Source organism: Pogoniulus pusillus, chromosome Z (genome assembly GCF_015220805.1).
Source record: "Pogoniulus pusillus isolate bPogPus1 chromosome Z, bPogPus1.pri, whole genome shotgun sequence".
Classification (NCBI taxonomy): domain Eukaryota; kingdom Metazoa; phylum Chordata; class Aves; order Piciformes; family Lybiidae; genus Pogoniulus; species Pogoniulus pusillus.
Window position 1 is genome coordinate 28,188,033 of NC_087309.1, and position 71,162 is coordinate 28,259,194.

A 71,162-nucleotide genomic window follows, 5' to 3' on the forward strand; every position below is an offset into this window, starting at 1 on the left:
CAAGGTCCTTGCAGATTGAATTCTACATATGGCTATCAGGCGACCATATAAGATGATGACCCATAGAATGCCTTGAATTGGAAAGGACCTTTAAAGGTCATCTAGTCCTCCCGCTCTATGGTGAGCAGAAACATTTTTGCCTAAATCAGGTTGATCGGAGGCCCATTCTGCCTGATCTGGAATGTTTCCAGTGATGAGATATCTACCATGTCTGTGGGCAACCTGTACCAGTATTTTACCATCTTCGTTTTAAAATGTTTCTTCCTTATGTCTATTGAATCTCCTCCCTCTTAGTTAGGAACCATCACCCCTTGTCATGTTACAGCAAGCTCTGCTGAATGTTCTATCTGTATTTTTCTTGAAGGCCCCTTTTAAGTTCTGAAAGGACACAATAAGGTGTCCTCAAAGCCTCCTCTTCTTAGACTGAACAATACATTTTTGTTCAGCCTGTCCTCATAGCAGATATGTTTCTATCCATCTAATAATTGTTGTGGCCTCTTCTGGACCCATTGCAACAGGTCTCTGCCTTTCAGGTTCTGAGGACTGCAAAGCTGGGCACAGTACTTCAAGGCAGGGTCTGACCAGAGCAGAGAGGCCTTGACCTGCTGGCCACAGAGGGCCTGTTTGCCCCACTTCTTATAGATCTGCAAGAAGGTAGGACAGATACACTTTCCTCTATGTCTTCTTTAAGATCCATCTGTGTGATTAGGTCCAAGCTTGTGAGATCTGACACTTGAGAGCTCTTTGAACCTCTTTGTCACTTTTCATCTATGCTTTTTTTATTTCAGAGACAAAATTGTCCAGTATTGAAATAGCCTGGCATGGTGGGTGGGCTGTTTTCTAGGTGTGATACAATCATACCGAGATTCTTCATCCTTTTCTCCATGAAGTGTCAAGGGGCAAGACTCACCGTAGCACAGGGGCTGCACCAGAACCCTTCCACAGCTGAAGCACAGCTTGCAGTTGAAGGGCTGGTGTGGTTAGCAGTGCTGCACGGCGAGAGCAAGGAATTGCACTCCCTCTCGTGGCTGTGCTCTCCCTTACCTCTTCTTAGATCGGAAGACCCTAAAGCTTCATGTCGACAGAGCATTTCCCACGGCCACTGCAATTCCCCAGCATAACCAGTTGCCAGCACAACAGAGCCCAGCACTTAAGGCTCTGGTAATTTGTCTTATAATTTTATCAAACTGTAATTGTTTGGGGAAAAAAAAAAAAAAGTCTATGCTAGATGTCTGCCTTGGGCCAAAATTCTCTGAAAAGTTTCAGCCAAATTATTTTGACTATTTCCAAGAACGAGGGGAAAAGACAGTGCTTTGCCTGGCTTTTGGAAAACAAATAATTCCATGTTTCTCAGTTCTAAGAAAGAAAAGCCTCTATGTATTTATTGAAGAAAGAGCGTGAAATTGGGTCCCACTGTTAAAAAGTGTCATTTTCCACTTCCAGGAAAATTTTATTTATCTTGAATTAGTTATAAGCTCTGCAAATCATCTTTCACATGTACTCAACAGATCTGGTCGCAGATTAACAACTTTGTTCTTTGAAGACTGCAGCAGGCACAATCCAAACCAAGGCTGCAAAAGCCTGAGTATGAAATGGCTGCTTCCAGTACTGGAATTGGCAACAGGGGAAGTTAGGAAATGTGGAGAGAGCAGAGAGTTTCAAGGAGGTGACTGTAAGAGGTGTTTGATGGGTAAGAAATAAGTAGGTGCTGTTAAAGATCTTTTTATGAGAAGGATAATACAAGCTGGCCTGGGAAGAATAATGATGAGGAAGCTTCCATCAGTGTTAGAGGATCCACTGCTCTACTCCTTCAGAAGTGACTTGCTTCAGTGATGGAGCAGAAATCATAGAATAATTTGGAACTTGAAGGGACCTTTAGAGGCCATGTAATCCAACCCCCCTAAAATAAGCAGGAACATCTTCCACTAGACAAGGTTGCTCAGGGCTCCATGCAGCCTGATTCTGGAGTGTTTCCAGAGATGAGGCATCTATCACCTCTCTGGACAACCTGTGTCAGTGTTTCAGCACCCTCATTATAAACAATTTCTTCCATCTATCTATTCTGAATCTCCCCTCTTTTAGTTTAATGCTATCACCCCTTGTCCTGCCACAGCAGGTCCTGATGAGAAGCCCATCCCTATCTTTCTTATAGGCCCCCATAAGTACTGGAAGGTCGCAGTAAGGTCTCCCCAGAGCATCTTCTCCAGATTGAACAACCCCAAATCTCTCAGCCTGTCCTCATAGTAGAGGTGCTCCTGCCCTCTAGTAATTTTTCTGGCCTACTCTGGACCTGCTCCAACAGGGCCATGTCTTTCCTATTCTCCAGAAGACTCTCGAACTGGACACAGCACTGCAGGTAAGGTCTGACCAGACCAGAACAGAGAGAAAGAATCACCTTCTGTGTCCTGCTGGCTGCACAGTTTTTGGTGCAGCCCAGGATGTGCTTAGCCTTCTGGGCTACCAGCACACATTGGACAGGTTGTCTCTGGGAGAACTGGCCTCCTGAAGTGGCAGATGGAGTCAGGGTCCAGTATAGTCCTCCTCTAATCCATGAGGAAGAAGTAAGGGACCTGCTGAGCCACTTGGATCCTCACAAGTCCATGGGACCAGATGGGATCCATCCTAGGGTGCTGAGAAAGCTGGCAGCTGAGCTGGCCAAGCCACTCTCCATCATTTATCAGCAGTCCTGGCTCACTGGAGAGGTCCCTGAAGACTGGAAGCTGGCCAATGTGATTCCCATACACAAGAAGGGTCGTAAGGAGGAGCCAGAAAACTACAGACCTGTGAGCCTGACCTCAGTGCCAGGCAAGGTCATGGAACAGGTCATCTTGGGTGCCATCACAAAGCACCTACAGGATGGCCAAGGGATCAGGCCCAGCCAGCATGGGTTTAGGAAGGGCAGGTCCTGCCTCACCAACCTGATCTCCTTTTATGATCAGGTTACCTGCCTGGTGAATGTGGGGAAGGCTGTGGATGTAGTCTACTTGGACTTCAGCAAAGCCTTTGACACTGTCTGCCACAAGAAGCTCTTGGCCAAGCTGGCAGCTCATGGCTTGGACAGATTCACTCTGTGCTGGATCAAGAACTAGCTGGATGGCAGAGCCCAGAGAGTGGTGGTGAATGGTGCCACATCCAGTTGGCAGCTGTCACTAGTGGTGTTCCCCAAGGATCAGTGATGGGCCCAGTCCTGTTCAATATCTTTATTGATGATCTGGACGAGGGCATTGAGTCCAGCATCAGTAAGTTTGCAGATGACACCAAGCTAGGAGCAGGTGTTGATCTGTTGGAAGGTAGGAGAGCCCAGCAGAGGGACCTGGCCAGGCTGGATGGGTGGGCAGAGGCCAATGGGATGAGATTGAACAAGGCCAAGTGCAGGGTTCTGCACTTTGGCCACAACAACCCCAAGCAGCGCTATAGGCTGGGGACTGAGTGGCTGGAGAGCAGCCAGGAGGAAAGGGACCTGGGGGTGCTGGTAGATAGTAGGCTGAAGATGAGGCAGCAGTGTGCCCAGGTGGCCAAGAGAGCCAACTGCATCCTGGGCTGCATCAGGAACAGTGTGGCCAGTAGGACAAGGGAGGTTATTCTTGCCCTGTACTCAGCACTGGTCAGGCCACACCTTGAGTGCTGTGTCCAGTTCTGGGCCCCTCAATTCAAGAGAGATGTTGAGGTGCTGGAACATATCCAGAGAAGGGCAACAAAGCTGGTGAAGGGCCTGGAACACAAACCCTATGAGGAGAGGCTGAGGGAGCTGGGCTTGTTTAGCCTGGAGAAGAGGAGACTCAAGGGGGATCTCATTGCTGTCTACAACTACCTGAAGGGACATTGTAGCCAGGTGGGGGGTGGCCTCTTCTCCCAGGCAACCAGCAACAGAACAAGGGGACACAGTCTCAAGTTGTGCCAGGGGAGGTCTAGGCTGGATGTTGGGAGGAAGCTGTTGGCAGAGAGAGTGATTGGCATTGGAATGGGCTGCCCAGGGAGGTGGTGGAGTCACTGTCCCTGGAAGGTGTTGAATAAAAGCCTGGATGAGGCACTTAGTGCCATGGTCTAGCTGACTGGCTAGGGCTGGGTGCTAGGTTGGACTGGCTGATCTTGGAGGTCTCTTCCAACCTGGTTGATTCTATTCTATTCTATTCTATTCTATTCTATTCTATTCTATTCTATTCTATTCTATTCTATTCTAATCTAATGCCCAGCTTTCCATCCACCAGTACCCCTAAGTACCACTAACTACTTCTCAGCAGGGCTGCTGTCATTCCTTTTATACCCTAACCTGTATTGATGTCAAAGATTGGCCCAGATGCAGGACCTTGTGCTTGGCTTTGTTGAATCTCACAAGGTTCACAGTAGCCCAGTTTTCAAGCTTCTTCATATCCCTCTCGATGACATTCTGTCCCTCAGATCTGTCAGCCTCACAACTCAGCTTGGTATTGTCCTCAAGATTGCTGAGGGTGTAGTCAATCCCAATGTGTATGTCATTTAAGAAGATAATAAACAGCACTGCTCCCAGTACAGACCCCTGAGGGATACCACTTCTCACTGATCTACATTTGGACATTGACCACTACTCTGTTAATGCATCTATCCAATCAAGAAAAGGCAGCTGCCCTTAACACTAGATCACCTTCCAAGCTAAGCATTCTTCCCATGCAGGGAGACCTTCTTCTTATAGCTGGTACAGAGACAGCAATAACAGATTCAGAGCTTGGTTACTGTGCCGTCATCCCAGAGGCAATTTCAGAGGGAAAGCAGGGATGCCTCGGGAGCATGTCTAGGGGACTTTCAGCTGGCACTGAAAGATCCAAGGTGGCCATGGGAGTGTTTGCCATCTGGCATTGCAGAGATGCAAGGCAAGCTGACTGGAGCTCTGGGCTGCTCCTCCTGGCACCCTTCTTCTGACATCTAAAGCTTGTGCTGGGTGTCTGGACAAAGCCCTACAGCATGCCCTGTGGACTCCAGTGCAGATAGCATCTGCCTCTCTCTTGTCCCAGCAAGAAGATTGTCTTCCTTTATAATGCTGCAAACCAGATGCCTAAAACCCTCTTTTGCCATCCAGTGGAGGCAAGGTTGTTAAGAATGGAGGCGCTGGCACAAACTGCCCCGTGGGGAAATGGCACGAAGCAGCAATCCTAGTTCAAGAGGCTGAGTTTAGCAATAGGCTCTTGTTCCCAGGCTCTGGGCCACGGTAATTGGCTGAAGTGTACTTTGGGAATGAGAATTTTGCCTCCAGGAGAAAAAAGCTTTAGCACAACTCTGACGAGAATCCCGCTTAAACTCATCCATGCAGAGGGATGGGTGCCAGTTCCTCAGATGGGTTTGTTACTGGCCTCCCCTGGGTGTAGCAAAAGCTGCTGTGAGCAGGCACCATCAAGAAATATGCAAGTGAGGGCAGAAGAGGGTTGGGGATTTAAGTCGCTTATATGAAGTACCCTGCATTGATAGAATGGCATGTCCCCAACAGGGAGGACAGGAAGGCAGAGACTATTCTCTCTGTGCTCAGAGCTTTTGTGAACACAAGTCTGGGTTTCCCCAGTGTGCCAAGTATTTAAGTGCATCACGTGCTACCTAGGAGCAATCAGGCTACAAAGAGCTTCAGCCCTACACCCTGCCCGGCCCCTGCTGCACTGGATGCATTTGTATCCAGGGGTCTGATGGTGATGAGGCAGGAGCCAGGCAAGATCTGCTCTAGCTGAGAGATCCTGTGTGTTTCTCTGTTGACTCCCTCCAGCTGCTTTGCCCAGAAGTCCTTCAGGTTTCAGGATTGTTTCCTCTCCAAGAGGAAGTATGGATTGAAGCAGGCACAGCTGGAGTCTTGTGATCTGCCTATCTCACATCTTCCCTGGAAAGGAATGTGGCTGTAGCTCAGGCCCATGGGCTTCTGAGTTGCCTAATGATGCTCTCCTGTGTTAGCAGAATTGTGAGGTCATCTCTGGCCTTGCCTACAATCATCACAGTATGACATGTCTCCTGTGAGCCCACTGTCATGCACACCAGGTTCCATCTCAACATCTCACATGGCACTGGAGACCTATCTTTAGGCAGCTGAACCATGCTCCCTGGGATTCACGCTGCACACAGGTTATAGTGTAGCCATTCCAGCAGTAAGTTTCTCAAGGCTCCCTGTTCAGCCATACTGTCTGGATGAGTGCACTGTAGGAATGTGGTGGGTGTGTTCATGGAATGGTTTACATTGGGAGGTCCTTTTAAAGGTCATGTAGTCTAAGTCTCCTGCAGTAAGCAGGGACATCTTCACCTAGATCAGGTTGCTTAGAGTGCACTGTCCAATGCAGTTGGAATGTTTCCAGGGATGGGTTTTCTACCATGTCTCTGGGCAACCTGTGCCAGTGTTTCACCACCCCCAACATAAAGAAGTTCTTGCTTCTGTCCAGTCTGTATCTCCCCTCTTTTAGTTTAAAATCTTCACTCTTGTCCTGTCACAACCAGCCCCTCTAAAAAGACTCTCCCAATCTTCCCTGCAGGCCACCTTTAAGCATTGAAATGCTGCAGTAAGGTCTCCCATGAACATTCTTCAAGCTGAACACCTGCAACTTTCTCAGCCTGTCGTCATAGCAGAGGTGTTCCACCCCTCTGATGTTGTGGCCTCTTCTGGGCCCACTATAGCAGACTGCTGTCTTCCCTGTGCTGAAGACTGTAGAGCTGGGCACAGCAGGGCAAATGAGGTGTCACTGGACTGGAGTAGAGGGGCAGTGTCACCTCCCTTGACCTGCTGGCTACAATGTTCAGTCATTCCTTCCCAGAGAACTCCAGAGCTGGTCCAGATCAGGGAGCTGGATGAGCCTCAAATTTCCCTATGGACTTTGACCTCCCCTACACACAGGTCAGACATCATCACTTCCTGCTTGAGATTACAGTTTCTTGGAGGTCCCATGCTTACTATACTGTACTAAATTTCCTTAATTGCCAAATTTGCAAATGCTGCCAGACCAGAGAAGCAGTCACAGTCAAGGCAAAGCACACCAAGCCCTGGTTTCCTGATCAATTAATGCACCTTTTCACAGAACCTAACTTTTCTGCAGATGTAGGGGACACTATTTCCTTCATTTCCATTTGCTCAGCTCAATGACTTCTTCATCCAGGACTCAGAAGATAGTTGGCAATTGGAATAAGCAGAAAATAGTGGGTTTGATCCTCTGGGAACATTAAATAAATAAATTAATTTAAAAATAGAGGTGTGAAAATCCACTAGTTCTAAAAGTCATTTTTTCTGGGACGTCTGTCAAGGCAGGTCACTGACTACAGGACTTTCTTAGGTTAAGTTGGTTTTAAAGAAACTGACTTTTTCCTTTCTGTTATCCAGCACATTTAGGATTTGTCTCTGAGAGCTGTGTCCATGCAGTAGGACTTTCTCATCCTTCAAAACAAAGGCCTTCTACTAACTGCTTGCTGGGGCACAAATCTGAGATCCACGAGAAGGAATTTGAATAAACTGACTAATAATTACTTTTTTTCCACTGTAATTTAGTTAAATGCTATTGAATTATGTGACTTGATACAAATTACTAAATATATGTGCAACATCCATTGTTCTATAATGCAAAAAATGTTTTAAAACCTCTAAAAATGGGTGTTCCTTATATGGTGACCTAAATATATCTTCCTGTCCTGGAGTCAGAGAAAAGCAGAACTGCAAAGGACCTCAGCTGTTTGAATTAAGTGTTTTCTACACCCAGGGCAAAGTTCACTATGATTTCAGGTCCAGTTCAATCCCATGTGTTGTTACTGATCTCCACTGGTGGGTATCCCACAGTCTCTGCTTTGCTCACTCACGCACCTATGAAATCAAATACAGCAAAATGATGTGTTTTGTTGGAAATCAACATAGACAGCATATACTGCATGCTGTTTGCAGCAGGTCTAGGGAGGCCCTTCTCACCTTCTACTCTACCCTAAGACCAACTCTGGAGTACTGGATCGAGTTTTGGGCTCCCCAGTTCAAGAAACAAAAAACTACTGGAGAGAATCCAGCAGAAGCTACAAAGATGCCTAGGAGGCTGGAGCATCCTTCTGATGAGGAAAGGTTGAGAGACCTGGGGGTCTTTAGCTCTGAAGAGGGAAACTTATCAATGCTTATCAATATCTAAGGGGTGGGCATCAAGAGGATGGGGACAGACTCTTTGCAGTGGTGCCTAATAACAGTACAAGGGGTGATGGACACAAACTGCAGCATAGAAAGTTCCATCTGAACATACTCTTACCTGTGAGAGTGACAGAACACTGGAACAGGCTGCCCAGAGAAGTTGTGAAGTTGTCTTCTCCAGAGACATATTCAAAAACCTGACTGGACATGATCTTGGGCAACTGCTCTAAGTAAAGCAGGGGGTTGGAATCTCCAGAGATTCCTTCCAACCCCTACCATTTTGTGATTCCATGATTCTGTGATATTTTAATAGTTACCAGTGAACATCCTAAAGGGGGAAACTAATTAAAAGAGAATTCTCATCACAAAACAAGGGTGATTTTTTTTTTCAAACAACAACATTTGAAAATTTAGGTAATTTGGCTGAAGGTATTACTGACAGTAGATGCCACCTCAAAGCTTCTCACTCTTTATTTTTAACCTGGATCCATTCATCAATCCATTTTAATGCCAGGATGACTGAAAAGCACAAGCTGATGTAGTGAGCAGTCAGGGTGAGGAGTGCAGAAATATTTTAAGCTGGCATTGCAGTAAGGGAGAATGTCCTCCTAAATTATACTGCTGCAGGCTCAATGCTGCTGCTTTGCTCAGCTTTGCCTTAACCCAGCAGGTTACCTGGCTTCTCTAGCACGTTAAAGCAGAGATAAGCTGCCAGGGATGAGCTCAGGGTCTCTTGTTGTTGTAAAATCATAACAAAGCATTCTACTTTTCAAATACTCATCTAACCCAATGGGAATAATTTGTGATGGAATCCTGACTCCACTTGTCCTTCAGTTCATTGTCTTTATGATCCCATCCCTAAAAACACTTAATAGTTAATAAACCTTAAAGAAATACAATCTTACAGGCAAATGTTGGGCTGAGCATCTGCTTCGGTACTGGAAGGGGCTAGTCTTTGGTCTCTTTAATTGCCTTTTTGACCTTTTCAGAATACTGACTTTTACATCAGCCATAGGACAGCTGTACAGAAATGGTTACACTGAACCCCTGGCTACAGATTCCCTGCAGATGCTCCAGCTCCAGAGCTGTTTTGATGTTAACCTTTCTGTAGGTTCTGTTATCCATACCAGAAAAGCTCTTCAAAAACCCTAAGGAAGAGTCCTGGCATTTCCACAGATGTCCATAGGGAGGCCCAGTGACAGTTTGGAAGAAATCCTGGTTCTGTGATGCCATCTCTTCAGCCTGTGTCAAAACACAACTGCAGAGCCTCGTTAGCAGACATGAAAATGCTTTAGAAGAGTACTCATAGTTATGGCCTGAGCAGCTGCTTGTGTGAGCTGCCTTAGCTGGCTGGGGGAGGCAAATGAGAGACCATGAGGAGCAGGTGATTAACAAGCAGAAACAAGGTGCAGTCTTCCTTCTGGACCATCTCCTGCAGAATAATGTACAAGCTAATCATTTTTTTGCAAAATAGTGCCATAGGGAAGTTTTTCCTTTACACTCAATAACCTATGGGTTAGCACACTCCACATACTCCTTTGGAAGTGCTTGAGAAGACCATGAAGACCCCTTCTCATCTTTGAGGAGATAAGTCACATGGCAAGTTATTCTGGAGTGGGGCTAGTTTAGCTTCTTTCTCTGTTTTGTATAAAATAATTAACTGGTGGAGAGAGAGAGGAAAAAGAAATGTTTGTTTGTAACTCATTGACAAGACATTTTTCTACAAAGAGAAAACCCAGTCCATTTGTTTAAGACTGTTTAAGTTGAACAGGAAACTAAACGTAATTCCACTGACTCTGCCAAAGCACCCTCTTTGCACCCGAAGGAAAACATAAAGTTAAACTACGACTAAGGAGGAGAGATGAGTGTGTATTTTCCAGGGCAACAATGACCATAACTGTCCAGGGATTGGTGAAGCCTGGACACCACATATCCCCATTGTGGACCTCAGGCCCCAAGTCTTTTCATGGATCAAATGTCATTAACATGGCCAAGCACTGCAAAAGCATCTGCCACCTTGGCATCCAAGTACAAATGACAAAACTAAAATGAAATAAAAATAATTTTCTTTAGTAAGATCCTAGCAGAATATCCCCACATCACAAAAGCAGGAAGGAGCGAAGGGTTTCTGGAACAGCACCTCCTCAACAACATGAGGTTTGGTAGGAGTCATCACTGCTTGTGGCTGTCTTTCTCTGTCACTCTTCGGCTGCACTGTTGCTGGCAGGTCACACCCTCCCAGATATTGGCTCCATCTTCTTGAGCAGAAGCTGCAAGTCTAAAGATCCAACTGCTGGTGATGAGGTTAAGGACAAATGTAGTTCTGTCCTGCAGAAGCATAGAGGTTCCTGCTCTATCTGAACTGCAAAGCTGATGTCCAAGAAGTAGAAGGCATGTCATTAGCACAACTTTGTTGGAAGAGTTAACTTATTTTCTTCCTTGTTGCTGATATCTGTTGATGGAAAATTCTTTTCTTAGGAACAGAAAGAGACACGCTAATTTTTTTGTCCAGTTCCTGAATTTTGTAGTGTGAAAGGCCCTGGAGGAAGATTTGCTCTATTATAGACTTGATTTAGCTGGAGCTGCCTCCTGGCCTTCCATCACTGATAGTCATTGCAATGGGAGCCCTTAGATAGTGGTGTGTTTAGAGAGCCTTTGTTCTTATGTTCGGTGAACTGATCTTCATCTGAGAAAGTATCACTCACTGTCAGAATTAAAAAACAGCCCGTGAAAAAGATCAGCCTGACTTCAAAGAGATGTGGTTCTTTTCTTGTGGCCTCTCCTAACCTGCATGCAGCTGAAAAACTTGTTTGACCCAATTCATAGAATGCCTCCTTCATCCCCTCTAACTGACAAAGACACACAAACAATGAGCGCATTCAGGTGCAGAAGAGGGAGGGAAGCCCAGAGACCCAGGGGAGGCTCCCGCTGCACACACCCTGTTCCCACAGATAAGCACAAAGCCAGAGGAGTGACGGGTTATCTCGGGCAGAACCAGCTACATGCAAGGTCTCCTTGAAGTCAGTAGTGTGTGTGTGTAGAGATGCTATCTTTTATTAGGCCAACTGGTAGAGTCAGAAAAGCTAGACAAACTCTCAAGCACACAAACCTTTCTTCAGGCTAGGGAAATATCTGGGTCACCCGAAGCCAGAAGGTGCATGAGATATCCTTGGAGACACACACTGGGGTAGAAGGTAGAGAGACATAAGTAGTTCTAAGACTCCAAGAGAGATATGATAGTAGCCTGCAAGTACTTAAAGAGCACCTACAGAAAAGATGGGAAAGGGCTCTTTATCAAACGGTATAGTGATAGAATGAGCGATAACAGTTTCAAATTGGAAGAGAGGAGATTTAGATCAGATATTAGAAAGAAGCTCTTCACTGTGGGGGTGGTGAGGTGCTGAAGTAGGTTGTCCAAATAATCTGTGGATGCCCCGTCTTGGAAGTGGGCAAGTTGGATGGGCCTTTAAAGTCTCTTCCAGCCCAAACCGTTCTGCATTCTGTGATGTTTAAGTGATTCCCTTTTTTTTTTATTTTTTGGTCCAGTTCAGCTTTTTGGCTCACTGCACTGCATCTGATTTCTGACTGGCACTTGGCCAAGGGTGAAACTGCAGGAGCAGCTCCTTCCATCAGTTCAAGCTGCCATGAAAAGATCCTTCAAGGTTGTTACCATTAGGGTTACCCAGGGTACTCAGGCTGTCAGCTCAGGTCTTGGGGGTTTCCAATACCTGACGACATGCTCAGGAGAGTTCAGCAGTGGTACCAAACCACTCCCAAGCAAGGCTGACTGCAGTGGGCAGCAGGAGCACAATGCCATACAGAGATGATCTCTGGATTTTTTTTCCTGTTTCTATTTTCACATGTGCTCCAAGCTAAAATCTTCATCTTTAGATCAGTGATGCATGTGTCTTCATTTCCTCAGCCTGATATTCTCTCCTTCCTTCCTCCATTTTCTTTTCCAAGATAAACGTCCTAACATTTGCGGAGGAGAACTACTGCTTTTGCACTTTAGAAATGTGAACATGTCACTATAGCAATTATCTTTTACACTTAACTAAACAGGTCTAATGCTGTTAAGCTTAATAGGAACTTGGTCACCTCTAAGCACTTTTTATTAATGACTCATTGTAAAGCACATTATCACTGATGTCACTTTTTCAGTCCTGCTTCATTGCTGCTGGGTGTAGAGCTACCTCAATGCAAGCAGCTATCAGCCAGAGATCTGCCTAGTGCAGCACAAACAGTTCTGCAGGTTCTTCATTAAATATCGATGATTTCATGTGAGTAGAAGACCAGATCAAACCAGCCAGTGGATAGCAGCAACCAGATGAGCGTGGTTAGCAATTGCTAAGTGCCTGAGGGGGTTTGGTGGCTGGTTCAGCACAGCCAGGAACAGACTAATAACATACTAGCTGGTTTGGGTTTGGAGAGAATGCTGCTGGGAAAAAGGCCAAGGGACAAATTCATCATGGAAACTGAACACCTGGAGGTGAACTTTGAGGTGGTTCTTCAAGGATGATTGAAATGTGTAAAAGTCTGCCCTGAACACCATACATACAGCATGTTTGAACACAGCAATTACAACTCCACATAGCCTGGAACAGTCTGGTACTTCTTATCCCAAATCAATCACTATATACAAAAAGCCCTTTGTGAATCAGCTTCATATATTCTAGAAATTATTTTCTCTCAGTCATCCCCAAGCACTGAGCTGCACACTATTCATGGAGGAGTCCTCCAAGATTATCCATAAGCAACCATACCACCAGTGCCTACAGGTAGTTCTTTGTAGGCATTAGTGAGGCTCTTCCAGGAGACAGCACCCTGAGTGATTTTAAGCCTGCACATGTCTAATAGTGAAAAAGATTGAACACTGAGATGCAGAAGTTACCATTCAGTAGCAGAGTTGTGTTTTCTATGCACATTGCACCCATATCATAGACTCAAAAGACAGAGCCCTAAGATCATCAAGTCCAGCTGTCACCTAAAACCACCATGAGCACTAAACCATGTCTCAGAGTGCCAAATCCACATGTTTTTAACATCTCCAGAGATGGTGACTCCACCACCTCCCTTGGCAGCCTGTTCAAATGAGCACTCAGTAATCTTTTCTAATATCCAATGTAAACCTCCCTTGGCTCAACTTAGACCATTCCCTCTTGTCCTATCACTAGTTACTTAAGAGAAGAGACCAACACCCACCTCACTACAACCTTCTTTCAGGTAGTCTGAGAGAGAAATAAGGTCTCCTCTTAGCCTTCTCTTCTACAGACTAAACAATCCCAGCTCTGTCAGCTGCTCCTCAGCTGTTCTCCAAACCACTCACCACCTTTCTTTCCCTTCTCTGGATCTCCATGTCTCTTTTACACTGCAGTGCCCAAAACTAAGCATGGTATTCAAGGTGCAGCCTCACCAGTGCTGACTACAGGAGGCAATCACTGCCCTGCTCCTGCAAGTCAGAATTTTGTTGGCCTTCTTGGCCACCTGAGCACACTGAAGGTTCATGTTCAGGTGGCTGCCAATCATCACCCCCAAGTCCTTTTCCACTGGGCAGCTTTCCAGACACTCTGCCCCAAGCCTGTAGCATTGCCTGGGGTTGCTATGATGCAGCTGCGGGACCTGGCATTTGGCCTTGTTCAGTCTCATGTAGCTGACCTCAGCCGAGCAATCTAGCCTGTCCAGATCCCTCTGCAGAGCTCTCCTTCCCTCCAGAAGATCAACACCCACACACAAACTTACTCAGGGACTACTCAATCCCCCTCATTCAGATCACTGACAAAGATGTTAAGAATGGCTCCAAAACTGAGCCTTGGGGGACACCACTTGTGGCTGGCTGCCAACTGGACTTAATTCCATTCACCACCACTCTTTGGGCTCAACTACCTGGCCAGCTTTTTACCCAGTGAAGAATACACCTAAGTCACGAGCTGTCAGGTTCTCTAGCAGAATGCTGTGGCAGACAGCCTCAGTCCAAGTAGACAATATCCAAAGCATTTCCCTCATTCACCAGATGGGTCATTTGGTCATAGAACATCAGGCTGGTCAAGTAGATTGCCTTGGTTGTCCTGAGTATGCTGTGTCAATGCACTCAGGGTGAACCATTTCCTGATCTTTCCCAGCTTCAAGATCAGGCTGACAGTCCTGTAGTTCCCTGTATACTCCTTCCAGCCCTTCTTATAAATGAGCGTCACACTGGCAAGCCTCCAGTTGTCTGGAACCTCCTCTGTTAACCAGGACTGCTGATGAATGATGGAGATTTTCTTGGCAAGCTCCTCCACCAGCTCCCTCAGTACATTCATGTGGAGCCCATAGAATCCCATAGACTTGTGAATGTCCAGATGGTGCAGAAGGTTATTAACTGTTTCCTCCTGGATTACAGGGGGATTATTCTGCTCTCCATCCCTATCTTCCAGCTCAGGGGGCTGAATACCCTGAGGATAACTGGTCTGACTATTAAAAACTGAGGCAAAGAAGGAATTAAGTACCCCAGCCTTCTCCTCATCCTTAGTGGAAATGTTGCCCTCCCCTGACATCCACTAAGGGCTGGATATTCTCCTTGGCTCTCTATTTTTTATTTTTAATGTATTTTTAAAATCATGTCCTTATTATCTTGTACAACAGTGGCCAGACTGAGTTCTAGCTGGGCTTTTGCCTTTCTGATGTTCTCTCTGACTCACCTAACTAGAACCCTGTACTCTTCTTGAGTTGCCTGCCTCTTCTTACAAAGGTGGTAGATTCTCCTTGTTCTCCTTTTTTTTTTTTTTCCCTGAATTCCAGCAAAAGCTCCTTGTTCAGCCAAACTGGTGGTCTTCCCCAACAGTTTATATCACACACATGAGGACAGCGGGTTCCTACACCTCTAAAGCTTCCTTCTTGAAGAATGTCCACCCTTCCTGGGCCATTCACCTGCCAGAGCTGTCTTGCAACTGAACTCTCTCAACCAGTGTCCTGAACAGGCCAAAGTCTGCACTCTGGACATCCAATATCCCTCTGGCTAGTGAGCACTAGTTAGCAGGTTGAAATACATGACACTTGTTACAAGGTTAGGTGATGCAGGAGGCCAGTTACAGCTACTCAGCTGTAGTTGGATGTCATTAGTTTTCTCTACTTAGCTATGCCTGTTCTTACAGTTTCTTTATGTTACATGTACCTACTCTGCATGTGGTAGTGCATCACCTATACATTTCTGTTTAAATGATGGCGCAGGACAGCTTGGTGAGAGAAGCTATTCCTTTTCCAAATGATATCTATCCTAAGCAAGGTTTTGGAAGGTGATGCAGATTTCTATGTCTCCATAGGTGACAGTCTTTGCGTCTCTCACCTGAAGATTTCCCTTGGGTCCCGATAATCTGGATTGTTTTAACTCATCATTGCTATCAAGCACTTCCAGAATAGCCAGAGTGGGAAGAACCATTTACCAGCAAGGTTTCTGCTGTTGTGCTTCTCAACATCAAATAATGTCCTGCCAATATATTTCAGCCTAGTGGCCATAAAGATTTGGGGAGTGTGTAAGAGAGGCTAATCACAGCATTCATCTCAGCAAGGCTCCAAAAATGTAAGCATCAGCATGTACAACTTTCTGAAAGGTGTCCTGTAGCAGTTCCAACCAGCAGATTATATGACAGAATCACAGAATCACAGAATGGCAGGAGTCAGGAGGGACCTTTGGAGAGTGCCCAGTCCAGACCTTTTGCTAAAGTAGAATCATAGAATCATAGAATGAACCAGGTTGGAAGAGACCTCCAAGATCATCCAGGTCAACCTATCACCCAGCCTTATCCAATCAACATAGAATAGAAAGTAGTTTCACCTAGAGTAGGTTTCACACAATCACATCCAGACAGATATGGAATCTCTGCAGAGGAGACTCCACAACCTCTCTGAGCAGCCTGTCTCAGTGCTCTGTTACTCTCAGAGGAAAGAATTATCCTTACATTCAGATGCAACTTCCTGTGCTGCAGTTTGTTGCCATTTTCCCTTGTTCTCTCACTGGGCACCACTCTTGACACCCACTCCTTAGATATTGATAAGATCCTCTCTCAGTCCTATCCATGCTAAAGACCTCCAGGTCCCACAGCCTTTCCTTATCAGAGATATGCTACCTCAAACATATTAGCTTCCCTCAAACCCATCGTACACACCCCTGTCCTGCCTCTGGGAGAGGCAGTATATAATTTGTTTCTCAGTGAGCCTTTACCCAAGGTCCAGAAGATGACTCTTGGATCTGTACAATTCCATGCCTGCTGCTCTACTGTAGCCTTGCTGTTCCTAAGCTATTTATCACAGCACATTCATTCTGACACCCTGTGAATGTGCAGGTTAGTGCTGCTCTGCCAGGATCAGCAAAGGCTTCTAAATATATTACTGAAGGAGAAAGATCTGGGATGGCTTCCAATTTTAACCAAGGTCACATTCACAAGTGCTGGTGTGCATGGGGATGTTAGATGCAGCATCTTTCATGCAATCTGTGTTCCAGCTGTGTACAGCATTTCTGTAGCACAACAGAAAGAAATGGAAAAGGATGGCAGAAACCAGAAGCTTGCAAGATATCTACAATTTAACCGTGAGTACATTATGTAGCTCTAGATCTTTGTACCTCTGGTTATTTTTTTATCCAGAAAACCCAAACCCTATTACTTACCTGTCTTAAATTACAGACTCAGGCATAATGTTTTTCACAGAGCTCAGAGCTTTGGGCCCTTGGATTCATCCTAGCAGACAATTTTCCCACTAGGAGGCAGCCAAATGCTCCAGGGAAACATACACTGATGGAATGGCACCTGCATTCCAGATTTACCCAAGACTCTTGATGATGCATCCTAAGAAGAGCTCTCCTTCTAGCCACAAGAAAGGGCTGGGAAAGTTTAGGCAAGGCCAAGTACTGGAGGTGAGACACATCACAGATGAAAGTTTGAAATCCCCCGTCTGGCAGGGTGGCTCTCTATGACTCTATCCATGGGAAACAGAAGAGACATGGACTTTTAATTGCTGCTCTGGACTGAAGGAGGAGACCCAGAAGGAGCAAAAAAGAGAGAGGAGCAAAAAAGAGAGAGGACTAAAGAAGAGATAGATAATTTGAGACATCAGGGAGAGATATAGGCTGCTTTGGCTGAGGACAAGGCTAAGAAGAGGCCAGTGTGTGGACACGATAAAAGAGGAGAGGGTTTTCAGTGGGTTTCAGGAACCCTGAGGCAGCTTCCCCATTTCTTCAGTGAGGCAGTGGAAAGCCCTGAGCTCCCCTGAGAACAGGCAAAGGCAAAGAATCATATAATCGTTTAGTCTGAAAAGGATCTTTAAAATCATCAATTCCAACCATTAACTCAGCACTGCCAAGTCCACCACCACCACTAAACCATGTCCCTAAGTGTCATGTCTGTATGTCTTTTAAATAAGTCCAGGGATGGTGATCACAATTTAAGGAAATAAGGAGCAGGCTGCTATAAATTCTCTCCACCTTTCAAGGTTCAGTGACAAAGAGCTGTGTGCTAGGGTCTCCAAGGGAGAAGATTCACTGAAGCCTGATAAACATGGTGTTGGAAAAAATGCTGGGAGAGTTCTGGTGCACTCTAGTGCTGTGTTTTCCCATGACTGTCCATTCACGGTGAGGCAGAAGGTGGGGTGAGGGTTAAACTATGCCTTCTTAAAGAAAGCTCATCTTCTTCCTGTCTCCCTCTATAAAGCTATGAGATCTGTTTCAAGGTGGCAAAGAGTTTGGAATTCCAAAGACACATTTTTGCTTCAGCTGAAATAAGGCAATTCATAGAAGATAAAGACCTTATCAGTGGCCTAGCAAAGGGAAAGCTGTCCAGGACGTCCCTAAAACATCGGTGAAGCAGAACAGTGCTATGGAGGCCCCTGGCCGTGAGATGAACATCAGGAAGGCTGTATAGGAGGCATAGGAGGTTCCATGTGAACGTGAGGATTTTATTTGCTGTGAAGGTGACAGAGCACTGGCACAGTCTGCCTAGGGAGGTTGTAGAGGCTCCCTCTCTGGAGATATTCAAGAACTGTCTGGATGCGTTCCAGTGTGATCAGCTCTAGGTGATCCTCCTCTGGCAGGGGGCCTGGACCAGATGATCTTTTGAGGTCCCTTCTAGCCCCCGACATTCTATGACTCTATGATTCTATGAAAAGCCAGATGTGCCACACTAATCTATTCTCTAAGGCCACCCTCAGTCACCAGTGTGTTCTGTCAGTAAAATCAATTATATTTCATCTACTCGCCTTTTTTTTTAGTTGGTTTTGGGTTGGCAAACCAACTTGAGCAGTATCATTAGGAGACCTTCATCTCCAGATGTAAACAGCTGGCTCTAAGCCATGCGTGACACAGCCTGTATTCAAAAAATTCTCCCTTCTCAGCTCATCTTGCTCCAACTGACAGGTGCCTTCTCCTGCTCCTAACAGTCCTAGATGGTGACTGTGGTACCCTGCCCCAGCCTCACAGTGTGGAGATCCCAAGATATATTGCTCAAGGCCTGGTCTTAGAACAAATGTAGAATTGTTTGGTTGGAAGAGACAACACTCTGGGGAAAGGTTTTTTTTCCTAATGTCCATCTTAAACCTCCCCTGGTGCAGCTTGAGGCTGTGTCCTTGTTATCCCTTGTTACTATGGAGAAGAAACTGACCTTCACCTCACTACCACCTCATTTCAAGCAGTTGTAGAGAGCCAGAAGGTCTCACTCAGCCTCCTTTTCTCCAGGCTAAACAACCCCAGTTCCCTCAGTTGCTCCTTGTAAGACTTACTGTCCAAATTCTTCAGCAGCTTTGTTGCACTTCTTTGGACAAGATCCAGCACCTCAACGTCCTTCTTGTAGTGAGGGGCCCAAGACTGAACACAGTGTTTGAGGTATAGCCTCATCAGTGCTGAATGTAAGAGACAATCACTTCCCTAGTCTTGCTTGCTACACTGTTTCTGATACAAGCCAGGATGCTTTTGGCCTTGGCTACTTGAGCACACTGCTGGCTCACGTTCAGCTGGCTATCAACCAACTCTCACAGGCCCTTTTCCACTGGGCAGCTTTCCAGCTGCTCTTCCACAAGCCTAGAGCATTGCATGGGGTTCTTGTGATCCAAGTGCTGGCACTTGGCCTTGTGGAACCTCAAACCATTGGCCTCACCCCTTTGATCCAGCCTGTGCAGATTCTTCTGTAGAGCTTCTCTTACCCTAAGGAGATCAACACTTCCACCTAATGTTAGCTGTGGTCCAAGGCTTTGCAAGTGTGCACAGTGCCTGAACATCATGTAGAAATGCATTCCCCTGATAGATTGTCCACATTATAGTCCTGCCCTCCTGCACTGCCTATGTAAGTAGGCAGAGAAGCACTACTTTTCCTGCCCTTGTAAAACCCACAGGCTTTCCTCCATCATCTGTAGAACTGTCTCATTGTTTATGTGCTAAAATTGCTTGGTGAGGCCAGAAACTTTCTGTGTAATTCTCCCCAAGTAAGACTGTGTCTGAAATGACTATGTGGACTTTGGTGCTTGTGCTAGAAAACCAGCTGGTTGTGACCAGTGCCATAACCATACTCCAGCATGCTGCTCTGGGTCTCCAACACTGGCTGAAGGACAAGGGTAATGGCAGGGATGTTAGCTGTCAGTTATTCTTCCACTAGATCCTTAAACAGAGATTGAAAAAAACAATGTCACAAGCTACTCTCTGAACTGCAGCATAATTTTGGTCTTGAAATCATCTAACAGTATCTTGCAAAACTGCCAGGATTTCGTGAGCTAGACTAGAACAGCAGTGCCACAGGCAGTGCTGCCAACCCCAAGCATTCAAATACCATGAGTCAGCCCTCTTCTCCCCCCTGCTCCTAGCCTTGAGTCTTCTAAGCCTCCTTTCCTTTCTGGGCTTTTTTTTTTTTTTTTTTTTTTAACTGTGAGGTTAAACTTGGTTCATATTTTCCAGATTTCTCTGCTCTTCTTCTCCATCTTTTACAAAGGACAAAAACTTAACTGTTTTTTTGTTAAGGAGGATGTTTCTAAAAGGAAGAGGAGATGTGATGCTCTAAGCCCCTGAAGCAGGGCCCTAAGTATCATCGTTAATGTGACTTATGATAAATTTGGATGATTTGGCAGCGCTTCAGTCTGGTTCCTCATTTAATTGCCTGCTGATCCTGCCTTGTCATTAACAGAAGAGGTCAAGGTACTGGCAGGAGTTCTGTGATTTGTGGATGCATATTTAGCTTACAAAAACAGCCCTGTCTTTGCCTCCCAGCAAGCCTTCCTTGTTCATCCAGCTGTTACAGCTGTTGTCCCTTATCTTGGGCTCCTTCAGCTGACTTGGCTCTTCCTTGTCTTCATGAGGTGCCTTTTGCAGTGTCTCTGCTCAAACACACATTTCTCTAGCTATGCACTCACTGCAGCAGCAAATGGGCATCCTAAATGCTCATTAAAATTGAGTGTCTTTTAATAATTGCAAGCCAGGAAGTGTTTTCTTCCTCTGATGTTTGCAAGGGAAAGGAAGCAGAGAGGAAAATCAGTGAGCAGTGAATAAAGAATGGGCATCTTCCAGGGCTCTGCTGAATCCTTTGGCATCTTGCAGCTGAATGAAATGCACCATGCTTGAATATCTCTAGCCTACATTCATAATGCTCACTTCAAAACCAGCTTCATTCCAGGGACTGTCTAAATCTTCTTTCATGGGACTTAAAGAGAGATATTTTTAACTCCTTGAGGAAGGACAAAAAATATTCTGGTCTTCCTCAGAAGGCCAGTTTGGGGCTCACAATATCCCTATGTTCTGCACTGGCAAGGCCTCACCTTGAATTAACATGTGAATAATTCACTACAAGAAGGACAGGGAGGTGCCAGAGAGATCCAGAGAGGGGCAACAAAGCTGGTGAAGCATCTGGTCAACAAATCTTGTGAGAAGCAGCTGAAGGAACTGGGAGAAAAGGAGACTGAGGAGAGACCTTATTGCTCTTTACAACTGTCTGAAAGGGAGTTGTAAGTGAGGCAGGATTTGGTCTCATCTCCTAAGTAACGAGCAATAGCAAAAGAAAAATAGCCACAAGTTGTATCAGAGGGGGTTTATGTTGGATGTCAGGAAAAAATGTCTTCCTTAAAGGGTTGTCAAGCCCTAGAACAGACTTACCAGGGAAGAGATGGAATGGCTCTTCCTGGAGACATTCAAAAGACATGGATGTGGTACTTGGAGACATGTTTTTGTGGTGGACTAGAAGTGCTGGGATAATGGTTGAACTTAATGACCTTAAAGGTCTTCCAACCAAAGTGATTCTGTGGTTCTGTCCTCCACAACATCCTGCTCACCAATGTGGAGTGAGACAGATTTTCAAAGGGTAATGGGTATCACAGGGTAATGAGTATCAAGGGGTAATAGGTATAAACTACAGCACAGGAAGTTCCACTTCAACGTGAGGAATAATTTCTTTACTGTAAGGGTCACAGAGCACTGGAAGAGGCTGCCCAGAGAGTTTGTGAAGGCTCTTTCTATGGAGACTTTCAAGACCCATCTGGATGCATTCCTGTGTGACCTGAGATAGATTCTATGATCTTGCTCTGGCAGGGGGGTTGGACTCAATGATCTATGGAGGTCCCTTCAAACCCCTAACATCCTGTGATCCTGTGATCCTGATGGGTGGACTGTTAAGCAGATAAAGGATCAGCTGGATGGTCACATCCAATGGGTAGTGCTCAATGGCTTAAAGTCCAGATGGAGAACAGTGACAAGTGGTATTCCTCAGGGGGTCCATAGTGGGACCTGTGCTGTCTCTAGCACCTTCTGTGCTACAGGCAGTGGGATCCAGTGTACCATCAGCAAGTTTTCAAATAACACCAAGCTGAGTGGTGCTCAGAGGAACGGAATGTCATCCAGAGGGACCTGGACAAGGTGCAGAGCTGGGCTCAGGTGAATCTCATGAGGTTCAATAAGAGCAAGTGCAGAGTTCTGCACCTGGGCTGGAACAATCCTCACTATCAATACAGATTGGGGAATGAGGAGATAGAAAGCAGCCCTGTGGAAAAGGACTTGGAGGTGCTGATGCAGAAGAAGCTGGACACAAGCGGACAGCAGGACAGTGTGTGTTTGCAGCCCAGAAGGTAAATCACATCCTGGGCTGCATCAAAAGATGTGTTGCCAGCAGATCCAGAGAGGTGATTTGGCCACTTTGCTCTGCTCTAGTTAGACCTCACCTGGAGTGCTGAGTCCAAGTCTGGAGCCCTCAATATAGGAAGGACAAGGACTTGACAGAGCAGGTCCAGAAGAGGGCACCTCTGCTACGGGGACAAGCTGAGGGAGCTGGGGTTATTCAGCCTGGAGAAGAGGAGGCTCTGGGGAGACCTAATATCTGCCTTCCAGTATCTGAAGGGAGACTACAAAAAGAATGGAGAGAGACTGTTTGCAAATGCCTGTAGTGGTATGATGAGGAGTAATGGCTTCAAACTAGAAAAGTGCAGATTTTAGATTGGATGTTAGGAACAGGTTCTTTACCATGATGGTTGTGGGACACTAGAACAGGTTGCCTAGAGAGATGGCTGAGGCCCCTTCCCTGGCGATATTCAAACTGAGACTCAACAGGGCTCTAGGAAAACTGATCTAGTTGAGGATGTCCTTGCTGACTGCAGAAGGGGGTTGGACTAGATGACCTTTGGAGGTCCCTTCCAGCCCAGACCATTCTATGATTCTATGACTCTGTAGCTATGGGGTGTTTCTTATGATTTGCTCCAACACTCTGAGACTCCTTTTACCTGCAAATATTACAAAACAACACAAAAAATGTTACTAAACTCGGGTATGTAGCATTCAGCGCTACTTCTTTCCTTATTCCTGAATTATGGAAGGGCTGTTTTGGAACTACGGTGGACTATTGCAGGAAATCATAGTACTGCCCATCCTGCTCTGTGCTGAAAAGTTGGTGAGACCAGCAGCAGACCCTAACTCTGATGTTATGAGCAGTGTTGCATGATTGGCTATCACAGCTTGCAGGATCTGAAGGGTCTTCATAGCCCAGGATTCTGGACCACGTTCCTGGAATGACACTTAGTTGGTCTGCATCAGCAGGAGGGAGCTGTCTGTGGCAGGTTCGATGCCTGGCAGAGGGATGGATGGCTGCAGACAGGCAGTCTCTGGCACCCCTTTGTGGCCATCTGCACGATGACAGCCCAGGGCACAGAACGTTTTAGCTTGGAAGGGACCTTTGAAGATCACCTAGTCCAACCTTTCTGCGGTAAGCAGGGGCATCTTCAACTAGATCAATTTGCGTAGAGCCACATCCAATCTGACCTTGAGCAGCTCCCTAGCCAGTGGAGAAGACAGGAGAGCACTTTCAAAATGTCTAGACTGGAGGAGGTTAAATCCTACCTGTCAAGCCAGCAAGTCTCTGACAAGCCCTCTCGTCATCTCTGCAGGGCCAAGAGGTACTTAGAGATGTGGGCACCTGAAAAAAAAAACTAAGGAGGGACCAGGCTTTTAGGTTGCAGTGCCTGAACACAGCCAGAGTGTTTCCACAATTGGGGCAAGGGCAGCAAGAAAATGAGCACCTTTTTTATGCTAATTGACCACTCAGCTGTGTCTACAGGGAGAGCTTAGGCTGATTGGTGTGACTTGTATAGCAGAAAGCTGGTAAGGCTGTGGATGGTGCAGCAGCAATGCTGTTAGCTGAGTTTAACCTTCTTGTCCATCCCGACTAATCACTGCCTTGGTAAAACAGTGACAGACTAAAAATAACCAAAAATACAACTGCAGTTCTGCCCATGGCCAGGTGGATTTCAATCAGGCACTGCAGTTGGGAAGCTCTGCAGCGGGCTGAGATCTCAGGGTCTCTCCTATCCGAAGTCAGGGGATTCCTTAGGACTTCCAGTCCTTTTCCAAGACTCTCTGGATCTCATCAGATGAGTGAGAGCCTGCTCCCATGGTGCCTAGCTCAGAAGCAGTACAGTGCTCCAGCAAGGTGCTCTGAGAAACAGGGAGCTCCTCCCACCCTTGCTCATCTAGCCTCCGGCTTATCCTACCGTTTAACCCAGCCCTCTCATTACATTTGCTCTCTAATTTAATTTCCATTACCAGGCAACTCAGGAAAGGTGGATTTTCCCTAACCTCATTTCCTATCTGTCTTTGTGCCCTGTGGGAGAGATCGAGAGGCCTTGGTTGTTTCTGTACAGGTACTGACCATAGCTGAGGCAGAGCTGGCCCTTGCAAACTTTGGTTCCTCCTGGTCATGTTCAGGGACACAGTGAACAGGCGGCATGTCCAGCTGTGCAGGTATCTTCATGGATGGGAGGGTGGTTCTTGGAGCAACCATGCTCAGGCAGGCAATGGGCAGAAGCAAGAAGAACCTAGAAGAGCTCTTCTCCAAATGGAGGAAAGTGTAGGTAAGAGCCTTCAGGCTTACAGCAGGACCCAGAACCTTGTCTCAGATGCATTTGGAGAAAAATATGTCAGTGGGCTCAGTGTCACTCCAGTGCCACCAAATACTGCCTTCTGTGTGGTATCACAGCCATTGAGAGGGCATGTGGGCCAAGCACAGTAGCCTGTGCACTGCCCAATCTGTCAGCACCCAGCAGACCACCATTCAGTGCTGAGCAAGATTCATGCATCATGGGCAAAGGAGGGTCCTGAAATCATGCTTTGGAGTTGTTGGGTAGATGCACAGGATCTCAGGAGAAATCTCCTGGGCCACAGCCTTCTCAGTCTCAAGCTGCGTCACCAAGCCATGGCCAGTTGTTCCAGGAGGTAGACATAGCCCTGGACTTTCTCCTGTGCATGGAAGAACCTTCTAGTGTGGTACCAGACTTTGATGCCTGAGTTCAGATCTCAGCTTGCTGACAAAGTCCTAAAATGTACAGTTGTCATTATCTGAAATAAGCAATTGCCCAAATTACCTCTCACAGCACTTTCTCCAGTGTAAATGATGCTCAAGGAAGTGGAACTGGTCTCAGCCTGTGCCCACGAAGTCTTAAGGCTGGGAGCAAGAAGGCAAAGTCATATATTAGTGTGGAGATAGCCTCTGGAGAAGAAATATTTACTACTTCTGAGGGAAGATGGCAACATTCAAAAGAGAGTGAGGTGCAAGTTAAAACAAGCTTTAAAGTATCTTCTTACAAAGATACATCTGAGAGCCCTGTTGCTGCAGATTGTCTCTGCCATTTCATCTCCTGTCCTGGCTTCAGGAAGCCCTGAGTTGTATTCCTGGAGGAGTATGTGGCTGCACAACACCTCTAACCTCTACAGGAGAGATTGCTGGGTTCAAAGAGAAATTAGTTTTGCCATGCAGGGACCTGAACTCCAAGCCAAGAGGAAGAATGTGAGCTCCATGGAGGAACCAAACAATTCAAGAGAACAGATGGATGGAAACAGAGTCACACTTCTATAGGAAAGTCATGGAATCATTTAGGTTGGAAAAATAATTTAAGCATCTAGTCCATCTGTTAATCCAACACTGCTAAGACCACCACTAAACCATGTTTCTCAGCACCACATCTTTTAAATACTTCCAGGGATGATGACTCAACCACTTCTCTGGGCACGTGGGAATATATGCTACCAAACACTGGAACAGGCTCACCAGTGCCAGGCTGCTATGGGTTTACAAAACTGAGATGTCTTAACCATCAAGTACAGTCTTCCAAGGGGCCAGATTGTCCAGGAAGTGGACACTCTAAAGTGTAATCTATGTTATTACATTCCCATAATGCCTGCATCTCCCCTTTATATATGAATGGCACAAGGTGTCCAGTCCCTTCATTCTCTGTGTCTCTCTTCCTTATCTCTGCTGTGCAGAAGAAGGTTTGTAGTCTGGCTAGGCCTTGGCAGACCTACTTTTTACTGCATAATTTGGGCCTCAGTAAGAAAGTATGGCATAGAAGCCTGGGATTAAGGCCCGGTTGGGGGAAGTTTTTGGGAAGGTTCTGGCCTAATGAGATCTTGATAAAGCCCAGATTGGAGAGAACTGGGCTGCGGCTAAATATGAATTTGTGTATTTTGCATGTTTTTGTACTGCTGTATTTATTTGTGAATAGTATTCCCATTTAAATTCCCAATTCCTTCCAGTCCTGCGTGGAGTGTTTTCTTCCACTACTCTGAGGAGGCATAAAGAGCATCTGTCTCACTTCCAAAACAAAAGACACAAGTACAGAGAGATGATCAGTGCCCTAGCCCTGCTGGCCATGCAATTTATCATACAGACCACAATGCTGATGGTGTTCTTGGCCACCTGGGCACACTGCTCACTTGTATGTGTCTGAAGCAAGGGCACCTCAATACAAGAGGGATGTGGAGGTCCTGGAGGAAGTGCAGAGGAGGGCAACAAAGCTGATGAAGGGCCTGGAGAATTAAATCTTACGAAGAGCAACTGAAGGAGCTGGGTCTCTTCAGTTTGAAAAAAGGGGCGGTAAGGAGAGATCTCATTGCTGTCTACAGTTACCTGAAAGGACATTGTGGAAAGGTTGGTGCTGGTCTCGTCTCACAGGTAAATGGTGACAGAACAAGAGGGAATGGCCTCAAGCTGCAACTGAGTAGGCTTAGACTAGATACTAGGAAATTTTTTTTTCACAGAAAGAGTGGTCAGGCATTGGAATGGGCTGTCTGTCAAGGTGCCTGGATGTGTTTAAAAGTTGTTTAGATATCATGCTTGGGGATATAGTTTAGGGTGAACCTTGTAGAATAGGGGTATCAGTTGAACTCTGTGATCTCGAGGGTCTTTTCCTACTGGAATCTTTTCTGTGATTCTGTGAAGGTGGTTTGAAGTGAATAAAGATTCTAAATCAGCTGTTCAGCAAGTGTTCAGTGCTACAGAGGCACAACTGCCACACGCCTCCAACAGCTAGTCCTGTGTTTCCATCTGGCATTACAAGTGGACTTTATCAGTTTATAACACTAGCAAAATCTATCATCCCATATTATTATTAGTGCAATCCTGACTACAAAGAGGTTTGTGATTTTTATTTTGTGATTCATGTATTCGATTTCACTGCAAGCAAAACAGCTGAATAGAAATAATTTATTTTCAACAGGCTTTGAGAAAAATTTTCCATTTTTCTATGGGAAGTATCACACAGACACAATCTATAACCATTCTTGCAGAACAAGTCAAGCTTTTAGAGTTATGTTAATCTTTTCTTGCATTCCTTGATCCTTTTACATTAACCAAACTCCGCTGTAGCAGAGACTGGCACGTTTTTTCCCCATGAAAATTCTACAGTACTTGAAATACAGGTATAAAATTCACAATACAGGCAGGAAGAGAGAGAGAGAGAGAGAGAGAATATCCCACTTTCAAAAATTTCCTACTCTTGAGAAAGTGGTGAGAGTGGCAAGACCCAGTGGCAGCATATTTTTAAACTCCTAGCCTAAGCATGCTGCTCCTTCATGATATCAAACATCTTGAAGTCTTCTGCATCAAGGAGCCAAACCACAAGAGCAGGCAATCAACACACACACAGAGGACAAAAGCCCTCAGGCTTGGAGCACTGGCCTTGATCTGATGTGTGAACATAGGGCCGGTGTCCCGCTAAGATGCCATTAAGTGTTCTGAAGTATCACCAACCACTTCCTGAAAGGTAGTGATTTACCAAGTGAGAGCTTTTAAAGCTTCTGAAAGCCTCCAGTTTGCAAACTTTGCTGCAAAAATAAACATACATCAGCAAGGATTTAAAGATGCTGAAGGTACACCCACCCTGACAAACACAAAAGTCTGACAAACACCTGACAAAGGGCTGAGGCTTGCTAGGAGCTGATAAAGATCAGCTTGGTGCCTCTCAGGCATTAACTGATGTCTTTGGGCCCAGAAGCTCTCACCCTGCTCTTCTGTGATTCTGTGGGCTCGGCCCTCCAACTAATTAGACCAGACCACAGTGCACCCTGGACTAAGGGTGTAAATGAGTCCCATTACGGAGTCATTTTGAGTTGATTTCCATACAATGAGTGGTCTGGCAGTTGAATCCTTTCGCCTTAGACTGCAATGATATCTAAGGATACATCCTCACCCTTGCTTTGGTAAATGGGAGGTTTCCCCTGTATGAGTGAGTGCACGCACATTTAGGTTCATCTCTGTAGAATGAATATTCCTGAAGGCTAAGGTTAAAGCTTAATTGGCTGTGCAGTAGTGTGTTCCCCACTGACATCCCAACCTGTAATTTTGTGTAGAGTGCAAAGTAATTTTGGTTCCAATAAGTCCACATTTTTGGGTGGCAGATGCAGCGTGTTTTCGTGGGTGTCTTCACAACACAAACTCATATGAAAGATGAACAAAAAAACAGTGATGTCGATGTATTGTATATTAAAAACAAAAGCAAGTTGTTGCTATCAGGTTGAAAAAGCAGAACTTTTAACTCGTTTAAGCATTTTAACACCTCAGATGGAAGAGCTATAAAACAGAGGATACGTTAGCAGATACATTATTGCCTAGTAGAATATGACATTAATGTGCTTGGGAGTGTTTGAAGATGGCTTTTGCAGAGCAGAGCCAAAACAATGCCACTTGAAGCCTCGCAGCACTGGAGTTCAGACACCAGGCTGGCTTTGCACAGCTGTGATACTGAGTGTGTCAAAATATGCATCAAAAGTAAAGGCAGATGATACAACAGACATAGCATTTGCTTACAAACAAGGAGGTTTTCTCTAGCCTATATGAGATGGCAGTTTTAAATAAGTATTAAATAAAGACTGGTACACTAAAATACACTACACTAAATAAGTATTAAAGAAATACTTTGGTAATACAGAATTTTACCATCTAGAATATATGTTAATGTAACTAGCAACTAAGTTAGAGAAGCTTTAAGTTGGTCAGGGGAACTATGAAGGCATTTCAAAAGGGGTTAAAGCAAAACCTGGGGCTTCAGTGGCCTCCTCCAATGAAGCCTTTAATCACATCCCCCAGTAGGGCCTTTAATGGCCTCCCCCAGGGCCTTCAGTGAGACCTTCAGTGGCCTCCTGCAGTGGGACCTTCAGCCAGAGTCTGCCACCAAGCATGCCTGGGGGAGGATAGTCTGGCGAGGTGAGAGCAAGAGCCCGAAGTCTGCAAGATGAGGGAAAAGGTTGTTGGCGTCTCTAAGCAAAGTGGGAGCCCACAGTCAGGTGGATGACTGAGCTCAATGGAAACTCAGAGGGAGGACGGAGAGCCCCCAGTCAGGTGTACAGCAGGTCTCTGGAAACTCCGAGGAGGTATCCACTTCCCCCAAAATGGGAAGGGGCTGACAGGGCCGGCAGCATCTCCAGCAAGTATGTCAACCCACCAGAGAATGAGCAGCAGCCCATGAAGGTGAATCCACCTCAAGACTGTCAAGAGACAGTGGGGGTAGATCCACCTCAAAACCAGTTGCAGCCAGTGCAGGTGGATCCAACTGAATCAAGCCTCCTTGGGCATTGCACCGTCCTGGCCCAGCTGCCTCCAGCATCACGGTGCCCAAAGTGCCGAAGGGCTGTCGCAGACTTCCCGGGACCACCAAAACCTCTGGCTCCAAACAAGCAGCACCAACCCTGCTGGCGATGCCGGCTGGAACTGATCCCAGCCGCAGCGGCTTTGGATGGGGCCTCAGACGCACCTGGCTGCCCAGCTGCAGCTGAACCCCGCTGTGCCGGCTCCTCATCCCGCCCCTCAGGCAAGGCGGGCACCTCCTCTGCCCTCAGCCCTGCGGCTAGGCGAGGAGCGTTTGCCATCTGCCGCCGCCAGCCGCACTGCGCCGCCGGTAAACCGTTGGGGACCTTCGGAGCCCGCCAGAGAGAGCCAGAGCCTGCCAGAGGGCGCCAGAGCCCACCAGAGAGCGCCGGAGCCCGCCAGAGGGCGCCAGAGCCCGCCAGAGAGCGCCGGAGCCCGCCAGAGAGCGCCAGAGCCCGCCAGGGAGCGCCGGAGCCCGCCAGAGAGCGCCGGAGCCCGCCAGAGGGCGCCAGAGCCCGCCAGAGAGCGCCGGAGCCCGCCAGAGAGCGCCAGAGCCCGCCAGGGAGCGCCGGAGCCCGCCAGAGAGCGCCGGAGCCCGCCAGAGGGCGCCAGAGCCCGCCAGAGAGCGCCGGAGCCCGCCAGAGAGCGCCAGAGCCCGCCAGAGGGCGCCAGAGCCCGCCAGAGAGCGCCAGAGCCCGCCAGGGAGCGCCGGAGCCCGCCAGAGAGCGCCGGAGCCCGCCAGAGGGCGCCAGAGCCCGCCAGAGAGCGCCGGAGCCCGCCAGAGAGCGCCAGAGCCCGCCAGAGAGCGCCGGAGCCCGCCAGGGAGCGCCAGAGCCTGCCAGGGAGCTTCGGAGATGGCCGCGGAGCCTTGCGGAGCTGTGAAACGCGGCTACAGCTCTGCCCATGTTACGGAGGCCTGAAGGTGAGGCTGAGCAGTTCAAGTTCCGGCCATCGTAGAAGGACCCCCTGGAGACCGTTGGAGGATGCCATCGCAGACTGCCACACACCACTGGAGATCACCGGAGCCTGTCAAACTCCCCTGCATCACGACCCGGGTTAGTGGAACCTGTACGTAGCCCAGAGCAGGGTGGCTGTCCGTAGCGAGCTTTGGCCTCAGCTTCCAAACGCACGGGTCAGAATGGAGCCAGATGCAACTCGGCAATGAAGAGCAGAGAACACCAGCACAGCCTCCAGGGTGCTCCATCATTCCATCCCATCGAAAGTGGAGAAACAGCTCTTTAGAGATTTCAGACACAAGTGTTGGACAATAAAAATATTGCAATTACTTGTTTTAAAACCCCAAAACTGCCTTCCTCCCTTATTTGACACTTTTGTCACTGTGTGTGGTCTGCCGTGCCCCATGCTGGCCTCTGCAGGACACAAAAAACACTTACAGGTGGAATGCTGCACCAGTTCTGCACCTTTGAGATAGTGAGGGCCAGGGCACACAAAAGAGCGAAGGAGGGAACTGCCTCTGTGAAGCTGGGAGAGGGCTCAGAGCTAGATCAGCTGGGCTGCTGATCGCTAGAACATTGAAAGGGTTTCCCTGACCCTTTATGCTCCTCTGGCTTTGAAGTCTTTAACCCGTGATAGTGCACAAAGTCCTCACATACCTCCACCCTCCCCATCCCAAGGAGAGGCAGGATGCAGCTGCCAGGCTACAGATCAGCACCAGGGATGCTGACACTGCACACAATGGAAGAGTTTTTTTTTCTAGGAAATACGGAGTAAGCTTTTGAGAGTAACTTTGTGGTAGGTGCAAAACAAAAATGCCAAAGGTCTGGGACACGTTAAGAAAAGTGTGGCTATGAGAAAACCAGTGCATAGATCAGTTGAAAGGTACTTCATCCAGGTACATGACACGGCAAGTGGTCATTATGAACAGAGCAATGCAACTTCGTGGCAAAGAGGGCTAATGGTGTTCTAGTGAGCAGCATGTCAAGGGAGGTTCTCCTTCCTCTTTACTCTGCCCTGGTGAGTCTGCACCTGGAGGATTTTATCTGGTTCTGGGCTCTTCCAGTGCAAGAGAGACTGGAAACTACTTGGAAGGCTCCTAAGGAAGGCCATGAAGATGATGAGGGGGTTGGAGCATTTCTCTTACAAGGAGAGACTGAGGGCTCTTTGACCTTGAAAAGAGAAGACTGAGAGAAGACAATATCCTTATCTATATGTAAAGGCTGGAGAAAAACAGAACAGGGCTGGGCTCTTATTAGTGGTGCCCAATAATAGGACAGAGGACAACACCTGCATAGAATCACAGAACCTTAGAGGTTGGAAGGGACCTCCAGAGATCATCGAGTCCAAGCCCCCTGCCAATGCAGGATCTCCTAGTGTAGTTCACACAGGACTGTATCCAGGCAGGTTTTGAAAGTCTCCAGAGAAGGAGACTCCACAACCTCACTGGGCAGACTGTTCCAGTGCTCTGTCACCCTCACTGTAAAGAAGTTTCTCCTCATGTTGAGGTGAAACCTTCTGTATTCAAGTTTGTAGCTGTTGCTCCTTGTCTTATTGTTGCTGACCACCAAAAAGAGAATGGTCCCATCCACTTGACATTCTCTCCTCAGATATTTGTACGTATTGATGAAATCCCCTCTCAGTCTTCTCTTCTCCAGACTAAACAGCCCTAAGTGTCTCAGTCTCTCTTTGGAGGGGAGATGCTCAAGTCCCCCAGTCATACTTGTGGCTCTCCACTGGACTCTTTGCAGCAGGTCACTCTCTCTATACAAACTAGAGCACTTAAGCAGGAAAGAAAAACTTCTTTTCCTGTGAAGATGACAGAGCACTGGAATAGGCTGCCCAAAACTGTTGTGAAGTCTCCTCCTTTGGACATTGCAACCCTAGGCAACCTGCTCTAGGCATGCCTGCTTTAACAGGGGGTTTGAACGAGATAATCCCCAAAGGTCCATTCTAATACCTATGTTCTTTGATGAGCAAGAAATATTTTGGGCTATGCATAGAGCAGGATTAAGTGATACCCACTGAAAATTACATATAACTTGTAACTGCTGTGATGTATATAAACATGATGTATATAATTTATCCTGAAGAGATGTCTTCTCAGAAATATTATTTCATGTTTTAAGTTCTCTCCATTACACACATATGTTTCTAGTGAGTTGTTATGATCCAGACACAGAACAAATGAGAAGTGTCTGAAATGCAGCAGGTGTAGACATTGCTGATCAATCAGTTTGGCTGCAGACTCTATTCCTTTCCTTGCAGGAAAGATAAAATCCTCTAGATTAAGAACTTCTAAATTGTATGCTGTAGAGAGAATCCAACCTTTCTGGTTAAGATTAAGCAAGTAATATAATTCCTGGATATTGTAATGCCAGTGACTGACATCACCAGAGCCAAATAAGAAACATTTGAATTTAGATTCTGGGCAACGAGTTCCTTGCATGTTTCTTTTCTTGGTTTCACTCCTGCCATTGTTGCAAAGATCTCTAACACTGTAACTCAGCACCTTGCAAAAGACTGTCAACAGAAGAGGCAGAACTGTTTTCCAGAAAGGGTCTAAGAGGTCTTAGGAGTCCTCTTAGAGATAAAGGAAGCCATAGTTTAAGACAGCCATCCATCTCACTTGGCTTACCCCTCTCAGGAGGACATGAATGCACAGCCTTCATCAAATCTGTCAAAAATTACCCACTTGACTTCTGTTAATTTCTTGCACAAAGAAATTGCTGCCACAAAAGATACAGAACTGAAGTAGCTGGAGCCATTCAGGTGAAAACCAGAGAGATCTTGGAATCTCTTAATAAATCTACAAAATAAAGCACTGTAATGCTGCAGAGTTGTTGTACAGAGAGCAAAAGTCAAAAGCCCAAAAAGGTTCTCCTAGGTCCACCCATGAATTTTTCTGTAGAGGGAAGCATCTATCACAGCAAGTGAGTCAGATAAAAAAAAGTGGAGCATCAGTCTGATTCTCCTGCTTAACTCAGATGGCCTGTGTTTTAGTTTAGAACTAGAATCTTCATAGATCATTCTGGCCTTAAAATGCAAGCAAGCTTTGCAATAGATTAATGTCTGTTGTCTTTCACATGTGGAAAATATTCCAGTTTTTCAACATTTCATGGAACTGAAAGTCTTCAAACAACTAATCCTTAAAGATACTTGGTTTAGGTGTATTGTAAAACCCTATCCAATAGCCAGATATTGAGGGTACTGTGCACTGGATGTTGTTGGTTTGTACTGCATGGTTATGCAGAAGTATAGCTAGGTAATTGTGACTGGATATAAGAAAAGGTTCTCTAGGGGCTTGGACTGAAAAGTAAGCTCCTTCCTGGAAAAAGGCAAATAAACCAGAGGTCACTACCTGCACGATGACCTATCAGAGCAACTGTGCCCACGACTTGGACTCAGCTGCCAACTGTGTGCCTTCTCTTCTTCCTCCCAGTGGATAGTGGGTGACAGAAGGGAAAATATGTCAGGAAAACAAAGCACAGTCCTGCTCATTCCTCCACACTTAGTTGTGGACCTAAATAAAGTTACAGCTGAAAAGTTCAGGTCCTCTTTTTTTGTTGGGGTGGAAAACTCAAAGTAGACACTATAGGGAAGAAGCAAGGGGCAGGCAATTCAAGAGATGCTATGTGGCTCTCTAGAAGAGAAATTGAAACTGCTGGTCAGTATTAACAAGTGCTAGTGGAATACAGTACGTAAATTTTAATTTTTTTTGCCCACCCTGGTGTTGTTTTCAAGCTTAATTCTGCTGATCAGCAGTTTCTTCCCGTTAAAATGTTTAAAGCCATTAGGTACAGGAGTTAATATCAAATGCAGTGCAGCTGTCATTTACACACTGACAGTTCCTCCAGGCCAAACTGGCATTTTGTCCAAATTTGAAGAAAGTTGTTCTGTGATGAAGCCAGCCATGTACAATGAAACTGGGTTGACCTACTTGATCCCTCTGTTCTTCTGACAGTTTGCCACATCACTGAACTTCACTATCTGACATCCTAATGTCACTGTTTTCTCTCCTCTTAACCACAGCTTTCTATCCTACTTATACCACCACCCTGTCCTGCCAATTTATCCGTTGCTTCTGCTGCTTTTTGCCTGAACATAGCACATGGCAGGATCTCATAAATACACCTGCACTGACCAGCATTCTTCTATTTTGAAATCCCAGCACAGATCCACTCAGATTGTCTGAGCAGAAAATTCATGTCACATCACTCACAGCTGACATTGTTTACACATAAGAGACATGATGCTTTGGCAGCAACTTTTCAGGACCTAGATTGGCCATCCTGTCCAGTAAGAAGGGTGGGAAAGCAGAAGCCAAATTATTACTCAGCGAGCAAGCAGATAATGCAGTACATATCATAGTTCCTACACAGCTTCCAAGTATTATATCTAGTCAGAGAGAAATCCGGAGCATGTTTGAAGTGTTTTGCCAAAACCTTCTTTTCCGTTAGTTTCTTCCAACTCTTAGCATTCTGTGATTCTATGATTAGGAAATGATGAATGGTGAAGATGAAAATATTATCAGAAAGCATCATATAATCAAAGACTTGCCTGGACTGGAAAAGAGCTTTCGGATCATTGGGACCAATAATTAACCTAAGACTGACAAGTCCTTGACTAAACCATATCCCTTAACACTACATCTACACAATTCTTACCTACAGGACTGGGGAGTCCACCATTGCCCTAGGTAAGCTATTCCAGTGCTTTTAACTGTATCAGACTGTCTACAAGACAGATGCCTAGAGCATTTTTTTGGCTTCAAATGGCCTACCAAATCACACCAAAACCTGTTAATATGTCCTTTATCTGCCATTTTTTATGATATCCTAACAATCGTAGGAGCTGCAATCACCTGATAGCACAGAGGGTTTACAGGGATTATTTGAAAGGGCATAAGATGAAAAACAGATGCCAAAATAGACTTTCCCCCCTGCTAACACAGAATTACTGCATTCTAGCCCTCCTGCAGGCCGAAGTAGAAGAAAAAGCACAGAAGGAGCTATGTTAACAAGTGAAGTTGAATATTTGAAGGCCTTGAAATGAAAACTGCCTGTGAAGACTGGAAAGATGTATGTATTGTTTGTAAAGATGTATGTATTGTTTGTATGTGGTGAGTGTGAAAAACAGGGAAATAATTTGAGATAGAGGTTTGCTTTTCTGTTTGTTCACATTTTTAAGATTCAGTGGCTAGCCTAGGTTTTTGCTATTCCTAATCTGGCAACAAAGCTCACAATTAAGAAAATTAAGTCAGATATACCAGTGACTGAATTACTCTAGATGTACTCCAAACATTACAAGATGTTTGTAGTCAGAAAACAAAATGTCATGTTCTGCTTTAGGCACTGCACCATCACAACCTCCTCTTACTGAGGTGCACCATCCTCACAAGTTCAAACTGCACTCACATCCTGCACAGAAACTATGTCAGTGTCTTGCATTTTTCTCTGTTTCCATTATTCAGTGTTCAGTCAAGGACACCTGTTTGTTTTTTCTCCCCTCACCTTACTTTCTGCTTCCTGGCCTGTATCAGGAACAGTGTGGCCAGCAGGACAAGGGAGGTTATTCTTCCTCTGTACTCAGCACTGGACAGGCCACACCTTGAGTCCTGTGTCCAGTTCTGGGCTCCTCAATTCAAGAGAGATGTTGAGGTGCAGGAAGGTGTCCAGAGAAGGGCAACAAAGTTGGTGAGGGGCCTGGAACACAAACCCTGTGAGAAGAGGCTGAGGGAGCTGGGGTTGTTTAGCCTAGAGAAGAGGAGACTCAGGGGGGACCTCATTGCTGTCTACAACTACCTGAAGGGACATTGTAGCCAGGTAGGGGGTGGCCTCTTCTCCCAGGCAACCAGCAACAGAACAAGGGGACATAGTCTCAAGTTGTGCTGGGGAAAGTATAAGCTGGATATTAGGAGGAAGTTCTTGCCAGAGAGAGTGATTGGCATTGGAATGGGCTGCCCAGGGAGGTGGTGGAGGCACCGCCCCTGGAGGTGTTCAAGAAGCCTGGATGAGGCACTTAGTGCCATGGTCTAGTTGACTGGCTAGGGCTGGGAGCTAGGTTGGACTGGATGATCTTGGAGGTCTCTTCCAACCTGGTTGATGCTATGATTCTATGACTCTATGATTCTAGGGGATTAGCTGAGGAAAGAAATGACTTGCACTTCTGGTAATTCATTCTAACCCTTGCAGTGAGAGAATTCAATTGAGGCGTGTCAATTTTGTATAGGTTTTTTTTGTCTGTAGTATGTTCATGTTGATGCATTTGCTTACCAGGGTGGTAAGCAAATGCATCTTTCCCAACAACACTTTGAAGATCTGCCATCATCATTATCTGGTGGATAATGATGAGTGGCAGGGGGTGTGGGAGTGTGCAAGTGCCTGCAACAGTGGTCACCTCCGATTTCCTGGAATTTCACCCCAAAACAAGTGCAAAACCCTGATAAGCTTGTGAAATGTTTGATGAAAGTCTGTTGTCAGCCTGGAAGTTCCTGAGAGACAGAAATCAGTGCAGTGTGTTGGGGCCTGTCTCATGCCTATTGAGCCCTTCTCATCACTCTTCGAAGTGCTCAGGGGCAAGAGAAGGTCTCTGGACCTACAGGCAAACTACCAGACATAGTAGCTGCACCAGAGAACCAGCCTGTGCCAGTGTAAGTCACTATAGAAAAAAACCCCAACATATAAGGAAAACAGCTCCTCTGGCAAAGGGTGAGGATGAATCAGGGTCATCATGGGAACAAGACTAGGAGTCAGAGGATGTCACTTAGTCTTTATCCCTGGCCTTGAAAGGTACCCAAGGACAATCAGTGGATGAAATGGCTATCAGGCTCCACTAATACAAGACTCTCTTCCTCTGTCCAGGCCTGTGTTTCAGCTGTGAAGGAACTGTCTGAGGAAGTCCATCAACTCAAGAAGAACATGTCCCTATATGATCCCATGTTTCAGCCATGAGGTGCTTCCCTGAGGGTGAGAAACTGGGAGGTACACAGACAATGTCCTACCCTGTGATTTTACTTGTGTGACCATGGAGAGGACCTGAGGAAGTGAGATGGAAAACCCACTGCAGTCCTGGCTGCACTAGTATGTAAATTACAGGGGAATTCTCCTCTGAAGAATGTTGCTTCAGTTCCCAGTGGAAGGTCACCCAAAAAGAGCAGACAAGATGATACTGCATCTGGTCCTCTTGAAGGAACTCCCAAAACATCTTCACAGGATGCAAGTGATCTCAGAATTAGAGGACCCTTGCTTCCAACCAGATGAAGAAGAGGGACAGCTGGATTTATTGGACTGTAGTGAACCCACAGGTAGAACCCACAAGAATATAAAGCTTTAGTAGATATAGGCACTTGATGTACTCTGACACCATCAAACTACAAGAGCTGGAATCCATCTGTGTCCCCTGTGACAGGGACATTGTTGTGGAGGAGAGTTTGTTTGGGTTTTGGGGAGTGAAATGCGAGGCTGAATTTGAAAGAATTTAAGAGATTTATTACTACAAACACTAGAAATCCCCTTCCCCAAACTTATTTATAACTATCCCATGTAAGTTCTTGGTCCGCGGTTGCGAATTAAAATACAGAATGACTAAAATGAAGAGAGTCTGTGATTTGAGAGAGTTCACTGAAAGCTTGAAAGATTATTCAGTCTTTAAATTAAGTTTTTTTCAGTTACTCACTGTCCAAATGCCGTTCAGAGAAGTTTAAAGTATCGTGGATTGAGGCGCTGTTTGAGCTTCCGCAGATCCGGACCAGGCTGGACGCTGGCTTCCGAGGCTGGCGGGGATCGTAGCGCTGCCAAGTTCCGTGCCGTCCCGAGCTGGCTGTAGCTTTGTTGCTGCGAACGCCGAGCGAGCGCCGATCTGTGCCGTTCCGTGCGTGTGTGTGTAAGGGTATCAGTCAAAAGGAGAGCGAGCAGGGCAGGGTAACAAGCAAAAGAGGGATGAGGTGTCCAACTAAGGCAAATGCAGCATTTTATAGTGTCCAGAAGAGGTGTGTTAGCCAACTCAGGAGGACTTACGTGAACTTTACAGATTGGTTCAAAGTTATAATCAATTCATACATTGGATAATTTTTACCAAAAACAACCTGTGGCACCACCCCAGGGGTCAGCCCCCAGCAGGTGTTCAACGGGTGGTCACAGTGTATGAGAACCAAGGCCTTTTTTCCAAAACAATAGCCTATGTTTACAGTTTCTGCCTCTCTCGGGAAGAGATCTTCCCAGAGGCTGTACGGCTGCTGGGACAGCAGCTGCCGTCATGCAAGCAGATGAAAGCAATATTTTGACTTCTCGATGGCTGGCCTTTATGTGAGCCACAACCCTGTGTACAAATGAGGGTTTTGCAAGAGGGCTCTGCTACCCTCCACGACAGACATCTCCACAACTAGATGTATTGGAAAGTGAGCACCAGAATGCAAGCCACAGTTTGCTTTCACAGAATTTGTATCTGTTTGCAAGAAATCTCAAAGACCCAAGCCTTGGCTGAAGGGCCAACACTAAACCATGTCCCTAAGCACCAAGGTGGAAGGAGTCATTGGAATTGACTGCCCCAGGAGTGAAAACACAGTCCTGCTTTTTGAACTGGTCATGGACGAATCCAGACTGTACTGGAACAGAGTGGAGCTCCAGAGCACCTTCAGCGAGAACTCTTCTGTATACTGCAAAGTGATCTTGTTTCCAGTGAGCATGGATAGTGACTGATGTACGATGTGTGTTGCATGATGTCAGTTGCTGCTGGGCATGACACAGACGGTATAGAAAAAGAGGTTGGGAATGTCATGGCATCTCTGGACAGCCCATTCTAGAGTCTTGCCACCTTCGTAGTGAAGAAAGGTGGGACTCCTGGATTCTTCAGAGAGGTTGTGGATGCCCCCTCCCTGGGGACAGGTTGGAGGAGACCTTGAATAACCTAGTCTAGTTAAGAGGTCTCCCTGCCCATGGCAGGGGGGTTGGATTAGATGATCTCTAATGTCTCTTCCAGCCTAGGCCATTCTATGACCTTATCATCCCATTACACTCCTTATCTCAACACAGGGCTTTTTGTGTTACTTTCCTTCCTGATCTTTTCAAGGTGGGGCTTGTCTGTGGGAGCAGACTGTGTTAAACCAGTACAGAATCTAACCAGTGTCACTGCCTTCAAACTGTGACCATCAAACAAAGGGTAGGAGACTTCAGTTACACAAAGTTTGCATATTCTTTGCTTTACACTCCTACGACAAAGTGAAACCTAAGCTACACAGTAACAAGAACAACAGTAACAGGACTCAGTTGGTTTCAAGTTGTGCCATCAAAACCTATGTGTTTTCATCTTATTGGCAATGGCTGCATCCAAGCTGCCTTACTGAAGACAAAGGTGCATAGCCACAATACCTGAAATTAGTATCTGACATGTCTCCAATTAATTGCTCAAAAGCATCTTTGTTAAATTCCTAAAAAGAGCTATTTTGATCTATAGAATTCCACTACCCACCAAAACCAGGAGCTTGTAGCAACCAATTTCTTACCTGTACCTGAGCAAGCCCTTTGACACTATCCTGCACCACATCCTGGTCTCCAAGCTGGTGAAACATGGGTTCGATGGGTGGAACACTAGCTGGATAAAGAACTGGCTTGATGGCCACACCTGTGCTAGTTTGAAGCAAGCTAGAATGTTTTGGTAAAAGAACTAGATAACAGGCAGTGAAATGAAAAACAATTGATGTCAACTTCTCTCACAGTTACGCTGAGAGCTCTGGGAAGAAGTAAACTTTCTCCATTTTGTCTCTCCTTCTGCCTTTGCCTTCAGACCTAGTAACATCTCATTAACCTTGCTCCCACTAACCTTGCTCCCTAACCTCTTGGCTGCACCTCTCTTCTTCCTGAGAACTGGGGTAAGGTTGAGGGCTGGGGGAGGTGTTGGGGTGGTTTGAGAGCCCCTCCTGGGGACTCAGGTTTCTGGGAGGGGAGCTGTGCTTTTGTATTGTTTATCCTTTGTATATTTCTGTATATAATTGTATATAACTGTATATATTGTAAATAGCTGCTTGTAAATTCTGCTAGCTGTAAATAAATTGCTTCATCTATATTCCCAGGGTCCGTCTGAGTTAGCTGGGGCAAATACAAAGTGGGGGGGGGCGGGTAAGAGCCCAAACCATCACAACACCCAAAGAGTCCACATCCAAGTGGAGGCCAGTGACAAGTGGAGTCCCTTAGCGATCAGTCCTGGGACCAGTCTTGTTCAACATCTTTGTTAGTGACATGGACTATGGCACTGAATGCACCCTCAGCAAGGGTGCTGATGACACCAAGCTGTGTGGTGCAGCAGACATGCTGGAGGGAAGGGATCCATCCAGAGGGACCTGGACAGGCTGGAGAGGTGGGCACAAGCCAACCTCATGAGGGTCGAGGCAATCCCAAGCACAAATCCAGGCTGGACAGTGACTGCCTGGAGAGCAGCCCTGAGGAGAGGGACTTGGGGGTGCTGGTGGACGAGAAGCTCAACATGAGCCAGCAGTGTGCACTTGTAGCCCACAGGGCCAACCAGATCCTGGGCTGCTTCAGAAGAAGTGTGGCCAGCAGGTCGAGGGAGGTGATTCTGCCCCTCTACTCCGCTCTGCTGAGACCCCACCTGGAGTACTGCATCCAGTTCTGGAGCCCCCATTACAAGAGAGATGTGGGCATGCTGGAGTGTGTCCAGAGAAGGGTTGATCCACTGGGATGATCAGAGGGCTGGAGCACCTGTGCTATGAGGACAGATTGAAAGAGTTGGGGCTGTTCAGTCCAGAGAAGAGAAGGCTCTGAGGTGACCTTATTGTGGCCTTCCAATATCTGAAGGGAGGCTAAAAAAATGCTGGGGAGGGACTTTTTAGCATATCAGGCAGTGACAGGACTAGGGGGAATGGAGCAAAGCTCGAGGTGGGGAGATTCAGACTGGATGTAAGGAGGAAGTTCTTCACCATGAGAGTGGTGAGAGGCTGGAATGGGTTGCCCAGGGATGTGGTTGAGGCTCCAACCCTGGAGGTGTTTAAGGCCAGGCTGGATGAGGCTGTGGTCAGCCTGATCTAGAGTAGGGTGTCCCTGGGCATGGCAGGGGGGTTGGAACTAGATGATCCCTGTGGTCCCTTCCAAACCTGACTGATTCTATGATATTTAAAATACATTCTCAAGGCCTCTTTTTTGATCGAATAATGAAGCAAAGATAAACCAACATCATACAAAACAGTTTTATCAATTTTTGCATTTATAAATATACATGTTCCTTAAAAATATTCAGAAAAAAACAGAGATTTTAAGAGAGTAAGAATGAAAATAGAGATACTTCAAGAATATATTAATAGTAATAAAATTAATAGATTAGGTGAAAGTTAAAAGTTTGCTCCCAAGCCAGTGTTCATCTTTCTATAATCACCTAGGTCCTTCTTGTTTTGAGGTGCCTCAGTAAATGCTATGGCTGAATAACCACAATATATTTATGCAACATACACATGATGAGTTCTAAGAGGAGATGACATCATAGAGACACAGGAGCAGGGTGCTCATGAATGCAGCCTGGACAGCAGTGCAGGGTATCATGAATAAACAAATCACATTCCACGCAGAATGCATTCTGGCACACTTTACATATGAAAACCTGCGTGGAAAAGGTAGAAAAAGAAGTTGAATTAGTAAGAAACTATTACTATCATAGCACTACAGGAGGGCTATTCAACAGGACAGTGTAAACTGACTGCATTGCCAGCATCACTGAAAACCAATGGAAGGAAAGTTTCTAACAGCTAGTGTGTCTAATGGGCTGAGCTGGGTCACTCACTCTAGGTGCTTCCAAGCAGCTAAGAGTGGAAGCTCATCCATGCAACTCCAGGAAAATCCTTCCTACACTTTATGCTAGACTTTGCAGTCTAAAAGGTGTGACTCCCTAACAGGAAACTCTAGTTAACCATGACATAAACTTCCACAAATATTTTTCTGGGTCTTCAGAAGATTATAGTAAGAGATCATCTCTGACATCCCTCAATGCAAATTCCAATGAAGTTCAGCATACTTACACTTTGATCTTTTATTTCTCCCTGGCAGCCTTGACAATACCTAAAAGCAAAATTGCATATTTTAATTAAAGAAAAAGTCAAGATGGTGTGAAATGGTGTTTAAAAATCATCTCATAGCTAGTAGCAATTTATGGCAATTATTTCAGCCATTGAACTCAACACACAGGATAACTATTAATGGAACAACAAATATTTCTTATTGCCACAAGTGCCCCAAAGTGCCCACTAAACACTGTCTCCAGCAGCAAATAATCTACTGGCAGCATTTCTTACTGCTAGGACAAAAAAAATTATTGAGTCCACAAGTACATTACTAAAGACAAATATAATCTGCATACCGTTCCCCCTGATACTCTTCCAGGGCAACTTCCTGAAAGGAATCCAAGGGAAACAAGTGGTGGTAAGACCGAGCCAGGTGAGGAGCAGACACTAACGTAAGACCTGTAATTAAAGAGAAACAAAATCATTACAAGAGAGGATTTATTTTAAAGTTCTTCTGTTTAGAAGAATGTAAAAAGTATTTTCAATTACTTAATGTTTCAGAGCTCTTAAGAACTAAAACCTATAAAATTATTTGTCCCCTCCATAATCTTTTCCAGAACACCACCTGTGGAACAAGCGTATTGCCCAAATGTCTAATTAAAAGGTTTACCTCTTTAGAACTACATTTAAAATGTGCAGCTGTAAAGTTAACTACTTTTTAATCCTCGTGCCATAAATGAAGAATCTTCTGATTAAATGCACAACTTCTCTTTGTCAATGATGGTTCTGTTGCTTTGCATCACCAGTTAAAATGGTGCCAAACTACACAGCTCTGCTGCAGCTTGCTGTAATACTGCCAAAGCCATGCCACAGTCCTGTTTCAGGTAACACAGGTCTACTGGTTTTGGCTGAGGTTGAGTTAGCTAGTGTGGGGCAACGGTTTGGGTTTGTGATGCAGTCTTGCTAATTCAGGGCTCTTTTAGCTACTACTAAGCAGTGCTGACACAGTGTCAAGGCATTTTCTGCTTCTCCTCCCACCTCGCCAGCAAGTGGATTAGGGGTGCACAAGAAGCTGGATGGGGAGGTAACCCAGCTGGCACAGCTGAATCCTACTGACCAAATCAATATATCACAGAATCATAGATTGCCTTACACCAGAAGGGACCCTTAAAGTTTTTTTTAATCCCCTGTGGTGAGCAGGGACATCTTTAACTAGATCAGGTTCCTCAGGACACCATCAAGTTTAACCTTGAATGTCACCAGGGATGAGGTCTCCAGCACGTCTCTGGGTAACCTATTCCAGTATTTCACCACCCGCACTGTGAAGAAATTTCCTCCTTAAGTCTAACCTAAATCTGTCCTGCTCTAGTTTAAAAACATTGCCCCTCATCCCATTGCTACAAGCCCTTGTAAACAGTTCCTCCCCCAGCCCTCTTGCAGGCCACTATTACGTCTTCCCAGAGCCTTCTTGTGCTAGTTTGAAGCAGGCTAGAATGTTTTGGTGAGAAAAAAAGTAGATAATTAGCTGTGAAAAGGAAAACAATTGTGATGTCAACTTCCCTCACAGTCTCGCTGAGAGGCATGGGAACAAGTAGGGTAAACACTACGTAACGCTTTTGCCATTTTCTCTTCACTCTGCTTCTGGCTTCGGACTGAGCTACATCTCCCTAACCTCACTGCCACTAACCTTGCTTCTTAACCTCTTGGCTGAACCTCTATTCTTCCTTAAGACTGGGGTAAAGTTGAGAGGGGCAGGGGGAAGGTGCAGGGGTGGTTGAGAGCCCCTCCTGGGGACTCAGGTTTCTGGGAGGGGAGTTGTGTTTCTGTATTACCTTTTACCTTTTACCTTGTATATTTCTGTCTATAACTGTATATACTGTAAGTATCTGCTTGTATATTGTGCTAGCTGTAAATAAATAGCTTCATTTATATTCCCAGAGTCCAACTGAGTTAGCTGGGGTACCTTCTAAAGTGTGGGGGGGCAGGGAACACCTAAACCACCACGTATTTTATTTGGCACCCAACGTGGGGCAGATTCATTTGAGTGACTGTTAATTAACTCTGGGAATCAGAATGAAGCTAATAAAGCAGCTATTTCACTTGGTGGGGGCTATTGTGTGGCCTGTTTGCTGTTTTTTTGTGTACAATTGGATCAAAGACCAAATTGGTTATTTCTTGCTTCATGTAGGTTTTAAGAAGGTCAAAGCTAAAGTTACAAGCATTTTCTGGTCCTGGGGTGATTTCATTCTTGGTTATGCTGGTTTTAATGTCACTGAAAATCTTACCAGTAACATTACAGGGGTATTTGTCAATAATATTACAAGCAATCAAAATACTGCTTTAACTAAGCCCTGATGAGGGTAATTCACCCCAGAACTGCGATGCCAGACATTTGTTCAGGTTATTGCTCATGTAAAACTGTGTTGCTTCTCTGTTACCTTGCTGAAATGAAACTTAGACTAATATGAATACCCTCACATGAAATTAGGACAAGGTGACCCAAACCTAGAATTATTTTATCCACTTGCCAAATACAGGGATCCTAATAATATCAATCACATTTTAGTCATATGCCTGTAGTTGCTAACAAGAGCACAACTGTCTTCCATGCAATATTAATACTCAGAATCACAGAAGGTTAGAGGCTGGAAGGGACCTTGAAAGATCATCTAGTCCAGCCTCTCTGCCAGAACAGGATCACCTATACCAGATCACACAGGAACACATCCAGGCAGGACTTGATAGCTCCAGAAAGGGAGATTCCATAATGCCCCATGGCAGCTTCTTCCAGTGTTCTGTCACCCTCACAGTGAAAACTTTTTTCCTCCTGATTAAATGGAACTTCCTATGCCTCAGCTCCCACCCACTGCCCCTTGTCCTGTCACTGGGCAGCAACGAGCAGAGCCTGGTTGCATCCTCCTGACACTCATCCTTTACATATTTATAAACACCAATAAGGTCACCTTTCAGTCATCTCTTCTGCAAGCTAAAGAGCCCAAGGTCCCTCAGTCTCTCCTCGTAAGGAAGATGTTCCACTCTCTTAATAATTTTTGATTTTAATCCTCCCTCCTGCCCTCATTAAGAGTGGGAATGGGGAGAGGCACCATTGTTTGCGTAGTCCATGAACATCTGCTAGGCCAAAAGGCTGCCATTAACGTCTCTAAAGCTTGTCCTTTGTCACTGTGCAGTCTGCTCTTGGGTTCTACTTTGGAACCTTTTATCCACACACTGTTGGAGGTGAGAGGTGAGTGAGGAGCCTGAAACACTGCTTTGTCTGTTAAATCAGGATTCTTGAGGAAATTGTTACCATTCGTATGTGAATGACCCCTCTTCTCCCCTTGGCTTTAGGGATTTTAATTCGTAACATCATACTAGAGTACACGATACTGCTTATTGTTGCAGATGCAGTCCTGACAGTCCCTTGCAAGAAGCTGATGTTCTAGGATGTGGAGCTAGCTTTTAATTCCTAGGCAGAGATGAACTTTTCTGCCTCTTAACTGTCAAACTCATAATTTGTCTGCTCAATGATTCTAGCTACTCACCACAGATCTTGCATTCCACCGGAAGTTCACAGTATTTGGCTCTGCACTGGGGACAGAAATATCCACCCAGTGTAAGACCTGGCTCACTGTTGCTTTCCAGTTGTCTAGAGGAGAGAGACTATTTAATACTATAATACAACATCACTATACTCTATAATAAAGTTATCATAAGAAATAGTTCCAAAAAGTTTCTGTAACTTCCGCTTAACAGTTCCTTGGGTATGGAAGAGTCAGAAAGCAACTGATAGGGTGAGATATCAGTAACCACATTTCCCCACAGAAGCAGAGCTTCAAATTTTCTCACATGAAGGAGACACTGTGTCTTTAAAAAAAAAAAGTTACAAAAGGTAACTTTGGTTAATGTTTCTACCTGCACACATAATTTGCACTGACTTTAGGGTGCATGCTAGTACTTATCTTTTAAACATCAGCCATCAGTCGTTTTGAAAATTCAAGCTCCCCTATTAGCCTAAAATCCATGACTCCCTTCATTGAGAAGAGCAGTGATATGCTAAATGAGGCTCCTGTTCTAAGCTTCTCTTTAAATCAAACTAGTAAACAAATAAAAAGTACTTTCTTACAGATAATACCCTTCATCCTCATCATTGTCTTCACAGTGAGAAAATTACACAGAGCAAAAAATGCAAGTAAAACTGTGTCTTGTAGCACTCTTGTGTCCTCATCACTGCATAAGGAAACGAGAAGCCACTTACTACTTAAAGCATTTGTGAAATGTAAATTTAACAGCAGTAGCAACTGCCACATACTGGATTTGCAGACAAATTAAATTTCTATTAGAAATTAATTTTGTAACCCAGAAATCACAAGACATGACTATTTGTTCATATTATTTTGCAACATTTTCACTGATAAGAAGACTTTTTAACTACGACTGTTGGTATAATCAGCTCATTGAATTCTAATCAACTCTACTTACGCCATGCTGAAGGACGGCTTTGCATCTTGGTCAGATGAAGATGCAGTAGTATGCTGAGGAAAACCTAAAGTAAAAGACATGCCATATTTTCAATTTTAATCATTAAGTAATTTTTCAGTTTCTTCTTTCAAGGAAGAGGTTCAAATATTATTTGCAATATTATAGTCTATCTCTTTTGCTTGTTTGTTGTTACATGAGAACTAGTACACTCTCGACAGGTATCAAATCCTCTCTAAAGATCTCTACTTACATCTAACAACAAATCCCTCGTTTTATTTTCCCAACAAAAAGAATCTTTTTGTGGCTTTCATATTAACTGAAGCTCATTGGAACCCCCTTTTTGAAGAAAAGCTAAGAAGAAAGTTAAGTGCAATGATAAAGAAGAAGAAAGAGCACCACATCAGTGTCCAACAGTGGTTTCTAATTAAGGAGAAAAGACTTTTATATGTAGACACCACATATATATTCACCTTCTGAGTGCAGTATAGGACAGATGAAACTATAGCACTTGTTTTTCTACAGCTCATGTGAAATGGACAGTTAATTATTTTCAGGCTGTTGCTCAGGCTTTACCTATAAGCACATCTCTTTAGTATTTAAATCTATGCACAGAGATACACACATTCTTATCTGTAAAAAATAGGCAGATGAGAGCAAAAAATTAGTATTCTAATTCCTGACATTAAGAGTTCTGATTCTGACTTAACTGCAGGCTTAAATCCATTAAGAAATACATCAGGAGAAGAAAAGGTACCTAATTATTTTGCTGATGGAACACCACAGCAGTGCTCCTATCAAACATGCACTACACATCTGAAGATATGGCTCTTACAGTCAATTAAGCTTACAATAGCTGCCTTCTGCAGGGAAAAAAAAAAGAGGAAGAAACAAAATAGTTTTTCATCCTTCATTTCTAAGTATTACCTTTACGCCACTTTTTACTAGTTTTTACCCTTAACTGTATGTAAAAGCTGACTACTCTGCACAAAGAATGTCAAGAAAACTGCAAAATAAAAGTTGAAAAAACCAAAACCAACACCAATTGTGCAATGTCTTTATTATGCTTCTAGCTATGTGTATGGCTTTAACACAAATGCAAATCATATGTGTTGAAGAAAACCATATCCTACCCATTCGAATAAGGGAGCACTCAGAATCTGAACTGGCAGGTGGAGGACTAACATAATGCATCAGGAGTTCCTTATAATGGCTTTCATCTAAAATAACATGGTAAGTTCCTGCCACAAAGAAAGAAACTATTTACTCACAGATTAACAACAGGTAAGAATACAAACATATTCTCCAAATGACAGAAAAACAACTTGAGTAAAAAAGCCTAAGTTAGTCAACCCTTTTCCTAACAAAACCATCCTATTAATGCTACGAAAAATTATGTTTTAAAAATCAGTATCACTAGAATATTTTATAAGATGTGAAGGGCCATATTTTTTTCTCCATCAATATATGATAGCTAATGATATCACAAGCTACCACTGCAACAACTAATACAAATATCTTAGCCTAAATTCCACATCCCAGGGAGGTGGCAGAGTCACCATCTCTGGAGGTGTTCAAGAAATGCATGGATGTGGAACTACAGGATGTGTTTTAATAGCCATGGCGGTGTTAGGCCAACGGTTGGACTTCATGATTGCAGAGGTCCAACCTGTTGTATGAATCTATGATCATACAGCTTCATATGTGGAACATCAGGTTTTAAAATAAATACATTTTCTTTGCAGAACAATAACTTCACTAAATACAGTGTACTGTAGATTTAAGAAACTCTTAAATTTTATGTCAGTACCACAGAATATCAAAACACAGTAACGAATATATGACTAATTACTTCATTCTGATTTTAAACTTGTCTTAATAGCATAACAACTGAACTTCAGATACATACCTCCAGTTTCTCGGGCAAGTACTGTACAAACTCGAACTTCAGCACTTAGGCCAATGACAGACACTCTGATCTTAACTGCTTTTAAACACTTCAAATGGAAAAACAAATAAACAGACATTGTTATGCAGAACAGAAAACACAAAAAAGGTTCAAAATTTTACATTAAAATTAATTCACAGTGACACTGCAACTGTCTTTTTTTTTTTTTTAGCTTAATAGTTTGTATGTTCAATTCAGTAGTCAAACTTCACTGCTGTACCTTAATCAGGTCATAGATGTTGGCTGGATCACATGTTGTCAAACTGCTGAAGACTACCAAAACCTCTTTGCTTGTATGTGCTGGCATGTGCCTAAAGAAAGCAGATGGTTAATTCATTTCTGTACACCAAGCTACTTGTATGCTAAAGTTTCTAAGGACTTTAATGTCCTACATTCAGAAGGCAACATGAGATATGCACTTCCCTACAAATATAAAAGACAGTAATAAGTTCCTTCTCTAAGCACCAGAACTTCACCTTGCAAAAGCCAAACCTTTCCAGTATCTAAAATACAGTATTTCATAGTGTAGTTGCTCTACTGCTTAAGTTATCCCTGTACCTTACCCATATTCTCATCAGTAAAGTTCATCTTTAAACTAGAAAGACTGCAATAAACCTTCCTGATCCCTTAAAAACAAAACATCTCTGATTAGTTGATAGGTGTAAATCCGTTACTTCTAACTACTGCCCTTTAGTTCTTAAAAACAACTCTCTTCCAACTTGTCAAATAATGTTTAACTACAAGCTTTGTTGTTTCTAGTTGTAATTACTTGTTAAAATTATTTTCCACAATTGTTTATCACAATTCACTATTTTGCAAAGAAAAAAAAAGTGATTTAACCTACCTGACCCAAAAATTTACCTTTCTCCCACATTACTGTGATTCAATGCTGCTGCTTTTCCTATTCCCGTATCAGTATTAACTTTTAACTCCCTCACACTTTAAGCCTCTAATAAACAATAACTGCAACATATTCACAAAACATAAAATCTTGACACTTTTTATACACAGCACACCTCTAACAGAGGCATCTTATGTTAGAAAATTAACTTCTGTACTACTAGTATGTTTAACTCCTTCACTGTTTGTGTTGTAAGAAGACTTTATGTCTGCCTTTTAGAAAGCTCAGCAAAGCAAGATGCTACTTGTAAAAAATACCATCTCTGCCCCTCTAAAAACTCATTATATAAACCCAACATTATACTGATTATAGGAATCAAAGCGAATGAAGTCCAAACAAATAACGCCTCATCCATATACTAACTTTAGAGTCTGCATGGCCAGATTTAGGGAATTATACAGAGATGGTTCTCCACTGCAGTTCATATCCACAGCTTTCTTCAGAGCAGTTATGTGCTTTTTTGAGTTACCTGTAAATGAAAAAAAAAATTTCAAATAAATTAAAATAATTGAAATATTTAAACTGTGCATTTAAGGAAGTGCATTTGTACAGCAACACTCTTCAAACTGATTTGTTACTCTGTTTCTCCTTAGAAAATGACCTCTTGGTCAGTATGTAGAAAACAGTGAAATAATACATGAATAGAAAGGCATTTACTCTACAGGCACTTAACTAATACAAAGTGTAAGACATCTAAAGGAATAAAACCACTGTTGTGTATTGTGCTAGTTTGAAGCAGGCTAGAATGTTTTGGTGAGAGAAAGTAGATGATTGGCTGTGAAAAGAACACAATGGTTATGTCTCCTTCCCTCACAGTCTCGCTGAGAGGTATGGGAACAAGTAAACATTAGACAGCACATTTGCCATTTTCTCACTCTGCTTTTGGCTTCAGACTGAACTACATCTCCTTAACCTCGCTGCCACTAACCTTGCTTCTTAACCTCTTGGCTGCACCTCTTTTCTTCCTGAGAACTGGGGTAAGGTCGAGAGGGGCAGGTGGAAGGTTCAGGGGTGGTTGAGAGCCCCTCCTGGGGACTCAGGTTTCTGGGAGGGGAGTTGTGTTTCTGTATTACTTTTCATTTGTATATTTCTGTATATAACTGTATATACTGTAAATATCTGCTTGTATATTGTGCTAGCTGGAAATAAATAGCTTCACTTATATTCCCAGAGCCCGTCTGAGTTAGCTGGGGCATTTCTAAAGTGGGGGGGGGGCGGATAACAGCCAAACCACCACATGTATCATTAAGTACCTAATGCGAGTATGAAGTCTCTCACAAAGTGTTTCAGCAGAAGGACAGATTAGTTTTAGTTTCTGTGATTCCTTACTTGACTTCTCCCAGTCTTCAAATTCCTCAATAAAGTTTCTTCAGTAGCACAGGTGACTAAAGAGCAAAAATTAAGACTTCACCTCTGAAGTCACATGGATTTTTAGCGACAGAAGTCAGACAACAAAGAAACCTCACTTCTTAACATCTGGCCAGCTCTCTCAGAAAACACACATGTCAAACCCCACAAAGTTAACAAAGAATTTGAAAAACGAAGCACAGGGGAAACAAAACATTTCACTTGTAATCTGGGTGAGACCTGATCTTGAACAAGCACATGATGACAAATCCAGACTCTAGTTTCAGATGACTTTCAGTTACTTCTCTTTTAAATTAAAAATACAATGTTGACCATAGTTTATTATCAGCAGTCTCATCCAGATAGAACTTACAACACCAACACAACAGATGAAAGCATTTCCTATTAAAAAAAAACAAACTACCTCCCTACCTGACAGTTCTGTCATTTTTTCAGCTCTTTTACTCTTGGTTACAATTAAGCCAATCTGAAGAAAGACAAAAAGAAAGAGACAAAACTTTTCTTAGCACATATTTTTAAAAAGCTGATTTATATTTTTGCTGTATTTTCCCAGTATTTTTTTATGGATCAGAATTACTTAACAATGCAAGTCCTCTTCTAAGTGTCACAACAGCAGCACAACACTACGCATCAGTAAACACATACTTCTCTATTTCCAGTACTTTTGCCACAGAGTACAGAAAGAAATCTCCTGAAATCCTAAATGCCTGGAATAAAATAATTCAGGTCTTCTGTGTCAGAATTTATGCTTATGAAAAACTGAATGGGTAAGTTCTTATTTTCATTAGTTTGGATAGAAAGAATTTCACCAGACTGAAGAGGAAGGGATGAGAAAGAAGACATCAACTGCAAACAATTTAATAAATGTAAAACTAACTTTTAAAATAGTTATTAATTTCTTGCATGTTTGTACATACCTGACTAATAGGATTTTGGTCAAAGTATTCTTCAACAAAATATTCCAGTAACTATAAAGAAAAGTCGAGACCATTAAAAACAAAACAGTGCTTTATTCCACATGCACATTAAGTAGGGGCTGCTTGCAAAATATCCAGTGCAACTGGAGAAAAGAAAAAATGTTTGCAACAAAAAAAAAGGTGTGGGGAGAAGAAAAAGGTCTTCCTTTTCACTCTCCTTTCACCTCAGCCCTACCACACTTCTTCTGCCCACATCAGCAATGCAATGCAAATGTCAAAAACCATCCACCCCTTATTTTATTCACTTCATCTGTTAAGGCTCTAGATTGTGGTTGGTCTAAATAGAGGCTTACCATACACTAGAAAGCACTAATCCATGTAAAAAATCTTCAAACCCAAGGATTTCAATGCTTAACGTTAGAGAAGACTATGCAATAGAAGATGCACAGTTCACATCATCCATGGTCTGAAGCATCAATCCAATTCAGCTCCCATCTAGCATCCATTCCAATCAGAATTCATCAAAATTCAACTGTAACTAAACTTTAGTTGTGGAATGAAAGCATCTTTGTTCTTCTTATGTTCTTTTTTAGGGGCAACACTTCAGTTTAATTTACACAGACTTTTCATGTGTCTTCCCATAATAATGCCCCTACAGACTATTCTTACTGGACAGAACCACTAATGCAAGGTAAATTAATGTCACACAGATTCTACTATCAAAAAAACAGGAAAATTCTGACTAGAAACAGAAGTGAGTTTAAAAATATAGATGTAAGAGAAGAGATGGAGCTATGTACACAATCTAGTTGTGGGAGACTTACTTCTTTTAAATGCAAAATGGGACTGGTGTACAGAAAACCAGGAGGAAGCTTTTGATTACATAAATACCTTCAGGGTGCAGGTAAGCCTGTTTGGTTTTAAATCCTGGTCCTCCATCGTTCTTGATCCATCAACAACAACATATAGGTGACGCATCTGTATTGTCACAAGTGATTATCACTCAAGGAGCAGGCATTTCAGTTAACTGTTCACTATTCCATTTATTAAAAAAAAGGCAACTACTCTCTCTCTCAAACAGGAAAAAAATCAGTGTACTGAGCTAGCCAATCAACAGTAATTAAACAGCAACACAACTTTTTTCACTCTTCCTTCAAAACAAAAAAGATTCTCTTGGAAAATGCACACTGCTCATTTCCTCTCATGGTAAGCTACAAACATCAGTTTGCATGTTCACCTCTTCATCCAAAGAGCAACACTGAATAATTTAATTTACAAATCACTTACGTTAATTTTTCACATGAAATCAACACTCTAAGTCAGGGATCCTCAAACTTTTTAAACAGGGGGCCGGTTCAATGTCCTTCAGACACTGTCGGGGGCCAAACTATAGATTGGTTCCAGCCCAGTTTCCGGCGAGTGCTTTGGGGCTGCAGAGGCCGGTGAGTGGATTAAGTGGCAGGAAGTGGCTGTTTGGTTTTGCCTCCAACCCCCGGCGGGGGGTTCTGTAAATACCGGCGGGCCGGACTGAGGACCCTGGGGGGCCGTATCTGGCCCACGGGCCGTAGTTTGAGGACCCCTGCTCTAAGTGCATGAGACCTGACTGCTGCTACACAACGCACCCAAATACTGCAAATGTGCCCAACTGCAAACGTGTGAGGTTTGCAAATATGACACCCACCTACAACAAGGGACAGAAGGAGGATTCAGGGAACTACAGGTCTGTTATGTCTGACCTCAGTGCTGGGAAAAGTCCTGGAGCAGATAATCTTGACTGCTGTTACGTAGCACACACAGGACAAGCAGGCAATAAGGCCCAGCCAGCATGGTGCATGAAAGGCAGTTTCTGCTTGACAAAACTCATCTCCTTCTACAACAACGTGATCCACTTAGTGGATGAGGGCAAGACTGTGGATTTGGGCAAGACTGTGGATTTGTTTATCCAGAGCTGGGTGAAGCATATGACCATGTTTCCCGCAGCGTTCTCCAAGAAAAACTAGATGCTCAGAGCATACACTTCATTGGGTAAAAAACTGTCTGGACGACCAGGCCCAGAGAGGGTGGTGAACAGAGTTAAATGCAGTTGGCAGCCCATCCCAAGTGGTATTCCCTAGTTTTGGAACTAGTCTTGTTTTCTATCTTTATTAATGACCTAGACAAGGGAATTGAACACACTCTCAGTAAGGCAGCAGGTGACAGTAAGCTAGCAGGGAATGCTGAAGTACTCAGAAGGGTCTGCAGAGGGATCTGGACAGGCTGGATCAGTAGCCAGTTGTATGAGGTTTAACAAAGCCAAGCGCCCAGTCACAGGATCACAGGATGTTAGGGGTTGGAAGGGACCCAAGAAAGTCATCGAATCCAGCCCCCTGACAGAGCAGGACAATACACAGATTACAGAGGAAAGACTCCAGAGAAGGAGACCCCACAACCTCTCTGGGAAGCCTATTCCAGTGCTCTGTGTCCCTTACAGTAAAGAAGTTCCCCCTTGTGTTGAGGCAAAACCTCCTGTTCTGCAATTTACACCCATTGCTCCTTGTCCTATCACAGGGAGCAACTGAGAAGAGCTTGTCCTCCCCCCCAGCCAGCCTTCAGATACTTATAAACATTTATTGCATCCCCTCTAAGCCTTCTCTTCTCCAGATTAAAAAGCCACAGGTCTCTCACCCTCTATTCATAAGCCATGCCCTCCTGTCCCACACTTGAGTCACAATCACCCTCTGCAACCCTACAGGTGTGGGGGCAGAATGGCTGGAAAGCTGCCCAACAGAAAAAGACCTGGGTTGCTGACTGACATCTGGCTGAACATGAACCAGCAATCTGCTCAGGTGCCCAAGAAGGCCAACAGCATCCTGGCCTGCATCAAGCAGAGTGTGCTCAGCAGGACCATGGAAGTGATTGTGCCCCTATACTCTCCACCTTTCTACACTGGTGAGGCCATACTTCAAATACTGTGTTCAGTTTTGGGTCCACCAACATAAGGATATTGATGTGCTGATGTGGGTTCAGGAAAGGGCAATGAAGCTGGTGAAGGATTATGAAAAGTAGCTGAGAGATCTGGAATTACTTAGTTTGGAGAAAATAAGGCTGAGGAGAGACCTTCTCACTCTCTATAGCTGCCTAAAAAGAGGTTGTAGTGAGGTGGGGGTCAGTCTCCCAGTTACCAAGCCACAGGACAACAGGAAATGACTTCAAGTCATGCTAGCGGATGCTCAAATTGGATATTAGGATTTTTTTTCCTGAAACAGTTGTGAAGCCCTGAATGAGGCTTTACAACTGAGTCAATATTCCTGGAGGTACTTGAAAGACCTGAAGATGTAGTAATGAGGTGCATAGTTAGTGGTGACCTGGCAGTGTGGAGCTAATAGTTGGACTTGATTTTAGAAGTCTCTTCCAATCAAAGTGATTCTATGAAACCTATCTCTCAGTATGTTTCACATCCTACACATAATGTGTTCTTAGAATCACAGAATCATAGAATCATAGAATCAAACAGGTTGGAAGAGACCTCCAAGCTCATCGAGTCCAACCTATCACCCAGCCCTAGCCAGTCAACTAGACCATGGCACTAAGTGCCTCATCCAGGCTTCTTGAACACCTGCAGGGACGATGCCTCCACCACCTCCCTGAGCAGATCCATTCCAATGGCAAATCACTCTCTCTGGCAAGAACTTCCTTCTAACATCCAGCCTATACTTTCCTCGGCACAACTTGTGACTGTGTCCCCTTGTTCTGTTGCTGGTTGCCTGGGAGAAGAGGCCATCCCCCACCTGGCTACAATGTCCCTTCAGGTAGTTGTAGACAGTAGTGAGGTCCCCCCTGAGCCTCCTCCTCTCCAGGCTAAACAACCCCAGTTCCCTCAGCCTCTCCACATAGGGTTTGTGTTCCAGGCCCCTCACCAGCTTTGTTGCCCTTCTCTGGACACGTTCCAGCACCTCAACATCTCTCTTGAATTGAGGGGCCCAGAACTGGACACAGTACTCAAGGTGTGGCCTGACCAGTGCTGAGTACAGGGGAAGAATAACCTCCCTTGTCCTGATGGCCACACTGTTCCTGATGCAGCCCAGGATGCCATTGGCTCTCTTGGCCATCTGGGCACACTTAAAAAAGTCTGGTGGAAAACACATGCTTTTGTCCCAAACACACTGGTTCAGTCTTAAGGAAAAGTCTTTTCCAATCAAAACAATTCCATTGTGTATTTCAGTGTATTTCAGATTAGGAATACAACCTTTACTCAAGTAGTTTTGGACTCAAGACAGATAAGGGCTAAGAAATTAACATACCATTCCAAGTCGAACTTGCCCATGGCTGTCACAGAGTCTAAAGGAAAAAAAGAATTTATAAAATAGGTACATGAATGGAGAAGTCCAGAACACGCTTGCTAGTGTAGACTTCCAGCAAATGGCAAGCAATAACCCCAGATAATGACTCATGCTGAGAAATGAGACAGATTCCATGCCTCTAAGACAATGAACAAAAAGCACTTCTTACTACCAACTTTATTAATACAGCTTCAAAATTTTATACAAATTTGAGTCTTTTAACATAATAAATATTAATTTACCTAGCATTTTTTCTGACAATTCGAAACACACATCTAGTATCATGACTCAAAAGCTCAGCTTGGAGTGATTTGTATATTTAAAAAAAAAATAGTGTTGAAGGATTTTTTTTTTTTTCCTGAGCAGTGCAAACTGCTTTTGTGGTGCTTTGCATCATGTTTCACCAGAACGAGACCTCAAATTGCACCCAGGCTATCCAGTCTATTCAGTCTGTAGACCGAACTATTCACTCTATAGGCTGAATTAAGTCTGAAGCGTATATTGTCTCTAAAGATTTAAAGCACTGTGTGCGTGTTTTGCTGTTGTTGTTCATTGTTTTGTTTTGGCACCACCGCTAAGTAGCAAGCAATAAGCAAGCATCTGCGACTCCGGAGGACACAGGACGCAAGCATACATTGCGGGCATGCCGACATAATTCCTCAGCCTAGAGGACCCAGAAAGATTACGCCTTTATAACTGACAAGAACAGGTCGATTAGCAGACCCGTGGCATCGCGTAATACCTTTTCCTCTTCGCCTTGAAAAGAATGTCCTCGATAGTCGCCTTCAGCGATCCGGATTCATCCTCTTTAAGAATTTCCCTACGCAAAACAGACTGTTACTGAGCAGAAGGGCGACTTTCCTCGCGTTTCCCAAGCAGAAGGTGAGGAGGGGAAAGGTAAGCCCACCATGTTCTCTCGTAGCCTCCTTCCCAGCGCTTGGTACGCTCAGGTTCGTCGTCCATCTCTGCGGCCTCGCTCTGCCCCTACAGAGGACGGCGACAGCCGCGCTCCCGCCTGCAGACACAGCCGCCGTCCCCGGCCGCGGAGGCCCAGCTGCCGCCTGACTGGGCGCCCCGTTACAGGCGAAAGGGCTGCGAGGACGGGCCGCTCCCGGCCGCGGCAGCAACAGCTGGAAGCAGTACGGGTACCTGGGTCCCCGCCGTGCCCACCCCCTCCCCCCGGCGCAGCCGACCCGGAACTGCCTGCGCCCGCCCCGGTGCGCTGCCAACCCCTCTCGGCTGCCGCCCGGGCTACGGGGCCATGGTTCCGGGGACAGTAGTGATCGCTGGCTGAAAGCAGGTTGTGCTTCTCGCTCTGAGAATGCGCTGCTGTATCCGTACATGCTAACGAACCTCTTTCCGCAGCTACTGCAAAACTCGTTTAACTATGTAACAGTGGCTTTCCCTGTCTCACCTCTACCTTGCTGCACCCAGAAACGTACACAATTCCTCCTTACTACCGCATCAGCTGATGGCAAATGAGGCGCAACGCAGCTCCGACATCCAGGAGCTTACAACAGCAGCTACTTCACGTGGTTAAACCTACAGGATGATTCGTTCAGGGTCAGGAAAAACGCTTTCAGCCTTGTGCGTTAATGTCAGAGTACTTGAGAAGAGGACGTGGTGGCAAAATAGATGAGATAGCTCTGGCTCCACGAGCATGAGGCAGCAGGGATCATACGGAAACAGATCTGTTAGATCTGCTACTAGAAAAAGCAGGATCGGAATAGTGAACCATCCAAACCTAACAAGATCTGAAATCTGCAGTGAAAACAATAAAGTTGTTTACATACAGCATATATATATTGCCTGTATGTAAATTCTGTGTGTTTCTAGAACAGAATGCTACCCACAGTAGCATAAAAGGAATGTTACTGTAACTATGCAATTGTAAGTAGAGAGGAAGAAGCCAAATGACATTTAAAGAGCACACTTTTTTTAAGGAATATTAGTGAATACGGAGTGTTGCAGGACCCTCCTAAACCTGCTGCATGGTAACAGAGAGGGACTGGTAGGAGGTGTGCTGCAGAGGGCCTGTAGGCCCAAAAATAGGCTTATTTATGCCTTACCTTGCCTGGACATGTGTTTCTGCCTAAACCAGAGGTAAGCACATAATGAGCACAAAGGGGCACAGCAGACCTGGTGCCATAAAGTCTGGCCTGCCCAGGGCCCCTGATAGTGTGAGCCCCCACACGCCCAGCTCATGCCTGCCTAGTGCTAGGCCCATGTGATCTCCATAGCTGGGAGGTCCAGGCCTGTGGTTTTTGCCCATTATGGTATTGTTTGGCTGACTGCCAACCTGATTGGCATTCCAGTGGCCAAGGGACCATCAATCTCGGCCCACATTCAATAAATAGGGGGTACACAGGTAAACGACATGCTCAGGACTCCCCCTATTGCTCATGTTCGGGCTCACTCGCTCATTATTAGACTTAGACTCGCCAGCACTGCTTCTTGCTTATGCCTGTATGTCTATTGGCTTTGCTGTTATTATGGAGACAGAACCTCTTATAGTCTCCCAGCCAGCTGTGCACACTTGCACACCACTGTGGTGAGTTATCAGGACCAGATCCTGTATTGCCTGCCTTTACCTACAGAGCTCAGACTCCCATGCAGCCGTGCACCCTGTTGCACGCCTGCTGCCTTATCATTGCCTGGCGTGCGCCACTGCTGCTGAGTTACCAGGAAGCAGACTCCACTTGTCTGCATGTGATCAGCCTGCTAGCCAGCGTGAGACCGTGCTGAGACAGCACGGTATTCTGCCTCTGCACCTGAGGTCCTGCCAACAGTCCCTGGACAGAGTGTCCAGAAGAACCAGAAGACAAGGGCAGGGATTGCATCCAATGCCAGGAGAACGAGGTCAGAGACTGCATCCTTTCCCCAGAAGCCGGGAAGATTCTCCTTTCCCCTCAAGTCGGGAGGATTCCAGCCTCAAAGTCCATGGGCAAAGACTCCCCTGAAGTAGTAATGGGCTGCGATGTAGCCCCAGAGGGTGATTGTTAATTAATAAGAATTTTAAGTAAATGTTTTGATGCCTCTAATTTGTACTGCCTCCTGCCATAGAGCAGAAAGAGCTTTCAGTCCACCTGCTGGGCAAATAGCAAATTGACCCCATGCGGTATTTGCTGCAGGGAAAAAACATCTCTCTTTGTTCATAGTTTGAAGTGTTTGCTAGTTATTAATAAATTATGGTTGGATATTAATCCTAGAATGTCTTTCATAACCATGTAGGATCCTTTTAGTATTAAAATACAGTGGTTGGGGGTGGTGAGAGTTCAGAATATTGAGTTTAATAAATATATATTTTTATAGAATACTATTTCGCACCAATACACTTCTTCCCTCCGCCACAATCGGCGTAGGCGGCAGAATACCCCTCCGCGACAAGGTGTAACAGTTGGAAGCCATCGCAGGCTTAGTGATCATGAAATAATAGCTTTTTGATTCTTGAAGAAGTAAGGAGGGGGTTTAACAGAACTGCCACCTTGGGCTTAGAATCATAGAATGGTCTGGGTTGGAAGGGACCTGCAAAAGTCCAGCCTCCCTGCAATAATCAAGGACATTCCACTAGGTCATGCTGCTCAGAGCCCTATCAAGCATCATCTTGAATATCTCCAAGGATGAGGCACCAACCATTTCCTTCGGAGACCTGTTCCAATGTTCCACTGCCTTTATGGTAAAGAACTTGTTCCTAACATCCAATCTAAATCTGCTCTTCTTTAGTTCGAAACCATTGCCCCTTGTCCTATCACCATAGGTCCTTGTAAACAGTTTCTCTCCATCTTCCTTGTAGGACCCCTCAAGGTACTGGAAGGCTGCTGTTAGGTCTCTCTGGAGCCTCCTCCTCTCCAGACTGAACAACCCCAGCTCCCTCAGTCTGTCCTTGTAGCAGAGGTGCTCCAACTCCCTGATTATTCCTGTGACCCTCCTCTGGACCCACTCCACCATGTCCTTTCTGTATTGAGACCTCCAGACTTGGACACAATACTCCATGTGAGGTCTCACCAGAGCTGAGCAAAGTGTCAAGTATCACCTCTCTGATCTGCTGGTAACACATCTTTTGACACAGTCCCAGGATGTGATTTGCCTTCCGGGCTGCAAGCTTACACTCTCTGCTCATGTCCAGCTTCTCGTCCATAAGTACCTACAAGTCCTTTTCTGCAGAGCTGCTTTATATCTCCTCATCCCCTAGTCTGTGTTTATAGTGAGGATTTTTCTAGCCCAGGTGAAGAACCCTGCACTTACTCTTATTGAACCTCATGAGGTTCATCGGGGCCCAGCTCTGCAGCTTGTCCAGGTCCCTCTGGATGGCATCCTGTCCCTCTGGTGTATTACACCAGAGTATATACACCAGTGTATAAACTTGCTGATGGTGCACTCGGTTTCACTGGCTATAGCATTGAAAACAATATTAAACAGCACAGATGCCAGTATGGGCCCCTGAGGGAGGATGAGCACTTGTCATTGCTCTCCATCTAGACTTCATGCCATTGAGCACTGCCTTCTGGATGCAATCATTCAGCCAATTCCTTATCCACTGAACAGTCCACCCATCAAACCCGTGTCTCCCCAACTTGTCAAATAGGATATTGTAGGATCTTGCAGAAGTCCAAACAGATCACATCCCTACATTGTCCCTCATCCACTGAGGTGGTAGTCACTTTGTCATAGAAAGCCAGGCTTGTCAGGTAGGATATGCATCTAGTAAAACCATGCTGGATGTCTTGAATCACCTCCCTTTCCTCCATGTGCCTTATCATGTCATCTAGGACATCTGTTTCATGACCTTCACAGACACAGAGGTGAGGATGACAGGTCACTGGCTCCATAGGGTAGACTTTGGCCTTTTCAGAAAACTGATTTGCAGTGTGCCTTGGGCAGCCGTCCTGAAGGACAAAGGAACTAAGGAAGACTGGGCACTCTTTGTCCTGGAGTCCTGTGTACTCCTAAATTCCTCTCCCTCTGTGGTTTGAATGGGAGAGGAAAAGGCACAAACAGACCTGTTTCCCTGCCCCTGCCCTGCAGGCGTGAGGAGGGGGAGCAAGGGGCCCTTCCGGCACAAGGGGTGCCCGTGCAGTGCCCGCGCTGGAATCGGGCTGTGACTGGCTGTGGTCTTCGCGCCTAGGAAGTGGTAACTCTGCTCTTTGTCTAGGAAGGGTATAAATATTGGGGAACTTCCGACCTTTCGGGTTCCCGTCTTAGAGATCTTGCCTGCCTGAGCGTTCCTGCCTGCCTGAGACTTCTCCCCTCGCCTCACCTGGCCTGGATAGATTGTGCAGCAGGAGCCCCTGGCGCTCTGCTCTAAAGGACTGCTTCACCCATTAACACCTGTTAAAGTTTTAACGACCCTCCTGCGGCTTCTGAAAGAGAACCCGAGAAGAGGAGCAGCAGTCCACCCTTTTCAGCCAGCCTGACCATGAGTTGTTTGTCTCAGCTTTATTATTAAGAAAAACGCTATAATTTAATAGCTAAAAGCCTTTTCCAACTTCTGACTTCCAAAATAGTCAAATTATCTATGGTATCCTGTAGATTTTCTCAAATGAACTGAGTCTGCTAATTAAAACTAAATTAATTTCTGTATATAGTTTTGGGGGCAGGTTTTCGGGAAAATAAAATAACTCTATTTTTATATAAAATTCCTGACTCAGCCACATTAATTCCCTGCCTTCATAACACTCTTCAAGAAGGAAGCACAGGAATATGCCATCCCCAAGTCCCAAAAGATGGACCATCAGGGAAGAAAACCAGCCTGTCTGAAAAGAGGGTTTTATCTGGAACTCAGAAACAAAATGAGTTTTTGGCTATTGCAAAAGGAGACAGGCCACTCAGGGCGACTGCAAAGATGCAGTGAAGCTAAACTGGAAGAAAACTAGGAGGGCCAAAGCCCAATAAAAGTTCAAGATAGCTGTTGCTGTAGAAGATAATTAAAGAAATGCCTCTGTAAATACATTAATAACAAAAAGAGGATCAGAGAGAATCTTCATCCTTTATTGGATGCAGGGGGAAACATGGATGAAGAAAAGGCTGAGGCACTTAATGCCTTCCTACTCTGTTGTTTTCTGGGTAGCCAGGCTATTGAGCTGGAAGGCAGAGATGGGGAACAGCAGCAGACCTCCACAATCCAAGAAGAAATGGTGATCCCGCTAGACATACAGAAGTCTATGGAACCATATGGGTTACACACCAGAATGCTGAAGGAATTGGTGGATGAGCTTACCAAGTCATTCTTCATTATTTAGCAGCAGTCCTGACTAAATGGGGTGGTCTCAAAGGACTGGGGATTAGAAAATGTGAAGGGCTGCAAGGAGGATCCAGAGAACTACATCCCTTTCAGTCTGACCTTGGTACCAAGGAAGGTCATGGAGCAAATCATCTTGAGTGTTGTAACAGAACCATCAGGCCCAGTCAGCACGGGTTCATGAAGGGCAGCTCCTGCTTAACAAAGCTCATCTTCTGCCATGATCGTGACCCACTTAGTGCATCCAAGGCAGAAGTTCAGCAATTCCTTTGATACTGTTCCTCACAGCATCCTCACGAAAAAGCTGGCTGCCCTCTACTGGATCAAACACTGGCAGGATGGCTGTGCCCAGAGAGAGGCAGTGAATGGAATTCTATCCAGTTAGCAGCCAGTCATTCTGTAAGCATCTCGGTGAGGATCAGATCAATAAAGCCAAAGATGCTTCTAGCTGATTTATCTGCAGCACAAGAATAACTTTGCTGGACACAGTGGAAGTGTGCCCAGTCAAGGTTCAACCTCTTGAATTACAGGAAGGTTGCCAAGTATCCATTTCTAAGGAGTGCCACTCTACAAGTGAAGACAATAAATGAGGAAGAAAGTATTTAAACAGTAATGATAGATCTTTAAATGGGGGAAGACTTCTGTATCCTTCAGCCTCTTGCATTTATCAGGAGGAATTTATAAATACAGGCAAATAGAGGATAAATTAAATTAGCCTTCAATTAAACCACACCTAGGAAAAACCAAGGTATTCTGAAGGAAAGCAGTGAAAGCTACAAAAGTTTGCAAAGTGAAGATTTGCATCTAGAAACTGAAACACTCCCAATTTTTATCTGCTGGTTTTATCTACTCCCATTAAATCACAGTCCAACATATAACACATCAAAATGGAAAAGTGGCTGCAATCTTGACAATTTTAAAAGAAGAAAAATTAGCCATCTTTCAGAATAATTTTATTGTTATGGCCACAAATTTCAATGCAGGATATACAATCACTTTGGAGACTGTGATTGTCCAAATGCTTCAAATCCCACCACAACTCTTAGATCAATCAATACAGGATAGCTGCCTCTATATTTCAAATCAGTTATCATTGCCATGATTAGCTGATACTGTCATAAGAGCTAGCCCACATGACTATGCAATACAAACTGTTAGTTGTGTTGTCTTATCTGGCCTGGACAAATGTAGACATTCACAAAGAGTATGCAGGTGTTTCCACAGTTATCTTGATCAAGGATATCCATCTGTTTATCAAGGTCAGAAAGTAATTTTCTTGATTTGTCAAGTCCAGTTTGAGAACTATTGTATACCTGGAAACTGTCAGTCTCTGGGACATTTCCTCTTCTAGATCTGTGGAGCCAGGCAGGCATTTTCTCAGAGGAAGGCTGAAGCATTAAAGTTCTTAATTACATATACTCTTTTATCTGAGGATCTATTAAGAGTGCAGACTCTGAATCTTCCAGATAAAACATCAGAGTCAGCTTCTTTTTAGCAACCATCAGATCTCTTTAAACTTGGACCAATCTCCTACCACTGATGCAATGCCCAGAACTCTCACATAGTAAAAAGAAGAGAAACCTGTATACAGAGAGGTCACTTAGACTGCATGGGCCTGGGCAAAGACCTCTCTACTAAAAGTATACAACACAACAGCTACAAAAGATTCAGCTCAGCCCCTTTATCAAGTGGAGAGGTTTCCTCTGAGAATGAACCAGAGAGGAGCACTTGCCATGAGAACAACAGACAGCACTGGCTGTTATCTGATTTCAGACTGATGAAAATACTGAGATGCCTTCCAAGTAGGTGAGACAGAAAGATTTCACACAAAGAGGTTTAAAGTTTTTAAATTCTCTCATGTGTTCCTATGGTGTCCTGTGTTATTTACTTCATCCACTAAAATTCTTGCCAGGAAGTGGCTCATAAAATTGGAATGTCAACTTTATCACTGTAAGAGGGTGTTTGTAGTCATCATCTCTAGGTATGAATGATCAGGTGTAACCAGGAACAGGTATAACTGCGAGGGTGAGATATACTAAGTGCATTTCCAGTACTAAGGAACAAGAGGTTTTACTACCATCCCTGTTCTAAATTGGAAACAGTTTTCCTGGTGTCATGCCTTTAAATTAAGGCAAAAGGTGAAACACTTTCTTTTAAAGAAAAAATGATAGCTAACAAAAATATGAAATAACCTTCATCACAGCACCTGTTTTTTTGGTAAAATGCTTTTATAAGGAACAGAGTAGTATGGCTACACTGGTGAGGTGGGTTTTTTCCCAAATTGAAACATATTTCAGAACAGACACATTGTAGTTGTAGAAAACTGTACAAAGAACCGATCAACACTTCCAGAAGTTTTTACTAAGTTACAAAACCACAAAGAGAAAATTTACTACTGGCTTATGAAAACATTGTATATACAAAGTTATCCCCAAGATAAAATGTAAAAATGTATCTCAAATTCATTCAGTTATGCTATGGAAAAAAACATGTTCAACCATTCATTACATTTTTTACCTGGCCTTATAAAGGATACTAGCTTATACTCTGAGAATTAATTATGTTGTACTTAACTCTCTCAATGCTAAGTCCATGAACTGCTGCCACTTACATAAAGGGTCCTGTTACTTGCTGCTGAAGAACTGTATTTTGCCTTTAGACTCTTGGATTCCTAATAATATGATCCAGAAAAGGCATGAAGAACACACTGGCTTATAGCAATACTAATAAAACACAAATGAGTCCGATCCTGCATTTCTGTTCCTTTAGGGTCATTCCCATGAGAGGAAAAAAAACAACCCCAAAAAACACCCAAAAACCATAACCACCGCAAACCAAGTAACAAAACCACAAAACTCACTTGCTGTCAACTATAGCTGTTTAAAGAGGAAGTTATTTTGTGTCTTGTTGGACAAAATTACAGGTGATTTCTGACATACAGCCAGGCATTTGGAAATACAATACATGAAAGCCTTGCTAAGTACATTTCTGACTTGCCAAAATTATTCAGTAGGCTGGATGTTAGGAGGAAGTTCCTCCCAGACAGTGATTTGTCACTGGAACTGGCTGCCCAGGGAGGGGGTGGAGTCGCCATCTCTGAAGGTGTTCAAGAAAAGACTGGATGAGGCACTATGCGACATGCTCTAGTTGATAGGCTAGGGCTGGGGGATAGGTTGGACTGGATGATCTTGGAGGTCTCTTCCAAGCTCGTTGATTCTATGACAATCATGCCACTAAACTTCATCTAGAAAGAACAGCTCAACTCTTTCCCACATCATTCAGATGTGATCCATAAACAGAATATGAAATTGTTAACAGCATTTCTGTGCAGGCATCTGACATGGCATTTAGAACTGCTTTCTCTGGAAGTTACCAAATGCAGTGTTATCAAATAAAGTATTTAAGAGACCAAGCTATGTAGTGCTTAAAAAAAGCAGCAAGTTAACAAAGGCTTTCCAAATTTCTCTGATTACATTGATTTAAACTGGATCTGAATAAGAAACCTACCAATAACGTACAACATGTAAATGACAAAGTGATTGAGGAATCCCCGTATGTGTTCTGTTCTGAGAGCAAATAAATAGTTTAAAATATGTGTAATCAATTTAAAAAAACAGAAAATAGCATCCACAATCTGAAGGTACAGCTAAGTTTCTACGTTCCAATTCATAATTTTATCATAGTCCTGAATTCGTTGTTTTATGTGAGAAAGCTTATTCTTTAGGTATTCACAACGCTCCTTTTTCTCCAGAAATGCAGGATCCTGCCAGAAGTACAAAAAAGCTTTTGTTAATATAATGCACTTAAAGATTTTTTCAAGAATAATCTCTTAGCGGTTATTTTCTTAAGGACTGTACATAAACACTATCCAGAAATCACACTCTTTTCCTTGTCCAGAGTTACTTATTTCTTGTTTCCTCTTCCTTCATGAAAGGCTGAAAACTGCTTTTATATGCTGTAAATAGATCAGGTTTTAAGCAGAAATCTGCAGACACAAATGCCATCCTGTTACATAATTTAGATTTTTTAAGTGGTACTTCTAATAAATCCCTCCCCTTTAAAAAAAAAAACAGAACAATGAATTTTAACAAGTATGGACACAAAATCTGAATTCCCTGAGGGAAAAAAAAAGGTATTTGTAATATATTATGTTTTTAATGGAACACAGGTACACATTTACTGACCTCATTTAAAAACAAGTAAAACTTCTTGGGTTAGCACTGAACGTTACCTTCTGAAAGTCTAAGTTTCATGTCACAAAGGAAACTTAAAAATTCTTTCCAAAGGTAAGGTTATGTTTTCTGTTGTTAACTTGACAGTATCAGCTAATTAATGGACAAACTGGACCATCCTAAACAATCGGTATTCTGAATGCAGAACATTCAGACATGGGACATACCCTCAGAAGATGGAAATGGTGTAGTTTTTTATTTTGATGTCCCACACCATTTCTGACTAATGGAGTAATTATTCTCAATGGTTACCACAAGTAGAGTGGGTCGTGTCCCTAACTCTGCCTAAGTTTTAAAACACAAAATACGCAAACTCCTGTAGTAGCTATGGGTACTGTGAGCTAATGAACTATAGGTGGTATCAGACACATTGGCTATTTACACTCTCCAACTCATTAGATTCACTAGTGAGGTAAAGCAGAACACTCACATTTTTCTTTTTCTTGTATTCCAGCAGAACTTTTGATATCCTCTCCTGTTCCTAATGAGAAAGACCACACATTTTTAGGCACTTTTCAGTGTACTCCATATCTTCATGTAAATTCTACAAAATACTCCTCCGAAGCAAAATTCTCACTGGATCAAATCTTTCCAGTTGTAACACTGGAGTTGTAAATATTTGACTTAAGAAATGTTGAAAGTGTATTAACCTTAACTCGCTAAAACTTGAAAGCTACTAGCATGAAAAAAACCAACCAAACAAAAAACCACACACAAACCAAAAAAAATCCACACCAACTCCCAAACAAGTAAGTATACAGCTTAACTGCAACTTAGTATGCTTCACTGATTACAGACCAAGAAATAACACCTCTGGGAAGACTATGTCTCCCACTACATCACCACCAACATTAAAAGACATCATGCCCCAGCTTGACAGTCACAATCTGCCCACCACCACACTTCATGTCCATGAGGCTGTTCTACAGGTACTTACATACAGACTTTCAGGATGGTGAGGAAGCTGTCTCAGCAATGCATCCAGCTCATCAAACTTTTTTAATACAGCATGAACTTCCACAGACAATTCTTTATACTCGGCAAACTGATCATTGAATACTGCTTTGTACCTGTCTCGCATTTCATTTGTTTGAATTGCTGGGTATTTCCTTAAAAAAGAAAAAACAAAACCAAAAACATTTTCAAGGACTAGTTTTAGACTAAGTACTTCAACAAATACATGGACCCTTCACCTTCACAGTGTACTTTTCCATTGGTTTTGAATCTTGTGACCTGATGAAACTTTGCAGGTAAGTAAAAACCCTGAAATCACAAAATCACTGAGGTTGGATGGGATCTCCAGAGGTCACTTGGTCCACACCCCTGCTCAAGCAAGGCCACCAAGAGCTGGTGGTGCAGAGCTGTGTCCAGACAGCTTCTAAATATCTCCATGGACAGAAACTCCGTCACATCTCTGGGAAACCCATGCCTGTAGGGAAAAGTATTCCGGTGGAACCTCCTTTGTTTCAGTTTGTGTCCCAACGTGTGCCAAACAGCATTAAAAATAATTAATGATCTCATATTTCAACACAGAAAGGCCCACCTATAGACGGTACAGGTTATAGATTTAGCACTTAAAGTACAAGAGCAATCGCATTTTAGAAGCTAAAAAGCTAAGTAATTTTCCATGCATTTTGCTTTTTAATAAATTGTCTGTGTGGTGGTCTTCTGTTCCTTTGACTTGCTATCATCCTGTTTTAACATTTGAAGCTCGAATGGGTTTTTTAAAAGAAAAATTCTTTACTGATTCTGTGCCACTGACACCAGACCCCATTCTATTTTTAACGTGAATTCAATAAACAATTACGAGTTCCCACAGCATGTGCATGCAGAGAAACCAGGAGTGAAAAGCAGGATTCGGGTATCCTCCATTAAGTTTGCTCACCAGTCTAGTCACTTACGCTAAGTAGTCCGGCATCACAATGGGTTTAGGAATGTGGCCTGCAGGTATATGACCATTAAGTAGTTCTGGTTTTCTCTCTTCTGACTTAAGCTGCCTGTAAGTAACCTCTTCTCTTGGTCCGTCATCGATATCATACTGCTTTAAAAAAAAAGTTCTTAATGACATCACTTTCACTTCAAATGCAATACATATAAACCACAAAATACCCAACTAATTTGAAGACAGGGAAACAAATCATATCTATTTCTTGCCACCCTCACAGTAACTAGAAAAGTAGTAGTTACGGTGATGTTTCTCAGTGTCCATGTTCAGTTTGTCAGCATTACCAGTGACAAATAAGATACTACTTGAGGCTTGAAATTGTCTATGACTTTAAAAAAAAAATTAAAAAGAAATTTCCTTGGATGTCCATCTAATTTGTGAATGAGTAACTATCAGTTCTCTAGAATTCCATTTTACCCTTGTTTACTGTTGATTCAGAAACAAAAGTACATGGAGTCCTGATGGAAGACATGAAAAAGGATCTTGATCCAATACTGAAGCAACAGAAGGAAGTGTTAGGAAATTTAGTTTCTCACAGGAAACATGTAACACTGAAAATAAATGCACCATGAATTCCTAAAGAATCCTTAATATCTGCTGTGAAGATCCTATGCAACCTCTGTAGTGCATAGAACTTCATCTTTGTGTGGCTGAAGATTGAAAGGGGCAAGAAGGTCTGTGGAACAGTCTCAGAGACACAGTAACACGACCTCACAAAGCACCCACTACTATGCTCACAACAGCTCCTCTCCTGATAAAGCAGGCAGCTAGAAGGTAAGAGAGCTTCCAGAAACTTTCAGCACATTAGCAAGCCGCTGTTCCAGTCACATCTACCACACTTGTGATTCATGCTACAGAACGTGACGCTTCATAGATGAGGATACCAGCACAGGCAGTCACTAGATTTCCTATCAACAGTAAACTTTATAACCTAGTGTGGTTGTTTGGGTGCTACCCGCCCCCCCCACACTTCGGAAATCACCCAGATTAGACTCAGACGGCTCTGGAAATTGAATGAAGCTTATTATTTACCACTTAGCACAATACACAAGCAGATATTTACAGTATATACAGTTATATACAGAAATATACAGGCTAAAAGGTAATACAGAAACACAATAGCCCTCCCAGAAACCTGAGTCCCCAGCAGGGGCTTCCAACCGCCCTTCCACCTTCTCCCACCCCTCTACCTTACCCCAGACGTTGGCTTGTGCCCCAAGGAAGAATGGAGGGTCGGACAGGTGGTTAGGAAGTAGGTGGATAAATGAGAGATACGAAGGGTGAGGTTAGAGAGAAATGCTGCACAAAGGCCAGGCTGTGCCCGAACTGCCTAATGCCTTACCTATGTTTATACTCTTGTATATAATACATCTCAGCAAGCCTATGAGTGAAGTAGACATCACCATTGTTTCTCTTTCACAGCCTGTGATCTAATCCTTCTCACGAAAACATTCTAGCTAGCTTCAAAGTAGCACACCTAGTCCACGCAGTAACTTCACTACAAGCTTATTCCAAACCCCCTGGCTAGGAGACTGCTGTTTGGACCTTGCTAAAGCACTGAACCTAAAATTTTCCAGGGCAAAGGAGTAAATAAATAGACAGGTCAATCAAAATAGTCACAAGAAAAGGACAAGACACTTGGAAATACAATTAAAAAGGAAAAAAAATATCCCATTTCCTACCTTCTTTTCTGGAAAAGAGGTCTGTGTTTTCATCTACCAAAAAAAAAACAGAAAGAAATGTAAGTTTTGTTTTAAGCAAGAACAGCCTGCAAAATCTCAGGCTCTTAAAACTACATTTATATTTAGGTATGAAGCCATTTAGTATAAGTAGCATTTTCAGATCAACTGATTTAAAAACTGTTTAATAATGACAGAATCAAATTAAAAAAGCCACCCAACTCCTGGAATAACAATGCTCTTGCAGAGCACGGCTGTTAAAGCACAGCTTGCAGGAAATGCTCTATCTGCTCACCAGTCTCCTATAGTATTTCACATTCCAGCCCCTATTAACTCGCTCTGCAGCCCAATTCATTGCCTAGAAAACACGACGGTGAGCTAACAGCAGCTCAACCAGCAGCCGTTTTGCACAACACCTTCTAAAGCTTAACCTACATTACACAAGTATTCCCTTTAGGAATACTAGAATCATAGACGGGTTTAGGTTGGGAAAATAACCTGAATAAGAGAACACTGATAGTAATGGGGAAGAGTGACTAAGTGTCTGTGTAATACTAGCCCTCTTCTATTACAATCACTTATGCCTAACGTAGAGAGGGAACAGGCTTCCCATGCATTAACTTCTATCCTACATCAATTTTAACTAATTATATTAAAGGAGTTGGGGTTTTTTGATGGTGTTTTCACATGAAGGGAGTTTTACACGAACAACTTCCAATTTTCTACTTGAGAGTGACTGTTTATCATT

At 44.2% G+C, this 71,162-nt stretch overlaps 3 protein-coding genes across 5 annotated transcripts in view; 1 reads left to right on the top strand and 2 right to left on the bottom strand.

Annotated features, from left to right (window-relative positions):
- The first annotated feature begins 29,136 nt into the window (after nt 1-29,136).
- On the top strand, nt 29,137-30,315 carry LOC135192924 (basic salivary proline-rich protein 2-like). The gene has a single exon (XM_064176317.1). The coding sequence runs from the start codon at nt 29,137-29,139 to the stop codon at nt 30,313-30,315; it is 1,179 nt and encodes a 392-aa protein (XP_064032387.1).
- An 11,530-nt stretch (nt 30,316-41,845) lies between these two features.
- LOC135173208 (general transcription factor IIH subunit 2) lies at nt 41,846-57,488 on the bottom strand. 2 transcript variants are annotated; one of them, XM_064139931.1, is made up of 15 exons: nt 57,228-57,488; nt 57,063-57,140; nt 56,282-56,318; nt 52,893-52,979; nt 52,002-52,052; nt 51,496-51,550; nt 50,080-50,185; nt 49,036-49,126; nt 48,777-48,864; nt 48,001-48,108; nt 46,871-46,934; nt 45,934-46,037; nt 42,748-42,850; nt 42,410-42,449; nt 41,846-41,994 (listed from the first exon to the last, which is right to left on the bottom strand). In XM_064139931.1, exons 1-15 carry the CDS (start codon nt 57,281-57,283, stop codon nt 41,875-41,877), a joined length of 1,188 nt encoding a protein of 395 aa, XP_063996001.1. In that variant the 5' UTR covers nt 57,284-57,488; the 3' UTR covers nt 41,846-41,874. The 2 variants fall into 2 exon arrangements, with proteins under 2 accessions (XP_063996001.1, XP_063996002.1); XM_064139932.1 differs by lacking the exon at nt 42,410-42,449.
- Nucleotides 57,489-65,424: 7,936 nt separating this feature from the next.
- Nucleotides 65,425-71,162, bottom strand: part of MARVELD2 (MARVEL domain containing 2) — a 7,577-nt gene continuing 1,839 nt past the window's right edge. Inside the window, exons 2-6 of one of the 2 annotated variants that reach the window (XM_064176528.1) lie at nt 70,418-70,450; nt 68,692-68,828; nt 67,728-67,899; nt 67,221-67,271; nt 65,425-66,321 (exon numbers count right to left, since the gene is read on the bottom strand). In XM_064176528.1, the coding sequence (XP_064032598.1) occupies nt 66,205-66,321; nt 67,221-67,271; nt 67,728-67,899; nt 68,692-68,828; nt 70,418-70,450 (510 nt within the window). In that variant the 3' untranslated portion in view covers nt 65,425-66,204. Of the gene's footprint in view, nt 66,322-67,220; nt 67,272-67,727; nt 67,900-68,691; nt 68,832-70,417; nt 70,451-71,162 lie in introns of both variants that reach the window. The other variant, XM_064176527.1, reaches the window with a different exon arrangement.

What these genes read in the sequence shown, in the direction of transcription:
- LOC135192924 (XM_064176317.1), top strand. Translation starts at nt 29,137, where the DNA reads ATGACTGAGCTCAATGGAAACTCAGAGGGAGGACGGAGAGCCCCCAGT.
- LOC135173208 (XM_064139931.1), bottom strand. Translation starts at nt 57,283, where the DNA reads ATGGACGACGAACCTGAGCGTACCAAGCGCTGGGAAGGAGGCTACGAG. An exon ending in ACATCTATGACCTGATTAAG is followed by an intron (nt 48,865 to 49,035) that starts GTACAGCAGTGA and finishes TTCCATTTGAAG; the next exon opens with TGTTTAAAAGCAGTTAAGAT. An exon ending in GGTGGAATGCAAGATCTGTG is followed by an intron (nt 42,851 to 45,933) that starts GTGAGTAGCTAG and finishes CTTTAATTACAG; the next exon opens with GTCTTACGTTAGTGTCTGCT.